Raw genomic sequence first — 60,948 nt, forward strand, 5'->3', positions numbered from 1 at the left:
ATTTCATAAGTGTCAGCTTGGCCCGTAGCCCTCAACGAAGGGTTCGAAATGAGAATGTGGTCGCATAACAAACGGCCGCGTGTGACTTTGTAAGGCTCACATGTAGCACATGGGAGAGGGTGATATATGGCAGTGCTTCACTTTCATGTATTCATCTGAGCTGGTGAATTACTGCCACGGACAAGCATAGTGCTTTGTCACCGCAAGGACCCAGCAGAGAAAAAATTTGGCCACACCACGTCTATGTCTGGAATGTGTTTTCCATTACTGTCTGTTCCCAAACAGTTTTTTTTTGTTAAGTAGAATTCAGGAAAGTAAACCTTACTTTTTTCGCCATGTTGATTTCCTCTCCATAAAGTAATCTGCTGCACGTGTTGTTTTCCACTGGGCCTACAAATGGTCTGGCAAACGGATTTCGTGATGTTCCCTGTATCTCTCACGGTTGCAGGTTTCTCTTCTCCTGCGGTGACCCAGGGTTGGCAAGCGCACACAGAGAGATTAATAGCATGGGCGTGTCGCTTCAATAACCGTTTTGTTTGATGTGTCAAGCCTGAAAGGCGTTGATTTACTTACGCATTGATAGGTTTTTAATTGAGCGATAGCATCTCTTGTCACACAGCTGACATGACTCTGCCTCACTGCAGCTTGTGATGATTGACATAAACGGTAGGGCCCCACCTGTCCTGACCCCTCAGGCCTGCTAATGTTTGGCGGCTACTTTGTGGTTACTGTAACCTCCCGTAACCTCTGTTATTTATAAGGTCAAGAAGGAAGGAAGGAATTGTGAAACTTTCTTCTTAAACTTCATTTTCCTGATGGGAATATTTGGGGTGGTTGCGACTTTATGACAAAAATAGGTGTGGTTTCAAAGAAAGAAACCGAGAAATATAGAATGTGTGTTCCCAGCAGCTTCTTCATACCAATGGCTGGACGATGAAGACACAGAGGCGGTGACTGTGACTGGAGGAAGCAGCATTGACTTTAACAAGCGTGAGGAATGTGCTGGAGAGATTTTCTTTGCACGGCCTGTTGTTGTTCCTTCAACCAGACGGGTTGTCACGGGTCCAGGTTGTGAATACCTTGATTGTGTTTCTATCAAAATTACCCCTTCCCTCTTCTGTCGTCAGACCAATGGAAAATAAAACATCTTTTGATGTCATCTGAAATTTCACACAACAATGCAGGACGATCTGATTTGAGGCAGACGCTGTCTGGCGGTGCCCGTTCTCCCCTCGTCTCCCCCACCTCGTCTATCCGTGCTCTCGATAACTTCTCCGTGTGGAGGACAATAGCAGCTTTTGTTTCCCAGTGTGGAGAGAGCACTTGAGGTTGCACGGGTGTGGGTGGTGTGCAGCCTACGTGCCTGTCTGTGAATGCGTTTCAGGTGTAGCGAGTACAACAAGGCGGAACTCTGCACCGTGTAGGATTCGGAAATAAAAATGCCAATCTGCGAACACAGAGGGAAGCCTATTATCCCAGTGTGATTATAATGCAGACAGATAGACGACAGGTAGGCAGAGTGGATAAGAGCGTTAGCTTGTGAGATGTGATGAGCTGACAAGAGAGACAATCTCCCTCCTAAACTGGAAAGATAAGGTTGTCAGCCGCAGCTCTGACTCTAACGCACACACACTCACACACTCACACACATACAAATGAAAACAGACAGATGATACTGTATAAGAACTACAAATTACACTTTTAAGATGGCATCATGTGCTGCATTCATGTGCAAAGGCTACTTTTTTCCCACGTGAGCACGTGCAACTGTGAAAGGATTAGTATATGTATGTCAAAGACAGAGGGAGAGGCAACCACAGCAAGATAAACGAGGAAGTGCGAATACATTAAGTACACTGTGTAGATATTGTTTGTGGACCTTTCAGCTCAAGGAAATCCTTGTTTCAACATTCTGTCCTGGCTGGAATGTTGCCTGTGAGGCTCTTTTTAAGTGTTTGGGTCTAAATGCCATGTCTGCTACACCCCATGAAACTGTCTTAATCCACTTTTTTTCCTTGGTTTTATTACTGCTGGAGAAAACACTTGGGGTAGAGCAGAGCCCCAGCCTCAGGCCTCTATTCCCATTCCACACACCCCATAAGTCAGTCACAGATAATTAAATAGGAGTTATTTACACTCGTTTTCCCTCCTCTGCCTCTCTGGCGCTTTTATGATTTCTATCTCCTTCTCTTTGTACAGTACTACACAGCCAGACCTTGTCAAAGTCTGGCTGACACCAGCGAAGGCCTGTAGAAGTATAATAACTTGAAAAGAAAAAAATAGGAAAAGAAACAAGACTCTTATGAGCTCACATCAATGTCAGCCCCTCGTTAAACAATCACACAGAGCATCTACACAACGCTAATCCCCGTGTGTGCCACAAAACGCCTCAGCACTTCCAAACGCGAACCAAAAGACAAACGAGCAGATGAGGATTTGCTTGAGCCAGGTTTGAAGAATTCAGCTGCCTAATGTCAGCATTATATATTTACTCTGGAGTCAGGCAAACAGCAGCTTTTCAACACAGGGATGAATTAGGCCCCGCCACAGAGCTATGGCGTCCATTACAGGCCTCAGCGGTTCTATAAATCACAGGATCACAGGGGCATGTGGGGTCCGCTCCTCCTCGCTCCTCCTCAGCCTCTATCAGCCCTATCCTGGGGGTTTTGTTTGGCTGCTGTTCTAGCCAAGCCCACTGCTTTGATACAGCCATGGAAAGTCATGGAAATGCCCCGAGGGCCGGCGGGACCTGGACACGCTGAGAAGCCTCTTTAAACGGAAAAGCTATCCCCTTAAAAATATCCACAACAGGAAACAGCCATCAGTCATCGACACGCCAAAACAGCTGTTACCAGCCTACATCAAGGGGACACATAAAAGGAGCTGCTCCCTGTTGTTTGAGCCCTCCCTTGTTTCATTCTCTCGCTGCCTTTGTCTGACTTTTCCCAGTGCCCTCCTCTTTGGCCTCCTTTTAAAACCCCCCACCCCCCTCCTTTCCTTATGCAACCCCACCCACACTGCAGTGACTTTTACCCACTCATCCTTTTAACAAGTGGATGACTGCGTTATAAACAGGAGCAAGATCGGAAACTTCACAACTTAACTAGCTGCCTGCGCTGTGAACAACAAAAAAAGAGAGATCCCTTTTAAGCTCTCAGCATTACCTTTAAATCACACAGCGAGAAAGCGGTTGTTATGCGTCACCTGTTTATGTGTCTCGGCCTGAGATAGACAGACACTTTTAAACAAACAGGCGGATTCCAAAGAAGACTGTAGTGCACTTAGAGCGGCGGCACACACGTTTGCATTCACATGCTCTCGGATCCGTGCAGGTCATTGGAGTGTGAGTGGCAGCTTGTGGGTGATGAGTGACGACTAAGCCTAACGATGACAGGTCAAACAGTGACGCCGCTGAGTGAAGCTGAAGTGACTTGATGTTTTCCCCTCGGCTGCAGATAAATGGCAGCTGCCATTACAATCAAGGAGCAGGATGATGGCAGTACAGTGTGATAAGGCCAGCCTGTGTTGTGAAATGTCAAACAAGTTTACATATAAAAATGCCAGAAGAAAGGCTTGTTCACATTTCCTTTAGCAAGTAATCAGTAGACCATGGCACTGCTTTAGACATGCTGAATACAACAGTGTTGTAATAACTTGGATTACAGTTTGAGCCAAGCAATCTGATTAGTTGAAGAGGCATTCCAACCAGGATGGAAATCCCCCTAAAGCACAGCTTGTTGTTCTTTATGGAAAATAAAATTAAGTTACCGGACCAACTAATGCGCCAACCATGGAAGAACCCCATTGTCTCTTTTTGTTTTTTCAGTTTTGTGCTTAAACACATTCACGGTTATAGAATGTAATCCGGTGGCATCTGTAACTATAATAAAACCCAGCATCAGAGTTGTTTTGAAATGTGCAACTCTACATACAAAAGCTGAAGAAAAACATGATCATCACAGCAAAATACATACAAAACCAATCATGTGAATTTGCTTCATGCTGGTAAAATTGAATTAAGCCCCGTAGCAGCAGCTGTTTGTTGCTATAATTTAATAAACCTATCAACATAGCAGGGATATTCACGGACAGTGGGTTATTATGGTGAGATAAATGCACCTATTTACAGGATACATTTCTTAGAAAACTATACAGAGCATTTATTCTAATGTCTGCTTTGCATGTGGCTCATGCAGGTCATTGACACAGATTTTCAGCCATGCCTAAACAGCCTGGAGATGAGGGTGAGGTCAAGAGACAGACCGCGCCCCTTCACACTATCCCGCCCATGCTTACGAATGCCGACACTTGTGATTGGACGGTGGCTCATTGCTTAAAAAAAAAATCCCTCCTCTCACGTCGTTAGAATGTGGAAGAAGAAGTGAGGTACTGTGAGGCTGCTGCAGAGGGAGAGAGGTGTGCACATCGGAGGGTCTGTGACACACACACACACACAATCCTCTGCGGGGATATTCCTTCACTTGTCCCGTATTTTGATGAGCAGCGACTACTTATGGTGTTTTGTTTTTGACTCCATTTTTCTTTTGTCAACACTGGATAAAGGAATACTTAGGAATAATTAGCGAAGAGCCCGGTAAAGGATGACATTTGTTCCTCTTTAGAGACAGCTTGGGTCCGACACGGAGGACGCGCACTTCGCCAGTGCTCCTTTTGGATTACCGCACTCTCTTCTGCTGAATGTGTCACTATGAAACGTGCTGGTAAATGAATTTCAGCCCTTCGTCCACTCGTCACACGCCGTCGTCCCTCCTAGCGCCCCGATCCAGATGAGAGATCGCCCTGGTGGACCTGAACCGCTTTTACGCAGCCAGTCCCAGGAGCGCAGCGCCGCCGACGCTAGCGGTGATTCATACCGGACGGGAGCGGAGAGACAATCCGTTTTCACACCCTCGTCTAGTCCCTCGCCCTCGGATCCCTCGCGCCAGGCTAAAAGGCTTCCCATCCGGATCGTAAAGATGTTGACGGCGCACAGCGGCCACTTGCTGCACCCGGAGTATCTCCAGCCCCTAACATCGGCGCCAGTCAGCATTGAAGTAAGTGAATAAACAAAAAGGACATTTCATCCAAACTCTGCCCATTGATCTCTCATATTATTTGGTTTTGTTTTCCTACGTTATTCAGGTAATATAAACCACAAAGTGTAGGTTTCTATGAGGGTTGGTATAATAAAATGTCGTGCGCCATTTTACGCACCGTTTAAAAAAAAGGAAAACTTACGACAATTGATCCAAGTATTATTAGCCTGTTATGTTCATAGATTTTATTAAAGTAATCCATTTTCCCTCCATAAGGTTATTATTTTTTTCATTCTTTTTTAAACTTAAGTTAATTTTTACCTGCGACTCACTATATTCATGTTAGATATAAATACACAAAGTAGGACTATTGTTGACTTTCCTGTTTGTTTTGCTAAATATTTAGATAATTGTCAGCGAATTATTTTAATTATTGCTGGTGATAATTATAATTGTAACAGGGACAGTTTGTCCTATGATGCCAACATTAAATTAACTGTAGTTTGTTCACCTTCTTATTGAATTAATTATTTATTTTTTGTCTTCTATAGCTGGATGCCAAGAAGAGTCCTTTGGCTCTGCTGGCCCAGACCTGCTCTCAAATTGGCAAACCAGACCCCCCATCCTCTTCCAAGTTGGCCTCTCTGTCCTCCGGCAGCCTGGGAGACAAGGAGTCCTCCAGTCGGTCATCCAAGTCTGGAGAGCAGCACCAGTCCCTGGAGGACAAATCCAGCTTCAAGCCTTACTCCAAGTCATCAAGCGACTCTCGGAAAGATGTTCTAGGGACAAAGGGGCCTTCTGATAAAGCAGCATTCAGGGTGCCAAATGTAAGCACCAGTGGTGGCAGTGCTTCATGTCCATCCTTTCCTCCTCATTCCCAGTCACCCACCTCCAGCTCTCCTACCCTGCACACTCAGAGCCAGCCCCACAGACAAAGCCATTCCCCCTCCACGCAGCCCCAGCCACACTCCCAGGCCCCGCACATGGACAACAAAGCTGAGAGCTCAGAGCAGGCCAGCTCGGACATTAACAACAGCAGTGCTGGCAAAAAAGACTCAGATGCAACAAAATCAGGAATGGATGGAGCTCAGTTAGCAAACTCCAGTCACATACGCGCCAGCGCCAACTCTAGCAATGCCAGCTCTGCCAGCAGCCCGCGGCCGGAGAGTAAAGCCGACCCACAGGCCTCTTCACAGCCTGGCCTGGGCTCCGGGCACATTGCCCCCGTCTCCCCTTTTAAACCAGGACATTCTGTCTTCCCCTTGCCTCCTGCTACCATGGGCTACCACGGCTCTGTTGTGGGGGCCTACGCAGGCTACCCCTCCCAGTTTGTTCCCGGTTTGGATCCTACTAAGTCTAGTTTGGGCTTAGGTATTCCAGGGAAGCACACTAGCTCCAGCCCACTCACTGGAGCTTCACCCCCATCCCTAATGCAGGGCTTATGTCGGGACCCTTACTGTTTGACCTACCCCAGTGCCCCCCACCTAGGAGGCAGTAACTGCTCCACCTGTGTCCATGACCCTTCAAGCCTCAAGTCTGGTTTCCCCCTGGTTTACCCTTCACACCACCTTCATTCCCTGCACTCCAGCTCCTTGTCTTCCAGCACCACTCCGACCCTCTCCCACCCCCTCTACACTTATGGCTTCATGCTCCCCAATGAACCCCTGCCTCATGCCTGTAACTGGGTGTCTGTCGGAGGTCCCTGTGACAAGCGTTTTGCCACATCTGAGGAGCTACTAGCCCACTTACGTACCCACACAGCCCTGCCAGGAATGGTGGACAGTAAGCTGTTGTCAGCCTACCCTTCATCAGTCTCATCGACAGCCTCCTGCCACCTCCATCTGCCCCCGCCCAGCAGCCCAGGTACTCTGCCCAGCTCCTTCTCCCTCCGAGGCTCTCCAGGTTTGGGCCTGGCCCGCTACCATCCCTACAGCAAATCTCACCTGCCCGGAGCCCCAGGACTTCCTATGCCATCTATCCCCTCTTCATCAGCCTATTACTCCCCCTATGCCCTCTACAGTCAGAGACTGGGCTCAGCCTCAGCCCTTGGATACCAGTGATATTTGAAATAGTGTTGACGCCCACAGACTGCAGGCACCAGCTTGGACTCCAGAGCAGCCCTCAAGATGAATTCTTGAGAATGGGGTCATCACAAGTACAGGGCATCGTGCCTACTGTTGTGTCTGCCAGGAATACCACCTGTTAGCCTCAGGATTGTGACTCCAAAGGCAAAAGACCCTGTGACGATGGTCTGCAGCACAGAATGAACAGACTTTGAAAATGATGAAATTGTCAGACAGTCTTGATTTGGGTTTTGTTTAGTTTTTCTCTCTATCTGTCTCCCAGAAATGAAAGTCTGTATTTATTTTTCACTCAAGCGCTTGGTATTCAACTCTGGGGGGTGGGGGGTGGGGGTGGGGGTTTGCTGTCCAAATAAATTGTTCTGAAGTATTCTAACTAAAAAAGAACGATTTAAGTATAGTACATTTTGCCTATCATACATTCTAAAAATAAAAATATTGCACCATGATGAAGATGGACTATGAAGCTTTATTCTGGAGACCTCTTTTTATCTCCTCTCTGCTGTTGTTTTTTTTTTTTTCCATCTTCTACTGCATATTCAAACTCTGGAGAATTGCATGTCCATGAGAATTATCTTGAACAATGCCATTATTTTTATTTGTAAATATGCAAAGATGTAATATTTTTTCAAGCTTACTTGGGGTCAGCAGGTTGGGGTCACCGATGCAAATGGTACAAAGATAAGATAAGATGACATAAATAAAAACAATTAATGATGGCTGTGCTATCCAACCAACAGGAAAACATCTTATTTTGTTAAATAAATGATACTTGATTTGAACTTGATTTTTTCCTCCTTGATTACTATATATAGCACCACTCTTTGTCACAAAGGATGGAGTAAATCTTGCCAGACTGCTGCACTGCACTTATCTAGACCTATCTATCATTACGGTGGTTACAGCCGCTCTAAATGTGGCTATGTGTAATATTTCATGGCTCATATCAGTTGACAGGCCTGTCCCAAGGCGGACGGGCTGGGTCACATTAGCCCTGTTAGCTAGTCTCTGAGGACTTTCATTCCTCCTCCACTCTCCATCACCCACATTGCTTTTGTTGTTGCGAGTGCAGCTTTTAATTGCTGATTCTTGTTTAAGGGGCCTGAAAACAGCCTCCTCAGCAGAGCGGATGGCTGTGTGGAGTGGTCGCTGGGTCACCACGACTTCAATAATGACCTGAGGGAGGTGTCGACCCAGGATCTCCTCACAGTCTGATGGATTGGCCTGCAACACAAAGGCCAGGGCTGACAATGGGAGGTGGTTAATAGAGAAATATTCATCAAAGTCCTGACACCTCCCCTGAGGAGAGCAGGCTGTCTTACAGGAACCACAAACATGGAGGCCTCCGTCCTGATGTGAAGAGCCATTTTCCTGCTGCTCGCTCCTGTGCTGTGGTTTTCTGATGTCAGCGCTCTCGACTCAGAGCTGTTAGATACTAATTTGAAGGGAAGGAGTTGGTCTATCGTAAAGCAGCACCAGTGCCATTAGAGTGTTTGGGCCCTGATAATGCATCTGTGTCTCCACTCTATTTGGCTGACAGGGTGTAGGTGGTGCAGAGCGAAGAGGCTGTAGTCTCCGAAGCTATTGACCCCGACTCCCAGACTCCTCTACTCTCTCGGTTCATTAGCACTCCAGACAGGGGAAAGGCGAGCACAGGTGTCACTTGACAGGACCATTAACAAAATGGATGACCCTCCCAAACCATATCCAGCCCCTGCCACACCAGCAAGGTCACGGTGTCCTGATCACTGCTCTGGGTAGCTCTTCGGACAGTGCACTTATTTTTCTTCTATAAAACTAGAGCCTTGTGTGCACTTCTTTGGAAGAGGACAGACTTGCATTCTTGATGATGCTTTTTTTTATTGCCTTTTTAAAGTAGTCTGCATGAAATGGGTCAAGGATACATTGGATTTAATACTGTATTGCACATGTGTATTTAATGCAACATATTTCTTTTAAACTTGCAGAGTTATGCTATTAAAAATACTCTGGATTGTGTTGCCCCCTAAAGTTGTGTTGGTGAAGTACAGGTTATTGTGAAAAGGGCAGGTATGGAACACATTTGTAGTGTTATCTTTCTTTTGATATGCAAGAATGTGGATGTTGTATGGGATGCTGTTTGACAAACGGTAGATAGAGCATCGCGTACACTGGCTTCAATTTGAAGATGATTCACACTGGAGGTCATGCAGAGGGGAGAACTTTCAATCTTGTCAGGGGGGTGGAATTAATTCCACTGTTGCCAGTTTACACTCGTTCATCAAATGCCTCACTATTCTTCCTATCCCCACGCTCATCAATCTCCTCCATCTATCTTACCACCCCCCACACTCTCGCAGCTGAGTCAACACCCACACACTCCATTTATGTCGCCTGTGTGAAGCAGTGTGTGTGTGTGTGTAAGAATGTGAGCTGATCCCTAATCTTTTGTCCACGGTGGGTGATATAAGGCTAAATTCTGTGGGTCTTCTGGGACATAAATGTAAGCTTGACAAAAAACTTATGTTAGAACAAAACTGAAGTAAAAAATGTAGATTTAGTCATATTAGGACATTTCTAATCATCTATAAGCTCAAGGAGAAATTTCTGAAAACACTGAAATTGTCATTTTGTCAGTAGAGAATGACATAACATGACCATTTCTAGGTATTTTTAATCTACTATGACTTGACTGGTGAATCTTCAGTGCAAAAATGTAACTAAACTTCACAAAATTAATTTAGCATTATTATAGTTAGTTGTTGTTGCCATTGAATATGGCACTACAAAGCTTAGGTTAAGTGGAACACCTAAGTTACATATTACTTGTTTAACTCGTGCATAAACAGAAATAGAAGGAACAATTTGTCAAATAAATAAAAATAAATAAATAAAGATGATCAAGCATAATTCCCAAAACGCTGAACTACTATAAACACAAAACGAAGCAGAGGTCATATAAGTAGGCTAATAAAATAGTAGTTGAACGTAGAAGTCAGTCACATTAATGGTGGTTGTCGTAGTAACAGTGGCAGTAGTACGGGAAATGACAGCAGTAATCAAAATACTAGTAGTAGTATCAGTAGAGATGGTGATGGTGATGGAGGAGACTAATATTTTCCCTTCTGTGCGTCAGAGCAAAGATGGTGCAGAGTGCCACTGTGAGGTCCTGAGCAGCGGCTGACAGGCCTGGTGATTAATGACGACAGGGTGTGGAGCTGCTCTTCAATTAGACGCCAGCTCTACCCTGGCTCACCATCGCTGCTGACAGCTAGGACAGAAAAAGAGCGAGAGCCAGAGAGAAGGGTACTCTGTCTCTCTCTCTATCTTCTCTTTCTCTCTCTCTCTCTTTCGGTGTGTCTCCAGAACAAAACATTAACCTCAACTCCATGACTACCACCTCTGTGTTTAACATCAGGACACAATACAGAGCCTTCGGCACAGTGACCACAGTGTTAAAGTAACCCAGATGGCGTGAACACATCCCTCATCAGGGCCTGTCACACAATCTCTGCTTTATTTCTCCAAATAAACCCTGTGACTGATTCTTTTACATGCCTGTTTCAACTCCCCTTCATTCACGTCTGCAGTCAGGCATGCTGTAATACTCACTATGAAAACAATAACAGGCACATTAAAGACTTCCAGGTTGTTAGGTTGTGCACTGGCTGGAGACATGTCCTCCCACAGTTCTGAGTACTGAAATGTTTGTTTGATCAGAGAAATAAGACGATCATAAGAATGTAACTTCCTTTTCAGTAGGGTATAAACTTGTTTCATTTGTTTTTTGTTACTTACTGCTTTCTGTCAGGGATGAGGTTAAATGCTTGTGGGCCAGTAGGATGAAATCATTCATGACCTAAAGTATAAATGGAGCATGCATTCAGATTTAGATAAAGATGAAAACATTTGCAAAGATTCAATTCACTGATGTCCCAGGTTTTCAGATTCTCCTACTAGTACTTGAATGCATCATAACAGTACAGTGGTGGGATAAGTACATTACTTAAGTAAAAGTAGCAATATCATAGTGGAGAAATACTCACATTGCAAAAAAGGTCCTGCATTAAAAATGTTACTTAAGTAAAAATGTATGACTTTATATAAAGTTCAAGTATGCACAATATCACATTTGACAAATAAATGTAATCACTGATTCATTCACATGCTTGTCAATTTGATGTTGCAGCTAGTACAAATGTTCAACACTACTTTGATGGTTGTCAAAAATAAATGTATTGAATTTATAGTTAAAAATAAATGGATTGAATTCAAAGTATGAAGGAGCAGAAAATACTTAGGCTACAGTAGCCTACTTCAATAAACTAAAAAAATTATTTAGTTACGTCCATCACTGGCTACCATAATAGCAAGCACCTTTGACCTTCCCAACCAACTGTTTATTCGGAAAGAGTGCTGTTACTATCATAGCCTTGAAGGAATAAAGAAAATGCCATTTTGGGAAATAGCCTAAGCTTTCTTGCTAAGAGGTAGCTATGAAAATTGACAGATTTGTATTGTATGTATTTAAACTTGTGTGTCATTAAGCCAGGACTCAGGCTGTTCAAAGGCATTAACTGAGACAGAAAAGTCTTTTCAGTAAAAAGATATAGGCTGTACTTTTTTGGCAACAAAAACAGCATGTTACTGGTTAAACTGAACAGTCTTCATTCATTCATGCAACACCAGCACATTTTTAACACAGTTACAGTTTTTCATTTTTGATTTGAGCATAAAATCAGACATTGGAAAATTAACCGTTACTTGTTTTCTAATTTTGGTTTTGGAAACGAATGTTGTTGTGGAATTGTGTTTTGATTTTTCGTTTTGAATTGAAAAATGAATGATACACAGATTTATCAGATATCAATGGGGAAAAAATCATGCTGGATATCTGAACTTCTACTCAAATAAACCCTTTGAATGGCCCCCACATGTCAGAGCATGCTCCTAATAAGATGGAGTCCTGGAGTATCTCCTCACAGATCTGGACTAGGGCCACATTAAGATCCCAGACAGTCTGAGGTGCGACCTAGCAACATCAAATGGACAGAAACATAATGTCCCAAAGGTGTTCTATTGAATTTAGGTCAGGCGAGCATGGGTGCCTGTCAATGGTGTCAGTTCCTTAATCCTCCAGGAACTGCCAGCATACTCTCATCACATGAGGCTGGGCATTGTTGTGCACTAGAGGAAACCCAGGACCGGCTGCACCAGCGCAGGGTCTGACAACGGTTTCAAGGATTTAATCCCGATACCTAATGGTCCTGTTGTCTAGCCTGTAGAGGTCTGTGCCTCTTTCCATGGATACGTCTTCCCAGACCATAACTACCCCACCACCAAACTGATCATGTTGAACAATATTACAGGCAGCATAACATTCACATTTATCACATGAGCTCGGAGTGAACTTGCCTTCATCTGTACAAAGCACAATTCCATTAACGCCAAAGCAGCTGAAACTGCAGGGACACAACCCCCTGTGCCACTTACCCTACAACACCAATATGCCAGAAGTTTAACTGACTAGGTGCTTTACTTTGATTTGAAAGTGTTCCTTTAATTTCTTGGAGCAGTGTATATGAACTTTCCGTCAGAAGGTGGCTAACATAGCTAAATCATGAAGGCTGGATTCAGCGTGAACATCTAGCCAGCGAACAGCTAGCTAGCAGTCAAACAGCAGAACCAAATGTTAGCCCTGTCTGCCAGTTTTCTGTCTTCATGTTTAAGCTAACTTCACTTTAACTTCATTTTGAATGCATTGATACATTGCTGTGACAGTTGTCATTATGTATCAACGTTCACACCTAATTTTTTAAAACTCTTATGTGAATAATGTATATGTTAAATAAACTATTATTTAACTAGATGTTTGTGAAGTTGAGTTAGCATGTCACTAAAATGTTACCATTTTAAGGTCAGCAAATGACGCAGCACCGTCAGGCTAACAGAGCATATAAAATGGCTATATCATGTTGCTGAATCCTACACTAACGGTACTGTATTGTGATTTGTTTTAAAGCCTTTAAACCAGACTTTTGAACATTTTGCCATGCCTGGTCCTGATCCTCCTTTTTGACAGTAGTACAGTACTGACACCTAAAGATTCTGTAGATATTTAGTATTTACGTATTCTTTGCTGTGAGTCAGTAATGCCTTTCATGAAAATGAAATCGCATTTTAACTGACACTATACCCAAAGCCAAATGGGTTCTTTTTCCTAGGCTCTTCATTCATTTCTGGATTAGTAATAAAGAGGGGCTGTCAGCTCAGCTGTTGATTCATCTAGACTAATGGTGCATTTGATGAAGTTTTCATCCTTGGCAAATCTCACTTGGCCTCAGCACAGAAAGCAGCCCGGACGTGGTCTCCAAAGTTCCAGTGGTGTGAGTGATCTTTGTTAATAGACACAAGGTTCCAGCCACTGGTGGAGAAGTGAATGTTTCAATACAGGATCTGATGTACTGCTAATAGCGCTTGGACAGCGTGTCCAGCTGGATTCCATTAGCAGGCGCACTGGGAGATTGTGGCAAAGACGTCATGAGCGTTCGGAAACAAGCGTGTCTTGGCGGAGAATGAGAGGTAGTGCTGAGGGTTGTTATTCATGTTCTGATTGACAATTAAGTTTTTTCTTCCACTTTGGGACAGCCTGTGGTCACAGTGTACTCACTGTTAGCAACATGGGCCTAATGCCCATTATGTATCCCCTGGGTGAGCATCCAGACTTAAAGGCTACGATTATGGTGATTACTTTTACGTTATTCGCGGCACGACACGATAGGATACACCGTCTAAACCTACCTGCTATTAGCTGCTTCATTTTCTTCGAGAATCATGCAGCCACATTGCGTGTGTCACAGATGTAATGTAAGTCTACATCCTTTAGCCAAGTATTCCAAACATCATAGATGTCACACTATCTTTCTTCAGTCACTTAACACATATGAGATGTTTGGTAGCTGACTGACAGCTGTGTGTGACTTCAGCTGCCAGGACTAGACAGTGATCAGTGTGTGTGTGTGTGTGTGTGTGTCTGTATTCAGACATAGCCGTCTCACAACTGCTCAAACACATACATTATTCCACATGTCAACACAGCCTATAAACACACTAGCTGTATACATGACACATCTCTATACATTGCACATTCACTCAAAGCATTTCAGTTGCGTTACTTAGCCTGTGTAACCGTTCATTTAAGCTATGAATAACTGGGTATACTGGATTTATACAACAGCAGTGATGATTTGCACTTGGGCTGATTGTTTTAACATCACATTTTGTGATGTGCTTTATTTAATCATGCTGTTTTAGAAACCTAAAACAGCAATTTGACAGCACTATTACACTATTAAAAACTAAAATAGTAATTATTCTACAATTTATAAATAATTATCACAATGCACATGTGCAATACCCCTGATCAAATAAAGGAAGGAGAGTCTTTAATTACTGCAAAGGGGCAGAAATAATTCTAAAATATTAGTTTGGAATGCCATCGTAATGGTACATTAATGTACATTGTTCATGTATATACCTCTCAGAGGTTGGGTTCCCACATTACACATAGTCAGAGGCCCAAAGCTTGAGGTGAATGTGTGTTTACATGCTGCCTGCTAGTGAAACTCCCAGGGTGCAGTCTGGCCAATTCACTTTGGTCTCAAGAGTTCTAAATGATAAACCATCTGCCATCAAGTGTGGTGGAAGTCTGTAACTGGCCTTGAGTTTTGGGCTCCGACACCCAAATAAGATAGAGACACATGCATTCTCTCTTGGGGAAATAGTCCATTTGGTTTTGGTGAGTGTACAGGAAACATAACATGACACAACAACACCACCATCAAAATATGTGTTTTGTTTACAGCATGTCAAAGTCAGAGCCAGTCAGAGTCAGTCGAATTAAACATTGTGTCATGTATGTAACCCCAGATTCCTGAAGGAGAGAAGCCCAATACAAAAACAAGGTTTTCAAGACATAACACAAATCATCATTTCAAATTTTAACAAATTAGTTGGTAAATTGAATTTAAACCAGTATTTTTGTTTGACGGGATACTGTTTTGGGCATCACTCAGCTGACAGGGAGCCTTCCACAAGCTGACCAATCAAACAGAATTGGGGGGGGGGTTAAAGACACAGGAGCTTTTTTAATCTTAAGGCCAGAGGTATTGCAAAAAGAGACGTTATAGCATGTATTTGCCCCTCTCTAACTTGAAAAACAGATAAGTGTGTATTAATGGAGCCCCAGAATAAAGTATAAACCCTACATTTTGCATGACATGTCTACTTTAAAATGTGTTCAATTAAAGGGATGTATTTTAGCAAAAATTGAAAGTATCACAAGAGAGGACCAAACTAATGCAGTAGGACTTTTAACTTTAACCTTAAAGCTTGTGCAGGATCCTATGACGAAGCTTACCTGCTGTACACTAAATATACTATACCAAGCGATAAAACATTAATCCTATTGGAGGTAAACACTGTTCGGATGATATGTTATTTCAAAGGGGCTGTAATCAATACTTTAAAATTAACTGTGGATCACGTAACTATTGTTATGTGGAGGTGGGGGCTTGTACACATAAACCCACAGAGAATTACTGTATAACTCTAGCCTGCAGTTTATTTCAGCATGAAGGAACATTTAAGTATCTATCATTCATGTAATAGCATCATTTTCTACTCACCAAGCACCAAACACCAGACAAAGAGACAAAATGAGAAACTCTTTTGTGAACATTTGTGAGCATTTAGCAGCTAAAGAGCCAGATGTTTGCCTCAGGTGTTTGTAGAGCGTATAAAAAGCCAACAGGAGAGTTCTTCAGGTGACTAGAAACACAACTTGAATTACATACTAATGCTGCTCTGTATCCATAATGTGTGTATCTAAGGTATTGATGAAAGTCACAGGTAAAGCTGGGCTGACTTTATGCAGCTTCTTTTAGCTCCTCTTCCCACGTCTCCCTAAGGTGCTGCACAGCTCCAGAGCACCAGGACACTGCTGTGTTCGGTTTCCTTCACAGTGAACACAAAAAGCTCTCCTGTCGCACAAATGAAAATCAAGTTGTGATTTGTAATTTGTAATTATGTTGAAAGTGCAGTATGATTTTCACTCTTTCGATCCTAAGAGGGATTCAGCTCATTTAATTTTAATTGTACTTTTTTAATAACCTTGTGGTGTTGCTTAAACACTGTATGGCTCAACCGATTACAGCGTGTAGGAGCTCATGGTCAAATCCACCATTATTCTCACATGATACATTTTACATCACATGTTCTCATCGCAAAGTCAGTGTGTGTTTTTAAACCTCAACATGTGAAGACGTTTCTGGATCATGTTCGAGGTTCTACGTCCTCCATGGGTTTTCTGTGTTTGAATTTAGCATGGCCTTGTCAGTGACAGTGTGCGCTTACATATACAAGTTTGTATTAGCAGAGGCCTTGCGGTTTAATGAGTGAAAAAAAAAATCTTTTCCACAGGCAGTGTGATTATTTTTACTTTTTTGGAGAACCCTTTTAGATGTTGAGAGACCCCTCCCTTCTATAGTCCCTTAAGAGTGACTTTCCCGCATGACTACGATGGCGCTTGGGGCAAAAATGGGGAAGGGATAGGAGGGAGAACCAGGGTGGGAAGGGGTGGGAGGGTGGGAAGGCAAAACAGAGCTGATTATCCAAATACAGTCATTAAAGGGGAAATGTGTTTTTCAAGCTGTCAAGATGATTAATGGGCGAGAGCAAATCCTCACAAATGCTCTTGTTTAGTCTAACTGGCAGACACGATCCTGCCCATTGATTTATGGCAGGCCTGCTGTGTGAGACCATAGTGAGGTTAGAGGGTGTGTGTGTGTGTGTGTGTGTGTGTTCATGCCTGATTGTGTGCATGTTTATGGACGCCAGTGCGTGTGCGAGTGCGCGTGTGGCGGTGTAGAGGGAGAAAAGAGCGTGTTCGTGCTCATGAGCAGAAGGAGTTGAGGAGGGATCACAGAACAGAGGAGAGCACTGAGTAAATTCTCCTCATCGCCTTTCACCCTAGGCTCTGACAAAACAGCTACACAAACCAGAGGAGGTGAGCTAGGCCCTTTTTTAAACTTTATGGCTCCATGATTGAACATCAACAACAGGATCGATGTTACATCTAGAATGAATCAAACAGCTGTCCAGAGGTACTTAGGTTTTCATCTGTCACTTGCCAATATCCTCACAGATGAGATTGGAACAGAATAGGCAATATGGCTCTCATTGCTCAACTGTAACTGATGTTTATCTGGCCTGTGTCGTAGATAACATTACCTAACAACCCCTCTTGGCAAGCCAGTGCTCTTTAATAAACAACACAGTGTCAGGACATGTTTATAAATGAGCGTGATGTCTTAAAGGAACAGTATGACGTTTTATTTTATTTTAATTTTTGTTTTGCCGAGTGGTAGATGAGACGATATAGTATGATATGGCCATATTTCAAGGTTGGAAAAGTTTACACAAATGGATTATATGAAATACAAAAAGTTAATTCAACATTTTGTAAAAGGTTACTTAACCACTTCATTGCTGAGTGTTAGATTGATGTCTCATGGCAGCCAGCAGCTGATTAGCTTAGCTTAGCATAATGACTTAAAAAAAAACTAGGTAATAAAATCCACCTACAGTACCTGTATCTTCTATCCTGGAGTCTCCACTGATGGTGATGAATTAGAGAAAGTCGCTGCTTGTGTAAACCACCACCCTAGTCATTTTCTTGTATAGATTAAACAAACATCATATAATATGTTAATTTCAAGTGGTGCTGGTTGTTGGACTTGGTTATGGTTAGCATGAGATCCCAAAGCAGCAAAGCAAGGAGTTGATTCTGGGAGAAGTCTGTTTACCTCTTGATATGTGTCTCCACTTAACTTAATCTGTACCAGGCACGTGCACACATAGAGCCCAGGTGGTGCTCAGGCACCTTCCCCTTTTGATCTCTTACTTTATTAGTGTAATTTTTTTAAATATAAATGTTATCAGTCAGCTATGTTTTTTATGGCATCGCCTTCAACTAAAAACTTGCATTAAGTGTGGGTATTAGCTCAGAACTACAGAATTTGATTAAAGAAAGAAAAGTCACTAAAGTTACAACATGGTGCTGCATTTACTGCTCTACTGTGCAGTTTGAAATCCATCCACACACTATAGAGTGTAAAATAAAGAATGGAAATAGAAATGAATACATCAAATAATATTTGATACACTGATTTATTTTATTCACCATGTTTTTTAGTGATCCTAACATACAGACAGTATTTTGTCAGAATTATAGCTGAACTAACCATACTGAAGTATCATGTATTTACCTTTAGTATCAGCTGAAGCTTGAAGAGGTGTGTTATCAGCTGGCCAGCTGTTGAGGAGCAGGTCTAAGTCCTGTTTACTTTTACATCTTTGGGATATACCTTTTACCACATGTTTACCTTGAAATTAACTGTGCAGTGTATTTTATAAATAAGCAGACCAAAAAATTAAAATATCTTTCTATGTAATGCACTCCAGTCTGAATCCACCACCCACTATGACCTCTGTAATAAACATATAGTAGAATTATCACCTTTCTGACAGTTTTGACAAAAAACTGAGGAATTATAACTCTATAAATGTAGAAATCATGACAGGATTCGTGTGCATTACTACCATTACCACTGTAAGCTTGACACAACCACCAAAACCATTTGACATGTTTACATGTGTCTATGCACTCTGTATACAAGTGACAAGCAGTTCGTTTGCAAACTGTTAGTTTGGGTAAAACCTTGTGGGTGAAAATCACCGGTGATTATTGAATCATTTTTCACAGTAAAATTTGTGTTTTAGAAATCATAACATCAATTTCTGAGAACAATTAACTGACAAGGACAGCGGAAGACAAAGATATGAGCACCACCTACAGAAGCTGAAACTTCGACAAGAAAATTCAAGGAAAAACACATCACAGGACCTCCCACACTGTTTGTCTGACAGATGATCTCTGAGAAACACAACAGACACTAAACTCTCTCTCTCTCACTCATTTAACTGGATCTGAAAATGCTTGAATAAAGTATGAAAATACTTTTCAATATCAAATAATGATCTGTGCAGAAATTGTGTAGTGTGTAGTTTTCACAATGATATAAAAAAGGGAAAATACATTCCATCTAACATGTTAAGGATTAAAAGGATTAACTGCACACAGTTATAAAATCCATATGTTCTGTTTTTGTTTTCTTTTTCCTTTCTGTGCCCCCCTACTATTTGTTGCTGCGGTAACCCAGACTCTCCAGTCATAACTGAAGGTCCATTTTATTGCCTCTGAATAAACTAGGCCTTCAAGTGATTTTAAAACAAACTCCATTAATTTATTGCAAATACTTATTGACCCTGTTCTGATGGAAAGTCCCAGCGCACTCATCCCCTGAAGGTGAACACGTCACTGTGGAGCAGTCCAGTCCAGCTCTCCAGGCTGGTTCAGATGGATGACTAGCAGCTGTTGGCCCCACAACCTCCTCGCTCAGCACACCCATTAGGCCTATCTGTATGCAATTTCCTCATTCTTCCTCAGTTCCCTCTGAAGTCCACTGCGATCTCTTTCCCACACCCCCACAGCTCAGTGCGGCACCACACTGTACGTACACTACTGCATCGTTTGGCCTGAGCAGACCCGAGCACATTCACAGCACCAATTATCCTGTCCACCCACACACACACACACACACACACACATGTCCTCTAATAAATTTCACCATGAAGCAAAAGCAGGCAGACACCCACAAAGAAGATGTTAAAGGGAACCAGGGGAAGATTAATGTTGTGCCGCACAGAGAGGCCAGTTGTGTAACTTCGTGCTGGGACCTCCTCTGGGACTCTGCAGCACGGTGAAGAGCAGGACATCCTAAAATCCCAAACAGTAACAGTAACAGATGACACTGGCAAAGGAGGTGAATATCAGAGGTGAGGTACGAGATGAGTGTGAGGCATCCAGGCCTTTAAAGTAAAATTGTGACTTATGACATTTGTGTTGGGCTCCAGCTGGAGGATGGAGTTTGACTTTAGTTTGAAGCTGCTATGATCAATGTTTTTACAATAAAAATAACCTTTTTACAGAATAGGGTCATTTATAGCAAAGAACCCAGAATCTTCAGCCCCCTTCTGCTCAGATGAGTTTTCTAGCCTCTTGAATAAACTTTAATTTAATATGTTTCATAAGACAATGCTTATGACCTCTTATCTAGGTTTCATCCTCTCAGCTGAAACACAAGAGAAAGTAAATATTGCTACTGAAGACACTGATGTAAATGACTCAAAACTCATTTCTGCACTCAAGCCTTGTCAAGGTAGAGTTTTTAAGTGCAAACTCCAACCTGAGCTGACCCGGAGTCTGCTAGATCCAGCTGAGTCCTGTTGGGGTCGGGTACAAGTATGCAGCTCTGGAATGGACGAGGAGTGTGGGAACATGGAAGGCGAGTCCGGAGGAATCGGAGGCACGTAGCCCAGCTGTGAGCTCATTCTCTGTGTATGTATATGTACACACACAATGTGTGTATTCACTTAATATGTGTATACAGTACAGTACAGTTTAGTTGGGTTTATTCCAGCTGCAAGCTCAGCACCAGCACCCTCCAGGCCTCATAACTATGTGTGCAGAATTCTTTACATGCGTGTGTTCATGTGTCAGCGACCAATGATTAATGAGCCGCAGCCCCGGCTTTCTTTGACTTCCTTCCTCTCCAGCCGTGTCACACATATCATCACGCGTCACTGTAATGGATGCCGGCAGACGTCAGTAGCAGCTCCCGCTCGGCCTCATGGATATATGGATACTACACTACATCGTCCACATGCAAATACTCTCATACATTTACATTTGAAGCTGCAATGCATGCATGCTTGTGTATCAGTAGCTCCTTAATGAGTAAACTGTGTTCCCTTCTGATGTCATGACATCATGACGTGATGACAGTGATGCTCCAGCTCAAAAGGAAACATTCAAAGATCCAGCAACACTAACATTACACTAACATTGTAACACTAACACTAACATTAACTCCTTAATCAATATGCTAAATTGTGCCACGAGCATGTTCCGAGATCTAGTAACATATTGTATATGTTGCCATCAAAGTGGTATCAACCCACTTTATTTGATTTGCTTGGGTTACCATCTGACAATTACCCACTCTTTAATTTAACAATAGATTTGATTACGGCGTCCAGATTGGCACTAATGAATTTTGAAAGACTAGTATTTTCTTACTGTGGCCATGTGTGCCTGAGGAATGTGAGAGACACCAAGAATAAGGAGAAACATACAACACAGATCCAGTCGACACCAAAGAATCCCAGAGTCGTCCAAACGCTGCCTTTCTAACACACTCATGTGCGGGACGCCAAAAAAAGCAAATGTGTGTTTGTGCGAGCACATGTGTCCTGGGCTGTCTGCTGACATGCTGCAGTGTGCTGTGAGGATGTGTGAAAGACAGGCAGAGAGACAGATAAAAAGGGAGAAACAGAGAAAGAGGAGGGAGTGGTACTGACAAGGAAAAGAGAAAAACGGCAGAGGGAAAGGAAGATAAAGGAAAAAAAAAAAAAAAAAGAACGAGCTGTGGAAAAAAGAGGGAGAGGAGAGAAAGAAAAGGGAACAGCAGAGAGACAGAAAGCAAGCGAATCTTGCATGTGTGTTGGTTCCCAGCCCTGTCAGGGCCCTGTCAGCCTGTGATTTATGGCACTGAGACTGGGAGCAGTCCTCGCTGCCAGCTCTGTATTGTTACAACTGACAGCTAATGAGGCCGGACGGGCTTTCAAGCACAGCACTTAACAGAGGCCTCCATCTTCACGAGTCACGAGCTCTCCTTTCTTTTCTCCCCTCTCGTTCTCTCTCCCATTTGTTTCTTCTTCCATGGTGGCAGCAGTGTGGCGAGCTACCACAGGATTTCTGGGGGTGCAAAGGGAAAATAAGGCAGGCCGACAGAGATATATGGGCGACACTGTTACTGCCGCACTTCCACTCTCTTCGCCCTGCATGCTATTAAGCCAGAGGCTCAGCTCATATGAATGAGGGAGAGAGGGTGAAATGAACAAAGGGAGAGATCCAGTCTCAACACCGCACCACACTTGCACACTTACACACTACACTATACTCCTCTATAAATAAAATATTCCACTCTCGCTACAATTACCGTCGTGTTTTCAAGGCCTCGAGCTACGTATCTTCTCTGTCTGTCTCTGAGTCTCTGAGTGTGTGAAGGCACCTGAACCTTAAATCATTGGCTGTGGTGTGTTTTACCTTCAACACCCCTGGCCCAGGCTGCTTGGACCCCATTCTGTAATCACTACCAGAGTGCAGAGTGCCCCCAACCACCCTCCTCTCCACCTCCTCCCCCGGCCCCTGGTTTCTTGTCAGTCGTGATTAATGGCACTAGGGCCCCGGCGCAGCTTACGCTGCCAGTTCCAGCGATGTACCCTTGATACTTAATGAACTCTGACAAACTTCTTTTCCCTTGCTCTGTTGTTCCCTTTCCCCTCCACCACCCCACCCCACCCCTGTTTAAAATGCGTGGCACAGAGCTGCCAAGCAGCACCTAGGGGTTGAGCTCTGGTCCTCAAGAGGCAAGTTCCACAGTCATTTTAGTGTCAAGACCTCTAATGGTGTATCATTTCCAGAGGTTTGTTGGTGGCTGCAAATGAAATAAATTGACCTCTTTGAGTTTTGCAAGGATCCCTTGTCCCTTTTAATTCTTGCTTTGTAGCCTCATTATGACAACAAGTCGACATCATCAGCTGCAGAATAATTTACAATGAATACTGCAATAATACTCGCAATGTAACAGTACAGCCCTGTTAAAAAGTCATGTCAGCCTCGTGTAGATGGTTTTTGCAGCCTCCTCAGTACATTTATTCATGTCACCTGGTCTCTGTCTCCATCTGCTGTCTGTGTTGGGAAAGGCTGTGAAATCACTTTTTTTAAATTAAATTCCCCATATATTTTAAGGGGAAAGAATGAAATGCCGTTTAGATGAAATGTGACATGTCATAATGTGAAAAATCAGACTCAGTGGACTTCTGTCTGGTCCTCTAGTAATTTAGCTGCACACATAATACTATTTAATGCCATTATAACAGACTCAAGTACAAATGGAAAAGGCTTTTATTAAATAGAGGATGCAGAGAGCTCCCAGTCAGAGAGTAACCTGGACTTTTTACAAAATGAACTAAGTGCAGTAGTGAAAAGCTGTACAATATAATACAATATGACAGGACTGCTTAGCAGCTGCTTGGTTTCCAAACTCATTGTACCTGCAACTGTTCTTGCCTGCAGGCTATTTATACTCTACATTTTACTGTTTTTACCATTGTTTTCAGCCTAGTCACTGTTGTGTGCACCTGCAGCTGGTAGCCCAGTACTATCAAAGCTAAGTGGCCCAACCCAGACCGAGCTTTGTCATGGACACAGACAGGTGCTTTCCATGTTGATGTGTGTTTCTGCACAGTACTTTGATTCTTTCCCACATTCTAAAGACAGATTAACTCTGTGGATGATCATTAGTATTGTAAATAGTTACATTATACATTATACATTATACATTAAAAAAATCCACCTCTGTGTGACGAGAACTCATTAAACAACACCAGCCCTTACTTTGTGGGATTGGTTAGTGGAACAGAACAGCAGCTTTGACAGCAGCTCTCCAAATTGAGGATGAAAAAAAAAAAATTTTTTTAAAGTCATATACTGCCTTAATCATCTGCCTCTGTGTTGAATATATATATATACATATACTGGGAACACGCGTGTTTTAATAGTGCAACAATGCTGCAGCATTTGAAGTAACCACAGAGAGCCCCTGTGGCCACCAGAGGCCCCAAACGAGCAAATTATGAAACATCAGGTTGGCAGGAAAAGGTTGAAGCTGTTCGCTAACACTTCCCTAGAGGGCGCTGATGTGACCATTTGAACGCCGAGCAATAGGTTTGTGTCGTCGAAGAAGAAGCAGGAGGTCTGGGCTGCTGGCTTAATGAACTGTGGCTGACCTGTCTGCTGACGTCCTGTAGAGGGCGCCTACACCGCCGTCAACCACAAAGGAGGCAGAAGAAGACGCGGGCCCTGCTCCGTAGCTGTTGTCGGTGTCTCCTCTCTGTCCAGACTCCAGGTAAGACGAGCTGGACAGCAGCAGCAGGTGTCGGTGTAGGCTAACGTGATAGTAGCATGTGGAAAGAAGAACAACCGCGCTGTGTTTGACCTCGAGTTGTGTTTTGACGCTAACCGCACATTGAAACGTCCGTCTGGTACATTTCTACATGATATGTGTGAGCAGGCTTTCTTCTTTGAGACCGGACTAAATAGGAACATACGTCCTGCTAATGCTGCTAGCTCCCAAGTCCTCTAATCCGAGTTACGTTTAAAAGTGTTCGCATTTTAAGGTACAGTTTTAATGAGTCATACATATGTTTCATTGTTTGTCTGCTGTATAAACTTATATACATCTTGACACTCACTTCCTCCTATGGGCAAACATACAGGATTACCTATCACCATATAATTCTGCTGTTGACATGAAGTTTCAAAGTGTAGTAGTTTCTGTGAAGTAGCTAACATTAACTAAAGCAAACTGTGTCCACTGCTTTATCAGACAGGTTCTGTCTCAGGTCACATGCAGGAATAGTTAAATAACCTTTGTTTTCTTGAAAAGTGCCCATACAGGATGTTTGCTTGACTGTGTTCATGTTCATTTCCATTGACAGCCTCACTTGTGTCTCAAAGAAAAAGGCCACAAATCATCAAACGAAAGACCCAGTTTTGGTATAAAATGAACACCACACATTCAAAAGCAAATAGGAGAAAGATGTTTTTTTATTACATTCATTCTCACAACAAATAGGAAATTGCAGTATAAAGAGTATTGTTTGGAGACAAGCTGCTGTGGAGCCAGCAGGGTCACCAGATTGTCTCTCTGCAAATCCTTGCTAACTCAAGCTAAGACACTTGCTGATCCAACTCTTAAACCAGCTAAATGAAAATCAAAATACACATATATTTAAAAGAATAAATATAATGTGAAAATAGTGTCAGACTTATTGAATGAAAGACAAGGGAGGTTATATTGTTTTCACACTCGCTTAATCCTCCTAAGTGTGACAAGGTCAGTGAGTCCAAGCTGATGCCTGGTTAAGCCTGAGCTGAGAGGAGATAAACCAGTGAGTAAGAAGCAGCAATGACGGCGTTATTACTGCACTACACAAGCCGCTGACTGAGCGCAGGTCACTCTGCAGGAACTTGTTACTAGCTGCTCATTTCCGTTTGCTGTTTCCTGTGTCTGTTTTGCAGGATGGCACAGTGGGGTGCCATATTCTCAATAATTGCTGCACTCGGAGGAGCAGCACTCTTAGCCTCTGTGCACAAGATTGATGAAGGACACACTGGAGTTTACTATAGGTAAGACTGCAGCAGTCTTTTTTTTCCCTCATTTATTTTGTGCCTGAGGCTTTAGTGTTTAAACTCATTAGCTGTAAAACTGAGATTGTAAAGAGGAGAGCATCTGTTTCAAAGGTGTTTGCCATAAGCAACTGTTAAACAGTGAGTTATGTAAACACCTGGATAATAAGATTTCCAAATAATGCCAGCTGCACTTCTGTGCATTTCTATCTTCTTCGATTCAGAGTTTTTAAAGTCGTATCACTTGAGCCGACATGCAGTAGATCAGAGTTTTCATTAAGAGATGTGATTAAAAAAATCAACTTTAGCTAGATTATTACCCATGATACTGTTGATTTGATGGTATTGAATCATGAAAATAAATGAATCTGGGAATATTCTTACATGTTATCCCAAGTAAGTGATAGTACCAGGAAGAAATATCTGTACTTCAAGAACTTCAATAATAGACAACAACAACAAAAAAAAAACTGCCAACATTAACTACCAAAGCATCACAATTAGCTCAAGCCTTATCATTTGGGCTCAAACTCAAATATAGATTTGATCTTACAACAAGTGGTCACACAATTTATTTATTTATTTTTAACATGCTGAATTATGAAGTTTTATTCTATTGTGAAACCTAATGTAAGGTGAAATGACTTTATGAAACTATTCTGTCTGTGTCTGTATGTAACACAGGGGAGGGGCTCTCCTGACCACAACCAGTGGCCCTGGTTTCCATCTCATGCTTCCTTTCATCACCACCTACAAGTCTGTTCAGGTTTGTTCAATAGACTTATTGTAGCCTAAAATCAGAAACCCCCATGGCAACCTCTTTCCTTAGAGCTGTAGTTCAAATAAGAAAAACATTCAAAAATAATCTGTTTATGGTTAAGGGTGAGATTCTCTGTCTTCCACTTCATGGTTAGGTGTCTCAGATGTTTGTGGAGCTTTTGTGGGGTGTTGTTCTATACAACCATCACGTGTAGCATTAGGGTCACATTAATCAAGGTGCACATCGCTGTTGTAGGGATGTCAGTGTTGTCGACTACTTCCTCTGTACTGTGATGGTTACAGTTTGATAGAGGTGCCATTGCCACTTCTCATTCAAACTATCTGTCTTCGTCATGCTGAGGCAACTATGCCAGTAGCTTTACTTTTATATTGCTGGATTTGTGTTGACATGGTATATTAATCAATATTTAATATTGATTCAGCTCTCAGTGGCGTTGAATTGTTTTCCGTGACTGAGCAGTGACTGTGTTGTATGTTTGGCTGAAACCCAACTTTCTTTCTTTTTTACATATTGAAATATGTAAAAAAAGAAAGAAATGCTTTCAACAGTGCTCTCATAGTTTAAAAAGTTTAAAAAGGAAAGATTATGTCATGATAAATACTTGCTTTTTAGTTTCTATGTTTTTGTATTGTCCCATACAGGCCCTATAAAAAGTATTAACCGTCTTGGATGTTGTATCCTTTTATTAACATTATAAATCAGACATGGTCAATTGTGCATTACACAATGAAGACAAAAAAACACTCCTAGCAACTCAGAGAACAGGTCACTGAAAAGCCTAAGTCAGAGGATTGATACAAAAAATCTCCAAGGTACTGAACATCCCCCAAAGTTCAGTGAAATCCATCGTCAAGAAATGATAAGAATATAGCACATGTCTAAATCTGCCTAGAACAGGCCGTCCACACAAACTGAGTGACAAGAAGGAGACTAGTGAGAGAGGCCGCTAACACACTGTTGACTACTCTGAGGGAGTTACAAGTTTAAGCAACTGAGATAGGAGAGACTGTACATACAACTACTGTTGCCCAGGTTCTTCACCAGTCGAAGCTTAATGGGAGAGTGGCAAGGAGAAAGACACTGTTGAAGTAAACTCATGTTAAATCACAACTTGAGTTCACCAACAGGTATGTGAAAGACTCCATGGTCCAATGGAAGAGTGTTCTTTGGAGACCAAAATGGTGCTTTTTATTTGGCGCACACCAAACACTGCACATAACTGCAAACACACTTTGTCAAAGTCGCTAACTTTTATTGACCATGATTGATTTCTATTATCAATAAAAGGATAAAACATCCAAGGAGGTGAACACTTTTTATACACACTGTATTGGTGTATGGAATTATATTTTTACAACTCAGAGATGAGGGCACTTTTTATTTAACAATTAAAGACATGCGAGTGTCTTCATTCATTTAAACAAAGGTGATTAATAAAAGGTTCCCATCTAGCTAAAAGCTCATATATTTGTTGTTTTTTCCATAGTTTTTTTCTGTGAGCCGATCGGACAAGTGGTTAAAATGTAATACCTTTTTAGATATTCAGTTCAGAAAGATTATTTTCCCGGTAACTGGTAAGGAAATAAGCAGCGATGTTTTGTATTACTTAGGATTACTATTGCAACAATACATCATCAGTAGGGTAAAACTAACCTGTCTCACGACGGTCTAAACCCAGCTCACGTTCCCTATTAGTGGGTAATTGATTGGAAAGTTATCCATTTCTGTGGTATTTCCTTTTTTCATCTATAAATGAACCTACTGAATGATCTGAATTTCATCCATTGTTGATGGATTTACTCCCACCCTTAACGCTGTGTGTCTGGTATTTTTACAATGATGTTAGAAACACCTCCTGGCATGTGAGATGATAAATTAAACACGAATCTCCATTTTTTTTCCCCCTCCCCTGCAGACGACATTGCAGACAGATGAAGTGAAGAATGTGCCATGTGGCACAAGGTGGGTTTGGGTAACTTAAGTAGTATCATGTGTTATCTCAAGACTTACTACACTAAGCATTTATCCCACACTATCCATTAGGTATCACATTAATACTGCTGGAGTCTGAGGTTCATCACAACAAGTCTTACTCAGGGCGACACAATCTCCTTTTGTCTAGACAAGCTGATGTGGGTAAAAGTATCTGTCATATAATACACTACTATGTGTGTTTTTCTTTCAGTGGTGGAGTGATGATTTACTTTGACCGCATTGAAGTGGTAAACTATCTCATTCCATCAGCAGGTAAACTCGCCAGGCCAAAAACATCTCGGATTGTATTTATCTTTGTTATTTCTTTTGGATTATGTGGCTGTGGGTAACTTTTAGACATCTGAAAATAACATGTAACAGCTGACTGTAGCAGAACCCCATATATTTTTGTTCTCTGTCTTTGCTGCCACTTGATTTAGCACTTGTTTTTCTCTCATCAGTCTACGACATAGTGAGGAACTTCACAGCAGACTATGACAAAGCGTTGATATTCAACAAGGTTCACCACGAACTGAACCAGTTCTGCAGTGTTCACTCACTGCAGGAGGTCTACATCGGCTTGTTTGGTAAGTGTGGTTTGCTGTAGCCTGGGTGTAAAATCAGTAGTAATCTGAAACACCTCCACTGTGCTTTTGTAATGGCGCATTTCCATAAACAACATGTAGCCAGCCTGCAGCTTGGAATTCAGCTTAGTTAATTCAAGGCTTTTACACACAATAGCTGTTATACACATGGTGTTTGCTATATTTTTGCCCACTCTTGTATTTGTTTCAACCTACAGTGTCTGTTTAACCACAGCTCGTTTAAATACAACCATGGTGTAATTATAAATCCCATTTTGTTTTGTTTTTTTCTAGAATTCAAGAAAAACTAAAATCTTTAGTTTTAGTTTCTTGATAGTTTTTTGTTAATATAGAATAGAATAGAATGCCTTCTTATTGTCACTGTGCAAATGTACAATATACATTATATACATGTGTCTCACTGTTGGTGCAAACATGCATAAATATATCTACAATGTAAAATAACAAATGACAATAACAATAATAACAATAGCAGCAGGGTAATAACAGTAGCAGCAGAAGAGATGCATTGTATAATAGTGTCACAGGGTACACACAAAAAATGGTAATCGTCATATATACATATGCAGGTGGAAAATTGCACAGCAATTGTATTAAAAGTATTGCACGTTCAGTAGTATATACAAGGTGGATTTTTTTTTTTTTGTGAATTTTTTGTATGTGAATTTATGACGGTGATGGCTTTTGGGGAAAAAGCTGTTCTTGAGTCTATTTGTCCTCGTTCTGTGGCACCTGTACCACCTTCCTGAGGGTAACAGGTTGAACAGTCCAGAAGCTGGATGGGAACTGTCCTTAATGAAATTTTCCGGTCTGCTGAGGCAGCAGGCTCTCGATGGACGCGCGGTAGAAGGTCAGCAGCAGGCTGGGTGCCAGGTTGTGCTTCCTGAGGACTCTCAGGAAGTGGAGTCTCTGCTGGGCCTTCTTCATGACCGCTGTGATGTTCTCTGTCCATGAGATATCCATGAGGACCCAGAGAAAATGGAAAGTGTGGACCCTCTCCACAGACTCGCCACTGATGTAGAGAGGGGCTAGCACGGTGCTGTGCCTCCTGGAGTCGACAATGATCTCTTTGGTTTACTTGGTGTTCAGGGCTAGGTTATTCTCTGAGCACCAAGTTTCCAGCTTCAGGACCTCTTCTCTGTATGCTGCTTCATCACCCCCCAAAATGAGTCCGACCACTGTGGTATCATCAGCAAACTTCACTATGAGGTTTCTGTCGTGGGACGGACTACAGTCATGGGTGTAGAGACAGTACAGGAAGGGGCTCAGCACTCAGCCCTGTGGGGAGCCAGTGCTCAGTGTGTGGGTGGAGGACAGGTGGGGACCAAGTCTCACAGTCTGGGGCCGGTTTGTGAGGAAGTCTTTTAACCAGGCACATGTAAGTGGGGGGAAGACAAGAATGTCCAATTTCCTGATGAGTATGTCAGGAATGATTGTATTGAAGGCTGAGTCTACGAAGAAAAATCTGCTCCAGGTGTCCTAGCACAGCGTGGAGGGCTAGAGTGATGGCATCCTCTGTGGATCTGTTGGTGCGATATGCAAACTGGTGTGGGTCGAAGTCTGGTGGAAGGTAGCCTTTAATGTGTCTGAGAACCAGCCTCTCAAAGCACTTTATGATAACCGGAGTGAGAACCACAGGTCGGTAACTAAATAACTAAAGTGAAATATTCCACTATTACTGTTCTGAACGATTCCGAAATAAGCTTGTTAAATGGTAACGGGTGGGGGTATCATGATTGAGAATATAGGGCACGACCATCAAAGGCTCAGTCTTCGCAAGTAAATATGGCTTGTGGCTCACCACTTTATGCCAAACTGTGTGAGAGAACTGTCAATCAGTTTAAAAAGAATATTTCTCAGAATAAGACTACAAAGAGTTTAGATCTTTTACAATCTACATTAAATAGTATTGTGAAAAGATTCAAGGACTCTGTGGAAATTCTAGTGTATAAAGTCTTCAGGTGGCATTGGAGGAGCAACAGTGATGCTGTTGTGAATATTTCTGAATGACTCTGGAGAACATTGGAAAACTGTCACTTAACACAATCTTTTGCTTCATCCAGAAATGCTATGTGAAACTCTAATATGCAAGGAAGAAGCATGAATTATTTGCAGAATAATGGGTGTTCTCTGGGCCCGTGCTCATGTCAGATTAACCAAAAGAAAGTGGAAACATGCTTGTTTTAGAGACTAACAGACGATGTTACTGTATCAGCGAAAGGTTCAGGAGCCAGTATCTGTGCATCAGTGCCCACAGTAATGGTAACTTCCAGGTACGCATCAGGACACATTAGCTTTGAAAGATATGTCAGCAGGTGGTCTGGGACACAGACCAGCTGTCCGCTTGTCATCCAACAAAGTTTAAAAGCAGACGTAAACACGATCTGAGAGTCAGGTGTGGATTTTATGGTTTCTGTCCTTAACAGACATGTAGCTTGTTAGTTAAAATGACGATCATGTAGCACCAAGTCACTTTTTTGTGAGTGAAGATGTCAGTCATACTAGGTCCAGTTTTCCTACATGGGACAACAGAATGCTGCCAGATTAATGCAAAGACCACATGGTTGTAATGTACACTTAGACATTAAATACATGTGTTACTGTCTTTTTATGGCTCATGCACAGAATAATGAGAAATATTACTATTAATTAATTTAATTTAAAAAAAAACATTTAAACAGATCAAGGAAACCAGTAATGCCGTGGATTTCAATCTTACTTTGTCTTGTGCTTTACCCCACAGACCAAATTGATGAAAACCTGAAGTTGACGCTACAAGAGGATCTGACGTCCATGGCACCTGGACTTATCATCCAGGTACAGTAGAACCACCAGAGAGGACGCAATCAAGTCGAGTCGAGTTAGAGATTGAGGCAGCTTGCTGACGTGCATGCTGGGAAATGAAGTTCATCATATACAGAATAATAAGCCCAGTGTAGATAGCTCAATAAAACATAGTGAAAGCACTTCAAAAGGTAATGAGGTAACTCCAGCAATGCGCCAAACACCATGAACTAATTTAAAGTTAATTATTATTTGAAAGCCAGACCCATTCACACACTTCAGTCTTGAGTGTTAGGGGTTCCACTGGGCTTATTTTTCCTGTAAATCTCCTGTAAACAGATTGAAATATCTTTTTATTTTTTTTTTCTTTCAAGAATTCATTTACCGTAGTTGAGAGACTCTGTGAACAGACTCTTTTTGTCTTAGTGCTTCTCTCCAGCTGTCTCTTTTTGACATTTGGCAGTAAAAGCCTCTCTTTCACCTCATGTTTCTCATTACTCACTTTGTTTGCCAACTTTACAGAGTTGAATGTTTCTTTCCGTCTTTGTTTGTCTTCCTCATTGGTACGCAGGCTGTCCGTGTTACAAAACCAAACATCCCAGAGAGCATTCGCAGGAACTACGAGCTCATGTGAGTTTTCCCTTTGGCTAACGATAACAAGTAATGTTCCTTGACCCCTGATGCCTGTATTTTTAATTTCTTTTTTTCCTAAACAAATGGACGTGATCTTCATGCAACTCCCATGTCAAGTCCTGTAGAGGAGGAAGACTCTGCTGTTTCATGTCAGCCTGTAAGAATCCCAGCATTCTTCAGCTGCATGACTCAACAGCATGTTTTTAGTCAGATATTGTCAAGTCAATAGTGGACAGAATTTCATACACGACATGCATGTGCCAACTGGTCTGTTTTGATACCTAGATGACTTTAGGGTCCAACTCTATATTGTTTTACAGTGAAGCCTCCCAGGAATGTCTGTCAGCTCTTTGTTGCAAGGGTTTAGCAAACCTGTAGAAGCAAAAAAACACTTACAGGTTCTGTCTTGCATGAATCTTCAAAACCAAAACAGAGAAGTAGGATGGATATTATGCAAGTTGCAGTAGCATAAGTGGCAGATTTATGATTGAAATTCTGTGTACTTTTCTCAACAATGGGTCCTTGCTTTAAGGCATAGCATCCCTACTAGTGCGTATTTTACAACTATGTTTTCACTTTGAATTATTTAAATTAGAAGCTCAACAAATCTGCTGGAGGCCGGTTAGGGCCTAAAATGACTTAACACATATATCAAAAACGGAAGCAGAGGAAATCCACATTTTCATAGGGAATAGTTTGAAGGAAATATTTCCCTGATTTGTTTTCAATATGAAAACATGCAGTATGTATCCTTTGCAGCACTTGCAGCAGGAGTGATAGGAAACAGAGCTCTCGCACTCTCGTCTTTTCTTTTAGCTGAGAGTGAACTGTCAGATCTTCATTCAGTGCTGTAGCGGAAATAAGGGCTACGTGATGTTCAGGGCTCAGATGAGCTTACAATAGTGCACTGACAAGACAGATCTTCTTTGGGGTCTTTTGAGTGCATCCCGAACCACCTGAGGTTGATAAAGGCAACCTGTTCTTCCTGAAATAAAAAGCTGTTCAAACTTCAAGAAATTAGCTGATCCTTCAAATGCAAACTCATCTTCTCTGGTGAATTGGATGTCTTGTGATGGTATGGTGAAGTGTTCCCTCACACAAATACCTTTAGCCTTTCTGCAAAACCTGAGCTACACATAAAAGAGCCCAACGGTTAATATAAACAGGAATGAATACTAAATTACTGTTGCAACCTTTCTATTAAATATTTTCCAGAGCTTCTAATCTATGTAGCTACTTCCATGATGTGCAACAGATCATCCCTTTTAAGTCCATGGTGTTTCTCTCAGTGTAAAGTTATTGTGAAACAGGTTCCGTTGGTGATCCCACGGCTGAAGTAAGACGCCCAGGAGAACAGTACAACTTATGAACTTTTGGGAAAAGATGCTGAATTGGCTTAACAGGATGCTTTTTTTTTCTTTAGGACTTATTTGTTAGTTTAGTCCATCTTGTTTATGTAGGTTTCAAACACAAAGGCCAAGAGTTTCTGCTCTGTTGGTTTGTTGTTTGGCATTGAAATAGTCCTGGTGAGCTCACTCTCTGATTTTCTTTTTTTTTAACCCAAGCCCCTCTTTTCTGTTGCTAATGTTTCTGCGGTTTCTGGTTATATTTAGTCATCATCCTCCGGGGAGACAGTGGCAAATCACTTACTGGAAATGTCCAGCAAGGCAGCAGCATCATCATTTACCCTGTGACAGAGATTGTTACCAGATCTGTACACTAAATTAAACATTTTTTTAACCTGTGAAATCCAACCGATGAAATTACTGCAGTTGCTGTCAAATTTCAGTTTTAATATGCAGTGGATAATAAGAACTGTTCACTTTCAGTTTCACTTGGTTCAGGAGTTGTTTAACTTGAAGGTTATGTTAAGTTTTTACACTCTGTCTGACACTGGGCAATGGAGTTGCTTACTTTGGACTCCACTAATGGAAACAGACTCAGGCACATAAAATGTTGTTTATTCACACCATGAAAGTGTTTCCATAAAAGAAATTTGGGCACCAATTTTTGTTTCATTTAGTGAAATAATGTCTTCCAATGTCGCAAAGGCTTCAGATTAAGTTAGGTAATTTAGGTATGAGTAACAGTACAGGGCATTGTGATGCATGTGGCAGGATGCACACACTGGAGTTTGGAGCTGGAAGTCGTGCAGAAGTTGTTGTACATTTACACTAAGTTTCCAAGGGCTCAGGTCCGAGTCTAAGACTTTTGGAGTTCTTTGTGTTCACTTTCAGTAAATTCTATTTTGTTTCTTGGATTTACCTACAACGCTGCCATGAACAAGTCTGAGTCCATGCAGCCAAAGCTGTCGAAATCATGCCTGATCCATCCTTTAGTGTTAAAGTGTGTTTTTATTTTGCAGGGAGAGCGAGAAGACAAAGCTGCTGATCTCTCAACAGACACAGAAGGTTGTGGAGAAGGAGGCAGAGACAGAAAGGATCAAAGCTGTGATAGGTAAGGAAGAAAAGGGTACAGTTCAGGGACAGATGTATGAAAGAAATTACATTTTGAAAGTTTAATAATAAATAATAGTTATTTGGTTTGTAGAGGCAGAGAAAGTGGCGCAAGTGGCAGAGATCAAGTTTGGACAGAAAGTCATGGAGAAGGAAACGGAAAAAAAGATCTCTGAAATTGAAGGTTGGTATCTAGCAAATCAAAGTCTGTTTACACGAGTTGAAGAGTGAGTGTAAATGTGAGAAGAGTTCTATAAAACCTTTTGTGGCTTTAGATGAAACTGTAGAAGAAAAAGTAAAAATGTTATTAGGAAGGCTGTGTTGTTTGGGGCTGACGACTGCAGCCTGGAAATCCTCATCTCTGCTTCATGCTACATTAGCTGCCAACAGCTTAACACACCTGTACCTGTGCCCAGCAGTGGTGTTTTTCTCCACAGATCTCTCTAATAGCAGATACTTAGGCATGTCCTAGCAGGAAAAACACAGGTATCATTAGAAGTAACTCAAACAAAGATATTAAGGTGTGCTAATTCCACAGCCCTGGTGTTGCGCAAATCAACATGTTTGATTACGTGTCAGAAAGAATCAAACATAAACATAAAAGTGAAAATGTGAAGTAGTGTCTAAGAAGGTATTGCAACACCATGCACACTTGTGTACGATCAGGAATCTAGATCTGTATCTTGTATCTACAGCACCGTCTGTCTTTTTGAGCAGTGATGCAATATTAAAACATTGTTTTCTATCGACATGCTGCTGTTGACAATGACAATGTTTATGATTGATAGACGGAGCTTTCCTCGCCCGGCAGAAAGCAAAGGCAGATGCAGAGTTCTACACAGCACAGAGAGCTGCTGAAGCCAATAAGGTAAAGAGACGACACAAGCACAGAACCCTCCTAAGACTGGACAGATAGGTACTGGAGAGCTCACACTGCTGTTTTGTAATTTGAATTGTGTTTCTCCTCTCTGCAGCTGAAGCTAACACCAGAGTACCTGCAGCTCATGAAATACAAAGCAATTGCAGCAAACAGCAAAATCTACTTTGGGAATGACATACCACAGATGTTTGTTGACTCTGGCTCTGCGGACAGCTCCATCAAAGCCTCTGTAGCCATGGACATTGTGGGTGAGCAGATTCTGGACGTGGATTAACAAGGAAATTAGTGGGCCACACAGGACCACCCAGGGGTGGAGGACCAACTGCCAGAGGACTCAGAAGAGGAATCAGGCTGGCTGGCTGGTTGGTTCTCCCTCTGGCCCTAAGAAGCTCTGTGGACCAGAGCCCGTATTTCTCAACCACCTCAGAACCACTGCTAGAAATCACATGGAAAGTCTGACTAGACTGTAAAATCAGAGGAGAGGAAGGAGCTATTTGTGAGGCCTCTTGTGCTTCTGCTGTGTTCTGATCGACCTCAGGCCCAGAACAGTAAATTAGGTGGTGGAAGAGTAGATAAAATAGAATCACCTGTGGGTGTAGGATAACAAAGTTTAGATTATAAAGTTTAGCTAAAACTGTCATTTAAAACAATTGGCCCTGCTTTTCTGGTTTGTGCATCAGCTGCATCCGATCATGTGTTCATTCAGTAATTCTTTCACACACCAGTCCTCATCAACCATTTGAAGTAGTGATAAACAACAGAAATGCTTTACAATCAAAGTCAGTGGCAGGGAAACTACTCATTATTCATCAGCCTTTTAGGTGCAATGAATTAAGTCACTGTTGTGGGTTTGTTACATCAATTGATCCTTTGCTATAACCCTGGTGCCGCAATGCTCAAGGTTTCCATGACAGTTCATATGACACATACACATTAATTACATTAATTTCTAGTAGCACTTGGCTGAGATGGTCTCTTTGCTACCATTTTAGTAGCTCAGTATGTTGAATCAGTCTAAGTAACACTAAGAGAAGAAACTAAGTCTAAAGCTAAATGTTCCAAACACAAACAACAAATGATATTTGGTTTTGTTATTTAGCAATAGAGTCAACTTCCCCAAATCCAAAACAGGGCAGCCAGTGTTAGCCTTAACTCTGATTACATTAGGACAGCTTACACAGTGGATGTAGTAGTTGAACAGAACACTTTTATTGTATTGTAACCTGTGAGCTCACAATATAAACGGTTAATAATATGTTTACTCTTGGCCTTGGAAGTAAGCTAGTTGGACCAATAAGCTCCACGTTACAAACACTTTTGATCTTGTATTTTCTGTTTTAAAAAGGCGTCTAGATAGTTTAAGAGATAGTTTTTCAACTGCATGCACAGCATGGAGTCCTCCTCTTAGTGTAGGACTTTGATGAATGAAGGAGTTGCATTGCATAATTAAAATCGGTCAGCATTTAATTTATTATATCTCTATAAAGAAGGTTTTATTTTCAATGACATTACTTTCCTACAAGTTCAGTGCAGTCTGTAAATAATGGAAGTGATAGAATAACTTCATAATATTATTATTATTATTTAAATGTTGATACTCCTCAGGCTATGAAAAGGACCTAACGACACTCTGAATATGTGATTTCTGTGTCTGAACAGTTTGAAAAATGCGGGCTCTGACCAGATATGCCACTGAAGATGTGTAATAGGGATGATGAATGTACTGTGTGGTAGCTGCTAAAAATGTCTTTTGAGCACAGGGAAGCTGTTGAATATTCACTCTGAATATGTGCAACTGTATGAAGTTGGACCACATTTGCCTGATATTTGTAGCACTTTGTTTTTCACACTGTTCATTTAGTGGTTTGATGTGTTTTTCATTCATTCCAGAGACCACATTGAAAAAATAGTTTGTGCGTCAGTCGTCATAACCAAATTACAGATGTCAGCTACAATTATACATACTAATTTTATGTGTGTCCTGTAAGAATATCAGGACACGCACAGTAGTGAATTGCCTTGGAGCCTTTGGCAACATGACCCACTGTCCTGGAGAAGAAAGACGCTCTAAGTTACCCACTGTGGACACCTCAAAACCTTATTTTCTAGAACTCTTGACATTATCAGGACCAAACTACGAACTATTTTCATGTGGCATGTATCCTGCAGCTGTTGCCAAAATATTATTTCCTCCCACCTTTAAATTTATTTAAACAGATCACGTAATGCATGGACATTGGTTAATGACCAAATGATGTGTTTTCCCAAGAACTCCATTGAAAACTGACTCATTGTATTAGATAAGCTTAGAAGGAAGTTGGCACCAAATATGGTCTGGGACATGTTTAGTTTAGTTTATCACAAGCAGAGACAATGCTACAGTGAGGAAATATTTATCCGTGTAAACTGTCGTGTTGGCAACTTTCCATTTCTTGTACAGTCATTATAATAATATGTGCAATGTTTTTGCACTGATTTAAAAATGTAATGTGAAATTAGGACATTTTCATTTGACAATAAAGTACTGTGATGTACTGGCTTTGTTTTTTTTTTTTTGTTAATCATAAGGTAGGATCTAATCAACTGTTACTTTAAAAACGTGTTTCTGTGTAATGTTTACAGTAAAGCTTAAAAGCATCTTTGCCGTTTGCATTTGTTACATATCCAGTTAACAACATTCAGCAAGAATTAGATTAGTTCTCGCTCCAGGTTATAAAGGAGACAATTACACTAAACGTGGCACAGTGAACATTCAAAAAAGGGAATGTGAAAGAGTTGGACTAGTGGACACAATGATGGCATGGCTGAACATGTTAGACTGGTCTTGATTTTAAACTAGTTTTATATTATATACATATTAGTATTCATATTTATAATTATTCAGCTACACAGGCAGCTGCATTTTAGGGTTCATATATGACTCCAATTACAATTACACTGAAAATACAAGTGTTCCAGGTTAATGTGGTTAGGTGAAGTAAAGAATGCTAGTTTTTGAATGACTCTGTCTGGACCACAGCACTGTATATTCTAGATAACAAGCTGGAGATTTGACAGTGAGTCATTAGTTCAATGCCTTGGCCATGGTCTGATTAATAATTAAACCAACATGACACAGCCAGCAGAATCACACCCTGTTCACTCCTTCATCCCCAAATTGCAATGATTCATTGAACTTAACTTTATACATGAATGACACACACACACACACACACACACCATATCAATGAGATATAACTTTTCTTTCTGGATCAATTCCTTTGGGTCATAGGTACCAGGTTAGTAACTAAAGTGGTTCTGTCACACCTGTGAGAAACTTGAGCTGCCTGAAATCCCCTGCACTTCCAAGAACCATTCAAAAGAAACAGAAGAGAAAGAGAAAATGTTTCCTAGACGGAGCGTGGTCCCGGGGCCCCTCCTACCACCGTGTGGAGAGAGAGAGGTCCTTCAGCAGCATCAGGGACTGGAAGACTGCATCCTGGGAAGACTTCAGAGACTAAACTGACATGAGCAGATGATGTGTGAAGAGGACAACCAGCTGCTGATGGAAGCCGTCAGGGGGTCAGCACGCGTGACGAGATGTAGGACACCGTGGTGAAGAGGTGACAGGCGCGATGTGCGTGTCCTCCACAGAGCACGGAGACACAAGCGTGCCTGTCCTCCAGGACCTGTGGGACTACGTGAGAGCAGGGCAGGAGGAGATCCTGCTCTCCCCGTACCTGCCCGCGCTCTGCGCCTTCCTGACGCACGTCATCCTCTGCGCACCTTTCTTGGCGCTGGACGCGCTGGGGAGCGTCTGTCTCAGAGTCCGTTCGTGGAGGATAGATGCAGGCTCGGGGCCCCCGCCGGCTCTCCGGCGGTGGTACGACTGTTTCTGGAGGGTGCTGTGCAGGTACCTGACCACCGTCACCCCCGTCACCGCGCTGTTTCAGGCCGTGCGGAGCCCCGCGTTAACGCAGCAGGCGCCGAGCTGCTGGCAGCTCTGCGTGGAGGTGCTGGCGTGTTTTCTGCTCTTTGACACGCTCTTCTTCATCTGGCATTTGTCCATGCACAGGTGAGCAGCACACACCTGACCTCACCGGTGATGCTGCACACTTTGGATTTGAAGTCCTGTCAGTCTGTGTATGAAGGGCTCATACTGTTCTACTACATTTTTATAACATGGTGGCATCATTCAAATTCAAATCTGCTCCACCAGCTACTTTAAAATGCTGCTGACATATTAATTAAACAGTTCAGTGGTACAGAGATAGTCTTTCCCTGCATAAATGTACATTTTGCTGATAATAATTAGTAAATTAATTTAGTTAGTTAGTAAAAGGCTGAATTACACTTACATTTACATTTAGTCATTTAGCAGACGCTTTTATCCAAAGCGACTTACAAGTGAGGAACAAGGCAAGAAAACAAAATCTAAGTCAAGAAGAAACAATATCAAAGTGCTATAGGAAAAAGTGTTTCTGTTTCAAGAGATGTGAGTACGAAAACACACTTGTTTATAATGATGAGTATATTTAACAGTGTAGTAAAGCACGTGAGCACGTCTTCTATCTAGTATTTGTACTACTACTACACTCTACACTCATTTAATATAGATCTACTACTCATCTGCAGCTTTTGCAGGAGGATACAGTCACTTGTTGAACTCTGCGGTCTGTTCTACCTGGCTCGGCACAGTTTTTGACATTAAACATAGTTAGAGTGGCAAACAAGAAAGAGTCATTAACATGGATTTAATTATAATCTATAGAATTTATATTTGTTATTGTCTGTAACATATAAATCACAGTTATAGCATCTGGCACGTGTTATCACTGACACCTTTTCAAACATGTACTCCACTGATTTACAGCATTTCTATATATATAAAAAAGAATGGTCAACATCAAAGCTGACATTTAGTCTGTGGGTCAGACTCTAAAAGCACTAAAACCTACATTTCTGTCAGTTCAACATCAGACACAGTTTGTTTTACTACATTTGATGTGTGAAGTCACACCTGAGATAACCCTGATCACTGTGATCATCACAGCTGACATCAGCAACATGTAGTACTTTTAGTAGCAGCTGTACTGCTGGTGGTAGTACTGTACTAGTAGAAGTAGATGTAGTAGCTTTATATCTAGTAAACGGCCACAGATATATTACATGTTACCATTCTGGGAATGTTCTCATGATTTCCCATCACAGTAACAGTATAAACAGAGACAGCTGTTTGTTTGTTCCTCCTCAGGGTTCCCTGGCTCTACCGCCACGTCCACCAGCTGCACCACCAGCACCACAAGCCCTTCGCCCTGACAGCCCAGGACGCCAGCGCGGCCGAGCTGCTCTCTCTGCTGCTGCTAGCTCTGAGCAGTGCCTGGGTGGTGGGCTGTCACCCTCTGAGTGAAATTGTGTTTCACATCCTCAACAGCTGGCTGGCAGTGGAAGACCACTGCGGCTACGACCTGCCCTGGGCTCTGCACAGACTGCTGCCCTGTCTGGGAGGAGCTCCCTATCACCAAGTCCACCACAGTCTACACAGTGGCAACTACGCCCCCTACTTTACCCACTGGGACCACATCTTTGGGACCTACCGCACCTGAGTGCTGTATTCACATCCTGAGTGATGAAACTGTTTGGGATTCTTTACACATTCATTTTTCATCAGACTGTCTGACCAAATGAAGGAAATGTTCTGCTGATTTAGCTTTTTCTTGAGCACAATCTAAAAGATTTACAAAGGTACAACTTGCTTTTTCAGTGTGCAGTCAGAAGCAGTGAGAATGTAGATGATCCTGTTGGGAAGTCTGTGTCTAATAGTTTGTTGTGCAGCAGATGACACAAGAAGTGACGGCAATGAAGGAATGAACAAGTGCCTGGACTAATGTGTGACAGACTGTGCCAGCATGGTGTGAGTGTGCTTTTGGGTGAACTACATACTTGGGGGCGGCTGTGGTTCAGGGCAGTCAAAGTGTCCTTTGGCACGATACTGAACCCCAAGTTGCCCCTGGTGAGTCAGGTCAGCTGCATGGCAGCTCTGCCATCAATGTGTGAGTGTGTGTGTGTGTGTGTGTGTGAATAGGTGACTGAGACGCAGTGTAAAAGTGCTATATGAGTGCAGACCATTTATAAAGCAGCTGATATGTGACAGATGTATTTTTTGCCAGTAAGCGGCTTTCCTTGGCCAAATATATTACTACATATTTTTATACTGATTAAAGAAATAAGATATAAGATGTTCAATAGTGAGCTTTAGTGGTTCTTGTTTTGGCTCAGTGTCTCTTTTTACTGTTTGAGACCGATGTAAATATCGAGGACGAACATTCCTCTGTGTGCTGTTGTAGACTGTATCATCTTTTCATTGATTGTCAGTGCTATATTTGATCATTTACGCAGTGATTATTTTTTCATGATTTCTATTTTTTTAATGAAAGTGTTTTTTTACTTTTTAGTATTTGCACAGATGGGGGTTTTATTGCTCACCTCAGTGTCAGATTTCCACTGTACCGCTGTGGTTAGTTATATATACCCTGGGCCTCTTCGCTGTCTGTGTTCCTCGTTCCACAGGGATTTGACGAGGCAATTAAAGCCACATGTGTTTCAGAAATGTGAAGTCTTTGTCTGTGTTTGGTCCTTCGTTAGGTACAAACTTGTCTTTTTACTACAGAGGCACTGTCATCAACACACTTTAAATCCTGCAGTACCTAATTTAGTAGAGTATTCACAGGGACCTTTTGTTCTTTTCAAATAGAAGGAGAGATTGAGGTTGCTCAAGCTTCCTGCACTCAGCAGTGAGTGTTATCTCTGTATGTAGTTTAGTCCGGTTTTTGCTGTAAGACACACTGTGTTGTGTCTTTCTAAATGTGAGCAGTTTTCCCACAGTCAGCAGCCCATTAGTTAATATGAAATATATTTTCCAGTGGTCTCTGGTGAATTGAAGTCATTATGTTTAATAAAGACTGGCAGTTTTTGTTTCGTTTTCACTTTATCCTGCACTAAGGGCAAATACAAGCATACAACTCATTTTTCTGAGAAATCTGTCTGCTGGTAATGATAATAAGCCGAACATATGCTTTTCATTACTCACTCTTTCAATGTGCTTTTTGAAATTTCGCAACATCAGAGTCAAATGCAAATTGCTACAAGGTGTTATTACATTTCGACCTGCCTCTGCAATGTGAACGTGTGGTGTGAAGAAAAGGGAAGCATCTCAAGGAAAGAACAAGAGATGAGTACTGGGTGGTGGTGTTGCCACCAGATGGAATGATAAACATGTGACCCAAAACGGAAATAATCAGACCTTATTACAGCCCCTACGTCAGAGTCAGGGCGAGTCATGCAGCAGTGGACGACACACACCAAAACACACGTTCACAGCGAGACACGTCCACGTCCCACAGCTGACATCGTGATGTCAGTCAGTGGAGCATTACAGGATTTTAAAGCACAGTACACTGGGAAGTGTCCACTTTGTTTACTTGTTGTTAGGTGTGCTGCTAAGTTAATCACGTAGGCCGAGTCCTTCGCAAACTGCAGCAGTGAGATTAAAACTCTTTCGGCAGATGGAGCCATGTCAAAACACGAGAGAGGAAAAACCACAGAGCACTCTGCTGCAGTCTTTATCAGCGGAGCAACTACTAAAGACTTCCCATTTCATCAGAGTTCCTGAATGTTTGCCATTCAGTGACAAAGGCCAGATTCATATTTCTTCCACTGTTCTGTAAATATGCAATTAGTGAGCTTTACATAGCTGAGACTGCCTGTTGCAGTAACCGGCTGAGGTTCTTGCCCTCTGTTCTGCAGCCATTTTTAGAAGTCTGTTCTCGTTTTACATGAGAGGTCAGTCAGTGCCTGGCTTGTTTTCCACAACATCTTTGCACTTGTCATTAGTGGGCTGCTGCCAAACACTCATATGAGGAATTAGGCTTCTAGAAATACAACTGCGGTTACGAACACACCTCGCACATACAATAAGAAATTAGTGTATGTCCGGCACATCTTCAAGTTTTGTCTGTCTGTTGATAGATGAAAATTAAAATAATAATTTCAGTAGAAGGTAGCAGGAGCGTTACATAATCGTTATGTATGTATCTGTGACAGTGATATTAAAATAGCTGGTTTTAACTTAGGTCATGAGTTACAGTATTTGCTTTCCTCCCAGGGGTTAAGTGTGAAACCACACTTATACCTGTTGGTTGGTTGGTTTGTTTGTTTGTTTGTTTGTTTTAGCTTAGCACAAAGACAAAAAACAAGGTCAACATTTCGTTTTTTACTATATTGCGTTCTTATAGTCACCGACGCAGGTGAAAGCCGGCCCAGCTCTGTCCTCCTGCTTCTGCTCATCATCATGTGCTAAGCTAACTGTCTGATATTTAACACACATTTAATTATTTGCAGGGAAGCAACCCAGCGATCATGTTGACCAGTATCTTTAATCAGGTTGTAAAGTAGTCTGGCATGAGTGCACATTAGCTCACTGCACACGTTCACTCACATGTGTATCTCGGATGAACAGACCGTGTTTCTGCATCTTGCTGTGTGTGTGGTATTATCTTGGTCGTTGATTGTCACTTTTGACCTGAATTTTTCTGCTGTAGCTGTGAAACCAAACAGATCACAGACATGTCACCTTTTATAAAAAAAAAGTTCCATACATTTCAGAGCAGGAGTCTTATCTGATCTGATTATGTTCATTGTTACTGTGCTGATCTATTTCAACAATCATAGAATTTAGTGAGAACATGAAGCAATGCCTCACTTCTGACCTTTGTTTGTCGTTTTTCACAGTTTTGCAATGTATTCATCTGCGCGCTGTCAGTGTGTGTGCAACACACCATCCGTTTTGTTCATTAGCAGATCTTCCGCTCAGTTTCCCATGCTACTTTGTTTGTGTGTCGTGTTTGAACTATGACTCAGAAGCTGATAGTGTCACACTGAAGGCCCTGAATGTCAGCAATGCATTGTATTGTTGGGTCTAGCAGTCTTCATAAAAATGGAAAGTGAAGTGGACACGCCAAGATGCTTTGATTGATAAGCATAATAGATCAGGTACAGTTGCCTATGACGAATTTTAATTCATAATTTGTATCATTGAGCCATTTTATGATTTATTTGTCTTTTATGAGATCACTAACATTTTCAGTTTCATGGTGTATAAATTCTGTGGAACAGCAGTGATCAGGCAGTAGTTAAAGAGACTTTATTAAATAGTTTTTTATTGTTTCAGAAATTATTCACACATTTCTCTTCCCAACAAAATTCATTTTGTGCTGCAAATGCATTGTCATGGTTACAAAGCCTGCTCTACAAGAAGTAACTTACAAATTTACATACAGTATATAGTTATCTATCTGTTGTAAAAATTAATAAATTAGAACAATAAATAGCAGCAGAGGTATCAAAAGGCTTATAACAAAAGAAAATAACTGTATTTCCTTTGGGTATCCATAAATGGAGTGCAACAACATGCCCCCTTTGCCACTTAAACTTTGGCTTACAAATATTAATAGTCCAAAAAGCCTTTTTTTGTTTGTTTTTTTTTTACTATAAAAGTAATAGATGACTCAACTTAAGATTGTTGGGACCACACTGTGTTGGGTCAGTAAGTTGAGCCAGTTAAGATTCTTTCTTGCCTAGGAATGTGGACAACCCCTTACCCTTTGTCCTGTCCAACTCCCCCGTCTCACCACCCAAAAACGTTCCCCAGAATGGCGACCAAGCTTGAGTGGTGGCATACATGTTTCTCAACCCCCAACACCTTGCTATCGGTGTAGCTTGGGGGAGTGGAAAAGAGGCATGTGAAGGGGGAAACAGGGTTGGGACAGATAACCCTGCCACTAGGACCTCTGCACAGCGCATCAAAAGGCCGCAGGAGGCAGGAGGTGGGCCTACCGAGTTCATGTCTTGTCAGGTTGCCTCTGGGAGGTCATTTCACTGGGCACATGAAGTGCTGATTAGTGTTTGCATCGAGTGGGGAGGGCAGAGATAAGTGGAAAGGAAGACAGATGTCAGGGGGAAGGACAGGGAGGGGGACAACTGGCCCACAAGTTCCCACCACCCAACACATTCTGTAGCATGTGTTTGGTTTTGTCCTCTGGGAATTCTTGCATCTTTTGATTCAAGTTGGTACGAAGACACACCTTAGCTTCACTATTAGCAACATATTGACCGTAGAAATGCAGAACACTGCCTCTACATTAAATTACGGCATCTGATATTCATGCCTTTGGCTTTGCTAGATGAAGTACTTTGTTTTGTGGTTTAAAACAAAAGTTTGTGCACACTCTGTAATTTAGAGCGCACGTGGTGTCATAGTGAACATCTACTTCCAGCCTCACCGTGTGACCCTTACAGAGATTCCAGCACTTGTCCCTTTGTTGAAGACATTCTTGGCTTATCTGCAAAAAGTGCAAAAGGTTACACTCTCTAAAAGCATGGACTATCTACAGCCACACTCAGCCACCATCATGCCTTCAAATTTGTACTTGTACGTGACCACGCCGCTGTCATCCAGGTATAGCAGGGAAATGGGATCCAGCTTGGTGGGAACGCAACAAGCTCGGGATGCCTTCTGAGGACTGTTGATGTTGACTAGTGTTTGGACAATGGCATGCTTGGTGGGTGTGACGTGCTTAGTCAGTGGGAAGGAACATATGCCGGTGCACTCAAAGGCATCGTAACCCGTCGGAGCCAGGATCCAACTGTCCCAGCCGATGTCCTTGAACTCTACATACAGAGACTGTTTTTTGCAGTGGTTGCCTTTGGCATTGCGACGAATGCGGGATGCTGTGTCATAGATAAGATTGGAGCGCATTTGGATCAGGTCCTCTTCGCCCGGCTCAGCTTCTTCATCTCCCTCCTCCTTGTCCCCCCACAGCCCATTCGGTCCAGTCCTTAAGTTGTTTGGCAGAACCATGTTAGACGTTTCACGGTCAATCATCTCATTCAGCTCACGCTTGTCGTCACGATGATCGTTGCTTTGGTCATCAGAGTACACAATCAGCAGAGGTTTGTGTTTTTCCTCAGGACTGGTGTCAATCTCCATGTCTCCATCAGGCATGTTCCTGTTGTCACTGCCTTCTCTCCTACCTTGAGCATTGCCTTCATTAGCCATGCTGGCAATATGCACTTCCAAACGGTGTGTGGTGCCGTGGCCAGATTTGGACCAGCGGTGAACAGCTGCAGTGAGGTCAAAGGCCTCCCATCCGTTATCTGTGCCATAGACCTGGCGTGAAGCCAGTTCCACCAGATCTATCCGCTCTCCTCCCCCTCTGAATTCGTCTCCTCTCATGGGGGTCTCATCAGTCATGTTGTCATCCCCCTCATGGGATTCCAGTTCGTAGATGGTGACTTTGCGGTCGACACCAGCATAGAGGTGGCGGTCTGTCTGGACAAGGGTGTACAGGCGAAGTTCGGCTGCTGTGATGCGTTCATGATGGGGGACTGACACATTGAAGAGGAGAGGGTGACGCCTCACTCCAACACCCACGACACTGGGAGATGAATCTGGAGACATAAATGACCAAAATTAAACATCTGTACACTTTGTCTATGTAATGATGTTTTTAGCTGAGTTCCACAAGTCATCCCAACCTTAACCCACCGAGGATAGGAAAACATTTAACTCTACTTAACCTTTAACTGTCTTTTATTTTATTGCACTCTTCTTAATTTAAGCATGAAAATCTGTGCATGTATGAAAAGTTTCTCTCTCCATTTTACTGCTTACATTCTTTGCTCTTGCAGACCAGAGTATAAATTATATATAATATAATATAATTATATATAAACAACTAAATCTTCATCAAAATAAGCTTGGCTGCCATTAAGGGGAAAAAAAAACCTTACCTTCATTTTTGAAGCTGCGGATGATGTTTGCAGTGGGCATGGCAGTGCGGTCATTAGCAAAACGGTTGTAGAGCTCCATCATGTATTCAGGCGGCTCTTCTCGTGTGCTTCCAGGAGGCTGGGGAGACGGACCCAAGCCAGACAGGTTGAAAAAGCGCAGAAACTGACGCTTCAGGCTCTGTATGTCCACGTTGCTGTCCTGCAGAAATTGCGACGGGTCTACCACCCCTCCATGTCCATCTCCCAGCCCTGGATCGGGACGATGCCTTTGATGGGCATTGGAGATGGGGCTACTTTCTCCACAGAGAGGCCCCTGGAGCAGCAGGATGGAAAACAGCAAGAACAAAGTCTTGGAGCTGCAGATGGTTCCCAGTTCCCAGCAAATGCTCGCCATGGGAGAAACAGTCTGCAGCACTTGATTTTATGCCTCACCTTTTATAACCTGGGTCTGTCTATGGATGAGCTGATGCAACAGTAAAACAAAACGATTGTGATCTCTAGACCCCTTCATCCAAAAGTTAACAGAAATTGGGTTCAGTTCATCTGCAGCCTAAGAAAGTTCTGGTTCCCTGGCAGTAGTCAGTAGTCTTGCTGACCCTTGCGCTGACCAGTATGAGCCTCTCTGCAGGAGTGTGTATGCTCTCTGCTCTCTTCCAGATCTCACAGCATTTATTCTCATGCACACCTTTTGATGTCCTTTGCGACAGGGGTGCAGTTCCGGTGACAGGGTGGCCTGGGCTTGTCTTTGTCTGTCCAACTCATCTCTGTTGTGTCCCTTCTTCTGTCAGTCTCTCTCTGTGCTCTGCTCTCTTCTTCGCAGCTCTTTCTTTCTGTCCCTTATCTATGATATGGTGGGCTCTGCATTGCTCAGTGCTTATGGTCTCTTTGCTGGTGTGTGTACGTGCGTGCCTTCAACTTTGTGCGATGCACATGAGCGTGTGTTATCTCACAACTTCCTTAATGAGGATTTTGTAAACACTGTCCTGTAGCCTCTTCCTTGTGGAAGTGCTATTTTGTTTGGGTGGATGCTCCAGAGCTGATATTCTTCATTTGTTTATTTGCTTTGTAAATGGTGGAGTTCTGTGAGCTGCTGTGTAGGCTCCATTGACCATTGCTTTTTGACAAAATACACCGAGGCTCTGTTGATATGTTGAACGTTACAGGATATATCAGGACAGGCAGCGCTTGTCCAAACGAAATTGAAATGCAATGGGGTGTGAGGCCCTAATGATCAACTTTGAAAGACGCTTTCTCACGGTGAGTCTGGAGAACATTTCAAGCAGCTCATGTGGACAGCAGAGAAGAATGCAAAAAGTTCTTCATGTCCATTAAACAAAACATTCGTCTGTTAAGGTTGCTTAAATGTTCTGTGCGTGTTTCCTCTTCTGAGAATTCAGTGTCTGAAAATGGCTTATCTGGACACAAGAGGCTCTGTGAAAAATGCAAGAGCAAGTAGGATGAGGCACGTTCACCAGATTTCATGCAGAGTAGACAGAGCTCTATAGATTAGGGAAATAACAACAAGTCAAATGTGATAACTATGTCACAGACTGTGACTAATGGTGAAAGACTTCCACCATCCAACGATTCAATGGAATGAATACATGGATATACTGTGCATGGTGAAGTAGACTTGGAACTGCCACCGTTCAGGGTCAAGAGGCTTCTCAGATGTTTTCTGATGAGAATACCAATGACGCACACCGGTTCCCTGGCAGATGTGAACAACTATCCAATTCGTCACCTGAACTCTCATCCCACTATACAACTGTCCATTCCAGAGCTTCTTTGAGTGACCTGCAGATACACTCCTGATTGTGGTGCGTCACAGAGATGGGAAGGAATGAGCTTTTTCCTGCCTCTGCCACTCATCTGCCAGGCTGACATTTGACAGACAGTCTGTTGAAACAGAGTGGCAGATAACAGCATATCACATCTTCCTGATGGCCGTAAGAAGGCTTGATAGTGGAAATGTCCCTTTGCACACACAACCAGATCCCTCCATATGGTCTCTATTATGGACCTCAGAGTGTAACAGATGTGGATTTACTGCAGCCAGTGTTGCTATTTTTGGATTGAAACTTCCAGAAGATAATATTTTATGTATGTATCTGATATTGAAATTTTATGGTTTTCATCTGTGGTTCCTCCACTGTGTTGTGGTTTTTACATGGGAAAGTTTACTGAACTCCTAACCTAATATCACAATGGAAATACTGTGCTGCAATTAGACTCAAAGCAATAATAATAGTAATTATGTGATTATGAGGAATCTGGTTCAGTTGTCACCTGTGGGGTTGGCAGTTTGTCCATATGTTGCAGTCAAGTTGTTCCTGCTGGTTCCCACTGGGTGTGAATGGGTGAATGAGAACATTGTAAAGTCCTTAGTGTGATACTGAACACTGAAGCAGGTGCTAATCCTGTGTGATTAGTCTCTAGAAGCAAAACATGCACATAATTATTTGTTAAGTTAATTGGTGTACATTGAATAAAACATACTGTGCACTCTAGGGGTAAATAACTATGATTTTTCTTAATAATGATGTAAAAATGAATTTTGAACATTTATTGCATCTGTGTGTTTCTGGAATATTCGTGACAGGACATTGTGATTATTATTATTATTATTAAAACTGTCATCAGCGTTTGCAATGCTGTACAATTTATGAAGGTACACTAGTGTTGGTATAGAAAGCGTGTATGTGGTATTAGACTATTATGTGCATCAACAAAAGCGCTTTTATTTGTGCAATTTTATTAATTTACCACTAAAATGACACTTCATACAGATGAACTGGTTACAGTATTTACTCAATAGGACACATGTCCACCATAAAAATAATGCAGTCCAGTTGTCCTCTGAACAAAATATTGGAAAATAATTATTCTTCACCGTGGCACTTCCTTTTCTGTACCCCTCCCATCAGTTACATCACCTCTCCAGTAGGGAGGAACAACATTTAAAGTTTAAAGTCTTTAATTTCAATAGTGATATTAAAACCTACTCAGATCTCTTCTTAACAGGCTTTCCTCAAAGACATTAACAAATGAACCATGACCAAACAGAGCTGAAATGGAAACCAGTTCTATCCCAGGATGTTGTGTATTTCCCATACATAATCATCTCCTGTGAAACTTGCTCTGTTGAGGTTAATGGGGTTATAAATCCACATACTAGCGAGTCTGAAAATGGCAGTTAGGTGGGAGCTAGTGGTTTTTTGGTGAGGAACTGCTGAATGTCTCTTTGCAGCTCATTGTTGCGTCTCTGGGCCTCGTCTCGACTGCGCTCTGCATTTTTCAGGCAGATCTCCAGAGCGGACACTTGGCGGCGCTCTGCCTCCAGGGCAGACTGGAGCTCTGCCATTGTCGCCTTCAGTTCCTTGTTCTCCTGCTGCAGACTGAAAGACACAAATGGTTCAGAGGTATACAGTAAGAAACCCATAAAGCTACTCAGTCAGCTGTGGAAACATCTTATGTCTTGTTGTCGTCTCTTTGAAACAACTAAATCTAAACCAAAGAAGATGTGGTCAAGACACAGCCTGTAAATCTTCTTGTTTGATTGTTTTACTAATGAACTGCTTTGTGTGTCCTCTGTTGCCCTCACCTGTCTATAAGCTGCTGCTGGCTGTCTTTCTTCTCTTCTGACTTGTTGTTGACCTGCTGAGCTGAAGCACTCGCTGTCGGGGCCTCCACACTCTTCTGATGTGACAACACTTGGACAGGCTGGGGGTCACACTCAGGTTTTTGTGAGCTAACCGTTGATAAACTTGTGTTGTCGCTTCCTCTCCGAGACGTAAATCTATTCTCTTCCTCCTTTTTGCTAATTTGAGTCCCCCCAAACAATGATCCTGAACTCCGGAGGTCCAAGAGCTTGAAAATGTCCTCTGACAATGTCCCACAATTCTCTTCACTCTCCTGGATGCGACTCCACCGGTTGAGAGCATCAGCCTTTGCTGCCATCCCAGTGAGGGGGCAGTTGAAGGTGGGCAGGGTCTGGGTACGTTTGCGAGGACTTCCAGGCCAGTCATCTGTGGGAGATGAGAACGGCTCTGAAAGAAAGGCTTTGGGGCTAAAGTTTCCTCTGTTTAGACCTGGACTTTCAATGTCCTCTTCCTCTTCTGGAGACTCAGACAAAGATGCATCCCCCATCTGAGAGAAACCCACAACAGAAGATTTATTACATACTGTGCTTGCTACATGGAAGCTGTGAGGCAGAAATACAACCATTAATCAAACTATCTTAAATCTTTGCTTGCAGGTTAAGCAGACTATATACAGACTTAGGAATAGGTGACCAGTTTGGGAAATAAATGTGTGCTTATTTATAGAAAGTAAGTTGAGAAGATAGTTAAAACCGTTTTATCTATCTAAGGTAAATAATTCATGTGTCATAGCTTGTTTGTCTGCTCCACACACTTAAGTGTAAAAACCAATGTTCCACTTTGTACTATTATTTAGTTTCCTTTTGACGGGGCCTGTTTCTCAGTGTTTCTAAATATTTTTGGCAATTGTCTTCTCTGTTTTTCTCAGATTCTGGTTTTGGTGTTTTGCCTGCACAACCCTGGAACATGGCCTTGAAAAGGACATTTGAAATAGGAGCAGAAGCTGCATTGAGCTGCTCGTACCTCTGCAGACTCCCAGCCCACAAAGCTTCGGGGAGTGTTCTTCTGGCTCTCAGCCTTTTTTGATGGAGGGGAGGGAAGCACATCTTTGGAGAGAGGAAACAGGGCCTCATGCTGTCTGATCATCACTGTCATCAGTTTCTGGATCTGAGGAGTCGCTGCAAAGAAAACAGAAATTTGAAAAGATCACGTTCAAAATGTCTTATCTTAAGGTTCTAAGGTGGAAAATTCATTTGAACTGAATTACAGCGAGATTTCTATCAGTCTTTTTCTTCTTTTTCTGTTGTTACTCCAGCCCAGATACATAGACAGACATTGTAAATTATTTCAAGGTTGTACAACTGAGAAATTGTAGAAGTTAAAAATGTTATCCTGCTGCCTTGTAAATGTGAGTTAACTCAGCTTAGATAAAAGTTATTACTAAAGATACAAATGTTCATTCAACCTAATTTAGTTAAAGTTACCTCAGTTGCGAGAACAAGTTCGATAAAGTAACATCAGGTTGACTGTTCAGGCACATGCATGGTCTTTGCAGACAGATTTACTTTCCTTTTACTTTTCTCATATGTTTTGTAATCTGTATCAGTAATCTGTAATCTATAGACAGATCGCCAGAGATTAGCAAGCTCTTTTTCAGGGGCCAAGAGGTCAGTTCCTCTTTGGATTTGATCTTATAACTGCAGCTGTTGATTCCATTTTGTGTTGTGTTGAGTTTGTACAAGACAACATCAGCTCCCAGTACATATACAGTACAGAGGGAGAGAATAAGGACTGAATTCATCGAGGACCATGATCGTGGTTTGCATTGTTTTTATTATGAAAAGAAGCCATGACTCAATATATATTAACATATATTAACAACACAGAGAAAGTTTCAATCATGAATGTGTTCTTTAAAGCACAAAAGTGCCTTAAAGACACTTTAATCTTTCCAAAAACATGTGCCAAGACGCATGTTTATTCATTAAACTCATAATTTCAAGTCTAAAGATTCTCGTTTGGAAGTTTTAAAGTTATAAAATGGCCTGAAATAAAAAAAAGTAGACATGTTGAATAAAGTTGAAATGAACAAAATGTTCATATAATATCAAGTTAACTAGAAAATCCTAGTTCACTAAATTCCTACAGTATGTTTTACAGTGTAGTTATATTGTAATATATCTCTTCCGTTTTGCTAATTGTTCTTTTATTTCACTGAACAAAGTGTATAAAAAAGAGAAGGCTTTAGTAATGATGGTATTGCCACATCGCCACTACTTATAATGATGTTTCCCTATCACAAAAACACGCAGCCTCCAAGAGCTGAGCGAGAAGCGCGTGCTCACCTTTCATCACGGTGATGGGATCTTCTATCTGAGGTTTGAGCAGGTTGATCCCCATCACTGTAGCCAAGTTCTCCACGTTCATCTTATTCACACTGGAATGCTGCTGCACCTCAAACAGAAACCTGCAGAGCACAGAGACACAGCAGGCACAGCCTGTGAGGACTGGACACTGATCTCAGAACAGCACGCGCTGATGTGTAGATCCAGAGGGACTTTGTAGGATGTGGTTCAGTGCTTCTACTCACCGGCAGACATAGCTGAGAAGGTTGTAGTTGAATCTGGGGAGAAGAGCAATTTGTTTCTCCAACTTTTTCCAACCCTGAAGGGGACACACAAGCCAAATAAACATTAAAGGACTCTCACACACACACAGTGTGTGTGTTACACACTCAGGTGTAAACATATGGTAGCTTTTTAAAGAAACATCTACCTCTGAGGTGTTGCTGTCAAGAATGTTGGTGCAGTCCAGAAAGTCTTGGTACTGAGTCCAGGGTACCACAGGCTCTGGAAGCTCACGCAGATACAGCTTGAGCAGTGACGCCACCGTGTGGACATCTGTGTCTCTGCAGGCAAGGACACAATTCAAATGAACTTTCACTCAGCCTAAGTGACACGTACATCTTAATGACTCAGTGTGAGCAGTGTACAGCTCTAGCAGTGCATATTGTTCATGCTCGTTTGACATGGCTGACATGTTAACTGGATTCCACTCATATAGCCATGACGTGTTGCTTTTTTATTATTTATTGTGGACTAAATGTTTGCATAAGCTTAGAGGTTTCTCAAAGCTTTCTTAACCACAGCTTCTCTTAAGGGAGCTTTTGTTGGAAACACTGTGTTTTTGACATTATAATGTCAACGGATGAAGGCAAGGTCCTCTAGGAATTTGCTGTTTTGGCCCCTGGGTCTAGTTTTGTATATTTAGCTGGAAACTTGGATTTGATTTTGTTATTTGTACTCTGGCAAGAATACAGTTTGGGGGAAAACAAAAAACTGTATTCTTTCATGGCCTGAAATATGACATAAAGCATCTCTGGTGAACCCTTTCCGGCTCTCACTATGCGCTATTTGAAGACCTTGTTAGATAACACAAAAACAAGTAAAGTGAGATAGATGTTTTAATTAACAATGCTCTGTCAGAGTAGCTTGTGATGTTGTAATAAAGCCGTCCTCCTGTGTGCCTGCCAGAACAGGATGTGGTATCGCCTTCAGCTCTGAGCAGACAGAAATCTCTCAGAGCTCTTCATCTATCTCATCCGTCCTTGCTTTCTCAGAAAAAAAGCTGATGCTGTTGTTTGATTGAGTAACGTAGGACATTTTCTCCTTATATAGCAGTGACTTTCCTACCTTCATACATTTACCACCCATTAAAGACAGTTTTAAATGATTCACAACAACTTTTTGGTCCTTTGAAGTGGTTTGACCCGATGAATAAACCACTTTATAAATGGATCTCAACAGCAGAAATAACCCTGTTTCATATACAACACACACATATACATATATATCAAATATTGAATCAGATAAGTCTCAGTGAAAGTAAGATTGAGGCGTGGGTGTTTTACCTGGGGAAGGAGGGCCTTTCTCCTGCATCAAAGGCGTCTCTGAACTGTTTGACAGCGTTGTCCTGTCCAGGGAGGCGGAAGATGCCCTCCTCATCCAGCCCATGTTCTTTAATGAACTCCACACACTTCTGCACCAGGATTGGTACCATGTGAGGCCCGAAGCGCTGCTCATATGTTATGGTGTCCATGAGACTCTTTCCAAACACTGAAATAAGAACTGTTACAGTCAAATAGGGATGCTACAGTGTCTTACTCTTACTGCCAGGAACATGTCATGTGCCCCAACTGCACCAAAAAAAAGTAAGACACAAAGAATTGGTAGAAACACTTCAAACAACATCTGATGAATGTACTGAACCTCCACTTGTTGGCACTCCGATGACTCTGCGCAGAGTGCGGACCCACTCCTCCATGTCACTCTGGGAGTTCGCCATGAACACATATGGGCATCGTTCTCTGTCTCCAGTTGAACCTGTGAAAATGTGAGCATTACTGAGTAATCATCATCATTTTAGTACAACAAAACTGTCAGAAAATCTGCACAATGGTTTTCAGAGTAGCTGGAATTTGCGATCACTTCTTACTAGTAACTAACTTCTGGTAAAGAAATGCAAGAAAGGGACATTTAAGCCAATGGGGAAATTCACTCATAACTCAACTCAAGAAGAAATAAGACAAAGATGACACAAACAACGAAATGAATTGAAGAGACTAAGCTTCACAAATGCAGTACTGGCGTATTACTGCAGCACACAAAACAGTTCTAGGTGCTGGAATATCTGTGCCACGAAAGGCCTAAAGTCAGCATCTGTGCCCTGTAAGGGTGGATTACATGCTTACGTTGTACGATCTCGAATAAGTACTTCCCAGCATCATCTGAAGTCGGAGGGAGTTCGTTAACTTTACTGAACCGCAGCTGGATGACACCCTGGAGACGAACGGGAGCACAAACACACACAGATAAATGCAATGTAATGTCCAAAGCAGATGTCATTTGTGTCAGGATGCACCGGCTAACGTTTACTGTCCATTCATTTACACATTCATGAATGCTCCTATTAACAGTCAATGTAGCCTGTGCACTGTGAGTGTAGTACAGTGCACAGTCTGCAGAGAAATGTTCGCTGATCTAATATCATTTGATTCATTGTTTACAGCGTACTTCCCAGTTTACCATGTGTTCAGCCCACTTCCTCAGTCTGGCATTCTACACCCAGCGTATCCACATTAGTGGTCAGACTGGAAATGACTCATGTTGCTGGAGTAATTACTAATGATTTAACTATAACAGTTATCAGGCATTTTTGAACGGTGCATGTGTACATTGTGCATGGACACTCCTCTCCCTTCCTGTTTCACTATCTAACTTGTTTCTTCACAGGAAATATATCAGAAAGAGCAGTGAAAATTCACAGTTATTAGAGAAGAGATCAACAGAAACCAAATTGGGAAGTGACCACATAATTATTTATATGTTTTATATAAGAAATAATATGCTCTAAAATAACAGTCAGAGTTATAGTTTGTCTTTGCATCTGTGGTCCCAGCAGGACTTTTTAATTCTTCACATGTGTGGACATAGAAACTAATAACACCAGCATGTCGTGCTCTCTGTCTTCTTTTTGGAAGTTTGTCTTCACCGTGCACATGCGAGGATCAGCTTGTTGAGTTTGCTCCACGTCAGCATGATAACAATAAGCCCTATGATCTTGACTGCTGCTGAATATTGCAGCTGTCAGTGGAAGCTAGTGTATGAGAACAGATAGAAAAGTGCAACAAAAAGCAGGAGACTCAAGCATAATTTGTTTACAGGAAGTGCAAAGTTAGCCACAGTGCTGGCAGAGTGTCTGTGGTATTGATTGTAATTGTGTGATAAATTATCTATGTCTTAATTAACTTATTACTCTGTGACAGATATTTGGTAAAGTACAATAACAACTTATATTTCTAAATGTTGTAGTTAGATAATGCTGCTTGTCTTAATTCCTGAACATCTATAGTATGCGGCTCTATGATAAGGAAATAGTACATCAGCATGTAAGATTCATTTAAAGACATATCCAGTAATTGCTTGTGCCAAATTTGAAAAGTTTCTACAGCCTCTTATGTTTGCAATACGTGACATTTAAACGAGTTGGTTAGTAAAAGATAATATGCATTTGTTTTCTGTCAGCAGAAAAAAAGACACATCATGATTAAAATCATAGCGTTCAACATGTGTCTCACCTGCACCGTGGTCTCTTTGTCATCTTTGTGGTAGGTCAGTGTGCTTCCCCTCAGCACAAAGTAACGCTGCTGCCAGTTCTTGACTAAAGACCTCTGTTGCTTCTTGAGCCAGCCGGCCTTTAATGGCCTCTCCATGGACCTGGAGGAGCGCGGTGAGCCCAGGCCAGGGCCTCCCTCTCCAGGTATGACACTTTTGGATCGTGCTGTCAAACACCACAAGAAAGTAGCCGGTGAAAATACCAGAGATAATTCCCAGTATGCTGTGTCACAGCCAGAAATATCTAATGTTACCAAAACATCAGCGCTACTCGACTGCAGCAGAGCACTTCCTCTTTTTGATATGAATGTGCATCGACCTATCAAGGTTTAGAGACCTGTTTAATTTATTTCTGTTCCCCACTTGTACACATGTAGGTTGATAGGAAACTTCTGGTCTGAGCTGACCAGTTTCCTGTAGAAGGTGCATGAATACGGCTGTGATTACTTTACAGAAATAACAGAGTAGCCTGCAACAGACTAACCAACAAAGAATAAGCTCGAAAGGTCAGAGATTCAAGTGTGGAGACATAACTTGAAAGAAAACTAACACAAATAAATGTCATGCTATTTTAGGTTTTGTCACCTTTGATTGATACTCATCACCCTTCAGTTCTAGGACTGGGAGGGGTCCTAATGGGGAGTTGCTGGGATGAAAGAACAGAGGCTGAGGTGTACGTGGTCCAGAGAAGACACAGCCTGACAGAGACGGTCAGAGTAAAGCGCAGGGTGGTGAAACTTGAGAGATAGCTGGAATAAGATTGAGCCCTCTTGCTCTGTTGTTCTTAAATTCACTGTCTTGTCATGGAAGATGATAGAAGAAGAAGGACCGCACTGGGGTAAACAGGAAGCTGCCACATAATTGCCCGAGGCCCCAGCGACACTTTGAAGGTCTCCACCTAGAAGCTTAGAGTCCTTTGTTCCAATTTTAATAGCATCTCCCTCCCCTGATTGGTGGAAAGTTAAAGTGCTTTAAAGAGACCCTGGGCCCACACACAGAGGCTGATGTCACACCACATCCTCAAACACACAGCTCCTGTAAACTGACCTCAATAGGTGACGAGCCAAAGGTCCTTTTGCACCTGAATATCGTGTTCAGTGCCCATCATCAAGAGCACTTATGGGCAACGTTTACATCAACATAGTTTGCAACTGACTGTATGGAGGCTCATGTTCCTCTTTTCACCTAAAGAACAATAAATTGACTGAGAGCCATGCAATGCAATTTGCTTTGACCAGCATTAATAGCTAAAAAATGGGGTAACAATTATCTGAGCTTGTTGCAAAGTTTAACTATTTAAAACATGCTTTTTTTTTTTTTTACAGAGGCTGGTAGACTTACATTTAACCTTCAGTTAGGTCGTATTGATGAATTAAATAAATAGAGTTTTGAATTAACTTCAAACAGTTAGGTTAGGCTGTCACCCACAAATCAGCATGTAGGCCAACTGCAGTATGCTGACAGGTTTGTGGTCGAGCTTTTAAGTCTTTATGAAAGGACAGATGCACATAACTGTGCACATAACTGTGCACACGCAAGCAAAGCATGCGCGTCATACACACACTCATATACTGTAGCCCGTACTGTATGTACGTAGGTGCACTTACACATATAGAGACAAAGTCAGAGAGAAGTGTAGCAACTCAATTCTTGCATCAGTTTCCTCCTAAAATCCTGTGTCACAGTTCCGGGGTAAAAAACCTGTCATCCGTCATGGTCCACAAAACATCTCAAGGTAAAAGAATCATAAAGGAGGGGGGGGGGGCACCATATTTTAGGAAGTTGTACTTTCTTTCTGAAAACCAGAGTGTGATAATGAGAGCGGCTGATATTCAGCTGACATGAAGCAGATAAAATAAATGCACTGCAGACTGCTGCTTCCTTCCACTGTGCTGAACAACCTGCACCACTGATTGTAGAAACGATTAGAGCTGGACCAAACATGATGCACACTGTGAACAATACTGTTGCTGTGCTCTGTCGAATTTCTCCAGTTGCTGCTTGTGTGCAGATCTCTTATATCAGATTGTTAAAACAATCGTGCCACCTGAGCCTTAGAGGAAGCAAAGTAAGTTACTGCTTTGATTCCACCTCATGCAAACAAGGTTAAGCACGGCATTAGTCTTAGACTAAGTCTAGACCGCTGTACAACGACACAGCTTCAAAAATACTTCACTGCACATAGTTTGGCATGGAAACACAATGCTTGGTCAGTATGTTATTTCAGCTACCAGGAGTTACTTTTGTGTGAGTTAAGAAAAGCGCATTAAAGCTTTGAACCCCAGGATATAGCATGGTGACATACAGTTGGTTCTGTATTAGAGCACAGTGATTTGTTCTATTAAACTGCTTCGGTTTACCACGTAGAGAGCAACCACTAGTGTACTCGAAACCCAAGGTGAGGAAATAAGGTGTACAGCAGTTCAGAATTATCCTCTGATGATTATAGTCAGTATAGAAAACAACCAGCATCAGTGTAATGGTTCCTCACTTGCTCTGTATATAAAAAACATTTTTAAAACTTCGCTGTCTACCTCCCCCCCCTCCTTCACCATTTGCACTCTTTAAATGTTTTTCTTCTTCTTAATCCGCTTCCATCCCTACAGATGACAACATCTGCTAAACGTTCACATTGTGCAGCGCCTGACAAAGTGAGATGTAAGTGCTGCATGTGTGCTGCTGACGGTGGAAGGAGGCTCGGCCACTGGCTTACCTATTCGAGATGTCTCAGCCTTGAAGGTGCTGAAGTCCCAGTTGCGAGGTAGTTTCAGAGACATTGTCCTTAACTCATAGCACAGGTCAGTGGTTCATATCACACATACACTCCACCGGATCATGCACGCACACACACACTCACACAGACACTCGCACACACACACATACATACACATGCACATTGGAGATATCGCAGATCACACTTCCTACTTCCTGACTGTGTTAATGTTTCTTCTTCTTCTTTTTTCAGCCCTTCAAAACACGTTGCCTCATGTTGCCTTTACTTCCATGTTCATACTTGTTCTAATAGAGTTTTGTGCAAATGTCTCCCACAATGATTCACTTGAAGGTCTCCAGGGCTGAAGTGTAGTAGGGAGTTTTCGAATGACTAATGTTCACTGGTGTCACATAAGAAACAGGGGTGTCTTAGAGGAAATGATTTTCACCTCTTGGTTTGCCTCCTTCCGTAAGGATGTTGCTTCACAACTCATGAGACAGGAGGCTGCAGAAGAGTTACTACTCAAAGAGGTGTATTTAAGGCAAACCTCGAGGTACACTATCTGAGCAGTGACACAGATTTCTCTGTCAAAGTTGATGTAGATGTAGAGGAGGCCAGTATGTGTACTGAAATCAACTGCAAATCTATTTAAAAATGGGGAAGACCAAGAAGGAAGAAACCAGTCACACACAGTGAACCACATGATATTCTTTTTTTTTTTTTATCTTTAATTTTCTCTGAACCAAGGCGAAGCACATTTCAGCATCAAAAAGCACAACTTTTCTCTAAACAAATTGAACACAAACCATTGCACAGTTTAGGAATAATATACTGAAATCATGTTTCATAGTTTTATAACACACAGGGGAGTCTACACACCGTGGCACAGTCACAACTCCCGTACATCCCTCTGGGCAGGCTTCACACCAGTAAAGTGGCAAACTGTGTCTACTGAAAATGGCACACGGGGGTTTCCTGGATGCAGT

The 60,948-nt window shown here is 42.1% G+C and overlaps 5 protein-coding genes across 6 annotated transcripts; 3 read left to right on the forward strand and 2 right to left on the reverse strand.

The window, feature by feature from the left end:
- The first annotated feature begins 4,381 nt into the window (after window positions 1-4,381).
- Window positions 4,382-7,904, forward strand: znf703 (zinc finger protein 703). Its single transcript, XM_026344307.1, has 2 exons — window positions 4,382-5,054; window positions 5,588-7,904. The coding sequence occupies exons 1-2, from the start codon at window positions 4,788-4,790 to the stop codon at window positions 7,094-7,096; spliced, it is 1,776 nt and encodes a 591-aa protein (XP_026200092.1). The 5' UTR covers window positions 4,382-4,787; the 3' UTR covers window positions 7,097-7,904.
- Window positions 7,905-24,173: 16,269 nt separating this feature from the next.
- Window positions 24,174-38,173, forward strand: erlin2 (ER lipid raft associated 2). 2 transcript variants are annotated; one of them, XM_026343044.1, is made up of 12 exons: window positions 24,174-24,249; window positions 25,425-25,532; window positions 26,217-26,298; window positions 28,229-28,275; window positions 28,499-28,560; window positions 28,749-28,874; window positions 31,636-31,709; window positions 32,248-32,306; window positions 34,675-34,766; window positions 34,860-34,949; window positions 35,554-35,633; window positions 35,740-38,173. In XM_026343044.1, the coding sequence occupies exons 2-12, from the start codon at window positions 25,426-25,428 to the stop codon at window positions 35,917-35,919; spliced, it is 999 nt and encodes a 332-aa protein (XP_026198829.1). In that variant the 5' UTR covers window positions 24,174-24,249; window position 25,425; the 3' UTR covers window positions 35,920-38,173. The 2 variants fall into 2 exon arrangements, with proteins under 2 accessions (XP_026198829.1, XP_026198828.1); XM_026343043.1 differs by having other exon boundaries at window positions 24,185-24,520.
- A 492-nt stretch (window positions 38,174-38,665) lies between these two features.
- Window positions 38,666-42,234, forward strand: ch25hl3 (cholesterol 25-hydroxylase like 3). Its single transcript, XM_026342506.1, has 2 exons — window positions 38,666-39,699; window positions 40,879-42,234. Exons 1-2 carry the CDS (start codon window positions 39,260-39,262, stop codon window positions 41,228-41,230), a joined length of 792 nt encoding a protein of 263 aa, XP_026198291.1. The 5' UTR covers window positions 38,666-39,259; the 3' UTR covers window positions 41,231-42,234.
- A 2,644-nt stretch (window positions 42,235-44,878) lies between these two features.
- On the reverse strand, window positions 44,879-48,245 carry bmp10 (bone morphogenetic protein 10). Its single transcript, XM_026343351.1, has 2 exons — window positions 47,475-48,245; window positions 44,879-47,132 (listed from the first exon to the last, which is right to left on the reverse strand). Exons 1-2 carry the CDS (start codon window positions 47,866-47,868, stop codon window positions 46,066-46,068), a joined length of 1,461 nt encoding a protein of 486 aa, XP_026199136.1. The 5' UTR covers window positions 47,869-48,245; the 3' UTR covers window positions 44,879-46,065.
- A 1,967-nt stretch (window positions 48,246-50,212) lies between these two features.
- On the reverse strand, window positions 50,213-60,373 carry arhgap25 (Rho GTPase activating protein 25). The gene is made up of 11 exons (XM_026343350.1): window positions 59,963-60,373; window positions 57,213-57,415; window positions 55,827-55,914; window positions 55,345-55,458; window positions 54,987-55,191; window positions 53,852-53,984; window positions 53,667-53,740; window positions 53,422-53,543; window positions 52,100-52,254; window positions 51,079-51,623; window positions 50,213-50,872 (listed from the first exon to the last, which is right to left on the reverse strand). Exons 1-11 carry the CDS (start codon window positions 60,024-60,026, stop codon window positions 50,671-50,673), a joined length of 1,905 nt encoding a protein of 634 aa, XP_026199135.1. The 5' UTR covers window positions 60,027-60,373; the 3' UTR covers window positions 50,213-50,670.
- Window positions 60,374-60,948: the final 575 nt, after the last annotated feature.

The sequence above is a fragment of the Anabas testudineus genome, chromosome 9 (assembly GCF_900324465.2).
Source record: "Anabas testudineus chromosome 9, fAnaTes1.2, whole genome shotgun sequence".
NCBI lineage: Eukaryota > Metazoa > Chordata > Actinopteri > Anabantiformes > Anabantidae > Anabas > Anabas testudineus.

Excerpts from the sequence above, each read along its gene's own strand:
- znf703 (XM_026344307.1), top strand. The coding sequence starts at position 4,788 with ATGAGAGATCGCCCTGGTGGACCTGAACCGCTTTTACGCAGCCAGTCC. Across the intron at positions 5,055-5,587 it reads CGGCGCCAGTCAGCATTGAA|CTGGATGCCAAGAAGAGTCC; the intron begins GTAAGTGAATAA and ends TGTCTTCTATAG.
- erlin2 (XM_026343044.1), top strand. The coding sequence starts at position 25,426 with ATGGCACAGTGGGGTGCCATATTCTCAATAATTGCTGCACTCGGAGGA. Across the intron at positions 28,875-31,635 it reads GGTCTACATCGGCTTGTTTG|ACCAAATTGATGAAAACCTG; the intron begins GTAAGTGTGGTT and ends TTTACCCCACAG. Across the intron at positions 34,767-34,859 it reads AAGGATCAAAGCTGTGATAG|AGGCAGAGAAAGTGGCGCAA; the intron begins GTAAGGAAGAAA and ends TTTGGTTTGTAG.
- ch25hl3 (XM_026342506.1), top strand. The coding sequence starts at position 39,260 with ATGTGCGTGTCCTCCACAGAGCACGGAGACACAAGCGTGCCTGTCCTC. Across the intron at positions 39,700-40,878 it reads TGGCATTTGTCCATGCACAG|GGTTCCCTGGCTCTACCGCC; the intron begins GTGAGCAGCACA and ends GTTCCTCCTCAG.
- bmp10 (XM_026343351.1), bottom strand. The coding sequence starts at position 47,868 with ATGGCGAGCATTTGCTGGGAACTGGGAACCATCTGCAGCTCCAAGACT. Across the intron at positions 47,133-47,474 it reads CCGCAGCTTCAAAAATGAAG|ATTCATCTCCCAGTGTCGTG; the intron begins GTAAGGTTTTTT and ends TTATGTCTCCAG.
- arhgap25 (XM_026343350.1), bottom strand. The coding sequence starts at position 60,026 with ATGTCTCTGAAACTACCTCGCAACTGGGACTTCAGCACCTTCAAGGCT. Across the intron at positions 55,192-55,344 it reads CGGAGTGCCAACAAGTGGAG|TGTTTGGAAAGAGTCTCATG; the intron begins GTTCAGTACATT and ends TTCTTATTTCAG. Across the intron at positions 52,255-53,421 it reads TCCCATCACCGTGATGAAAG|CGACTCCTCAGATCCAGAAA; the intron begins GTGAGCACGCGC and ends TTTTCTTTGCAG.